This window comes from Temnothorax americanus, unplaced genomic scaffold (genome assembly GCF_048541705.1).
Source record: "Temnothorax americanus isolate GAGA-0224 unplaced genomic scaffold, ASM4854170v1 Scaffold59, whole genome shotgun sequence".
NCBI lineage: Eukaryota > Metazoa > Arthropoda > Insecta > Hymenoptera > Formicidae > Temnothorax > Temnothorax americanus.
The window spans coordinates 808,575-880,663 of record NW_027509741.1 but is presented as its reverse complement, the minus strand read 5'-3'; the positions used below and the strand labels follow the sequence as shown (position 1 = coordinate 880,663).

Sequence of the window (72,089 nt, the reverse complement as noted above, 5' to 3'; positions counted from 1 at the left end):
TAAACTAGATAATTTTGAAAAACAAATTAAAAGAAAAATAAAAGAACATACAGCTAACACAGAAGAAGAAAGAAAACAGAAAGAAATTCAAAGAATTAGGAGAATACGACAAAATTCTACGTACAAAGAAATAGAAAGGGACAAAAATAGGGAAAGAATGAGGCATATACGACAAAATCTGTCATACAAAAAAAATGAAACAGAAAATAATATACAAAGGATGAAGCAAACACGAAAAAATGTGTCATACAAAAAAAATGAAAGAGAAAGCAATATACAAAGGATAAAGCAAATACGAGAAAATCCGTGGTACAAGGAAATTGAAAGAGAAAACAACATACAAAGAATGAAACAAACACGAGAAGATCCGTTGTACAAAGAAATTGAAAGAGAAAGCAACATACAAAGGATAAAACAAACACGAGAAGATCCGTTGTACAAAGAAATTGAAAGAGAAAGCAACATACAAAGGATGAAACAAACACGAGAAGATCCGTTGTACAAAGAAATTGAAAGAGAAAGCAACATACAAAGGATGAAACAAACACGAGAAGATCCGTTGTACAAAGAAATTGAAAGAGAAAGCAACATACAAAGGATGAAACAAACACGAGAAAATTCATCCTACAAAGAAAGTGAAAAAGAAAGGAATATAGAAAGGATGAAGCAAACACGACAAAATCCGTCGTACAAAGAAAGTGAAAAAGAAAGCAATATAGAAAGGATGAAGCAAACACGACAAGATTCGTCGTATAAAGAGAAAGAAAGAGATATAAATATTAAAAGAATAAGATCTGTGAGAGAAGAACAATTATACAGAGAATTAGAGAAGGAAAAAAATATAAAACGAATAAAATTAAAACGAAAAGTTGAAATTTACCGTATGAATGAGCAAATCAAAAACAAAGAAAGAATTAAATTTTTACGTATCGATTCTGAATACAGATTAATTAATAATGAATTAAATAATATTATTAAAAAAAAAAAGTTTTTAGAAGATTCAAAATTCGTACAAAAACAACAAAGACGAGATATTGAACGTAAAAGATTGTTAAGATTAGATGATTTTTTCAAACATAGAGAAAACTACGAAAATTATGTTCAAATGAAGATAAAAAATGAAATTACAAATAATGAATATCATTATTATTCTTTGTTAATAAAGTTTTTTAAAAACAGAAAAATTGGACCTGATGTAGTTTGCGTCTGTTGTGAAAATTTGTTTTTTTTTAAATCTGTAGAGCATTTTAGTATTACCAAAATACGAAACAAATTGATTGGCACAAAGATGGATATTGATAAATTCATTAATAAAATTATCAATAACTCATCGGAATATATGTGTAAGACTTGTAAAAGATATATCATATTAGGACAGCTTCCAAAAACAACAGCAAACGAAGATTTAAGGTTCAGTAATGTACCAAAAGTTGTAACAGATTTGACAGCGGTTGAAGAAAGAATGGTATCACCATAGATACCATTCATGCAAATAAAAGCATTACAACCGTTTGCAATTAATCCATTATCTCAGAGTCATTGACTTTTTTAATTTTTTATTATTTTCTATCGTGAAACTTTGAATTTTATTCTAATTGTATCTTGTTAGCGTTTCAATCTCTCGTTATTGTACATTTTATGTTTCTGCATTCATTCGTATATGCTTTTATAACAAAAATATCTTTTTATATACAAAGATCATCCTTGTCCCAGTTTTGCGTTTCTGCTTGTTGCTAATTCTCGTTAGAAGTTCGTAACCTGAAATTACTTTGTCTGCGCACTTGTCCCTCGTCGATCCTTGCGATTAACTTGCAGCACTTTTGCTCGGCTAAACGAACGATAGGTATCTCGTAACCGAGGTTAAATTGCCATTATTTATACGCGCGGCACGCGTCTCATTGTCTCGTTGCTCACCGGATAGATAGTTTACCATGCGGCAATAAAATAATGAAACGTCCGCGCGCGCTTCCGTAGCACTGCTTCGTGCAAGATAATCGCGATGTCCGACAGCCGGCTACAAATTCGAATGCTGGATTACAACGAGAAGTGTACGTAGAATGATAAAGTCTTTCTACTTGATAGAACGGTAAAAAACACGAGACAGTAAAAGTTACAAGATTTAAAAGAAATTCAAAATAAGAAATGCAAAAGTATCTATGTTAATTATTTATCAAAATTTTTAATAACAAACGTTTTAATAATATTAAAATTTTAATATAAGAAAAAAAGATGTGAAATAGTATCTCAAACGAAAATTTTATAATGAGATTACCATCATTACGATGCTACATCATTCGGACAAAAAAAATATTTCTGAAAAAATATTTTCTCATTTTCTTATTAATGATATTTTTTGCTAAAGATCCGGATTTCTTTAATATTTCATCGGTCTAGTTTTACTTCGCTTGCTTCCGTATTAAACAAGACCAGTGCCGTTTCTAAAGTAGCCTCCTCGCCTCCTCGCGTCGGCGATTTATCGGCAAAGAAGCAGGCCGCAGCGTCACATAAAACGCGCTCAATGAAGAAGTAGATCGGCGAAGGAACGAATGGTGAGTTTCCTAAGAGATCTTTTTAATATCTCAACATTAATTGAACAAATTTACAGATATGGATCAATTGGTCTATGTTTCTGATACTTTGAATCAGTAAACTCACCATACGGTACGGAGAACGTGTAACTTAATTTTTGTAACTACCGTTGAAGATGGCTCAAAACTGAGTCGAAACGTACGGATCGAGGTAATGTATCAAAACGACGAATAAATCACTTATTTCTGATATTACGCACTGTGATCTGCGTCTGACCCTCATAGCCTTCTCCTATTTTAATCTCGAGGGTCCTCATATTATTTTATTTATTATTTTGACTTTTCTTTGATAGAATTTTATTATGTTCTTTGAAGAAGTATAAATTCTTCTTTCGAGTACATAATAAAGACTCTTTCTAAAATTTGTACATTTTAAGACTAATATCAAGAAAATATTCTTGCTTAAAGACAACCGTTACTTACTAAAAAAAAAAGGTAAATTGAGTAATCGCTTTTTTAAGCAGTAGAATTGATATTTTCCTGGTGTATGCATGTGCACACATATGTACATACGTACGCATAAAAAAATTTTCTATGTTGTTAGAAAATTTTATTTCTATTTAAAAAAGGTGAGAAACTATATCATCGCTTAGGACAGGGGCCCGGCGTTACTCGCCGTTCGTGCGTAATCATCGTCGCTTGTAGTAAACAACTGCCCGCGCGACGACCGCGGGGCGGCCGCATCTCGCCGAGTGTATGAAGTTAGCCCCCCTTTTTTCGAAAATCGAAATTTTTTTTATCGCTACAGATTGTTCTAGTTGTTCCAAATATTGTTCCAAAAGGACAGATCCTTAAATCAAACCGAAAATCCAGAAGATAAAAAAAACTATTTTCCGTTGGCCCCCCTTTTTTCAAAAATTGAAAATTTTTTTATCGCTACAGATTGTTCTAGTTGTTCCAAACATTGTTCCAAAGTATTAATTCGATTAGTTAAAAAAACTTTAAGAGATATTGAAAAAAGAAAAAATTTTAAAATAACAGTTTTTAGCCATTTATTCGTAAACAAAATGATTTACAAAACTGTCGATCTAGAATATATTTCAAACCGCTTAGAACAACTCAGAACGAAATTTTTAAGCCCAAAACAAGAACCTAAAGGGTACTTTACTTTTCATCGAAAATATTATTTTTTGATTTTCTTCGTTAAAAATCTTGTTCCAGGCTTCCCGCTTTAAAACTATCGTGTTCTCCACTGGAGCAACTCAGAACAAAATTTTTAAGACCAGAACAAGAGCCTAAAGAGTACTTTACTCTTCATCGGAAATATTATTTTTTAATTTTCTTTGTTAAAAATCTTGTTCCTAGCTTCCCGCTTTAAAACTATCGTGTTCTCCACTCGAAAAACTCAGAACAAAATTTTTGAGACCAGAACAAGAACCTAACGGGTACTTTACTCTTCATCGAAAATATTATTTTTTAATTTTTTTTGTTAAAAATCTTGTTCCAGGCTTCCCGCTTTAAAACTGTCGTGTTCTCCACTGGAAGAACTCAGAACAAAATTTTTGAGACCAGAACAAGAGCCTAAAGGGTACTTTACTCTTCATCGGAAATATTATTTTTTAATTTTCTTCGTTAAAAATCTTGTTCCTAGCTTCCCGTTTTAAAACTATCGTGTTCTCCACTGGAACAACTGAGAACAAAATTTTTAAGACCAAAACAAGAACCTAAAGGGTACTTTACTCTTCATCGGAAATATTATTTTTTTATTTTCTTCGTTAAAAATCTTGTTCCTAGCTTCCCGCTTTAAAACTATCGTGTTCTCTACTGGAGCAACTCAGAACAAAATTTTTAAGACCAAAACAAGAACCTAAAGGGTACTTTACTCTTCATCGGAAATATTATTTTTTTATTTTCTTCGTTAAAAATCTTGTTCCAGGCTTCCCGCTTTAAAACTATCGTGTTCTCCACTGGAGCAACTCAGAACAAAATTTTTAAGACCAGAACAAGAACCTAAAGGGTACTTTACTCTTCATCGAAAATATTATTTTTTAATTTTCTTCGTTAACAATCTTGTTCTTAGCTTCCCGCTTTAAAACTATCGTGTTCTCCACTGGAAGAACTGAGAACAAAATTTTTGAGACCAGAACAAGAACCTAAAGGGTACTTTACTCTTCATCGGAAATATTATTTTTTTATTTTCTTCGTTAAAAATCTTGTTCCAGGCTTCCCGCTTTAAAACTATCGTGTTCTCCACTGGAACAACTCAGAACAAAATTTTTAAGACCAGAACAAGAGCCTAAAGGGTACTTTACTCTTCATTGGAAAAATTATTTTTCGATTTTCCTCGGTAAAAATCTTGTTCCAGGCTTCCCGCTTTAAAACTATCGTGTTCTCCACTGGAAAAACTCAGAACAAAATTTTTGAGACCAGAACAAGAACCTAAAGGGTACTTTACTCTTCATCGAAAATATTATTTTTTAATTTTTTTCGTTAAAAATCGTGTTCCAGGCTTCCCGCTTTAAAACTATCGTGTTCTCCACTGGAACAACTGAGAACAAAATTTTTAAGACCAAAACAAGAACCTAAAGGGTACTTTACTCTTCATCGGAAATATTATTTTTTTATTTTCTTCGTTAAAAATCTTGTTCCAGGCTTCCCGCTTTAAAACTATCGTGTTCTCCACTGGAGCAACTCAGAACAAAATTTTTAAGACCAGAACAAGAGCCTAAAGGGTACTTTACTCTTCATCGGAAATATTATTTTTTAATTTTCTTTGTTAAAAATCTTGTTCCTAGCTTCCCGCTTTAAAACTATCGTGTTTTCCACTCGAAAAACTCAGAACAAAATTTTTGAGACCAGAACAAGAACCTAAAGGGTACTTTACTCTTCATCGAAAATATTATTTTTTAATTTTTTTTGTTAAAAATCTTGTTCCAGGCTTCCCGCTTTAAAACTATCGTGTTCTCCACTGGAAGAACTCAGAACAAAATTTTTGAGACCAGAACAAGAGCCTAAAGGGTACTTTACTCTTCATCGGAAATATTATTTTTTAATTTTCTTCGTTACAAATCTTGTTCCTAGCTTCCCGTTTTAAAACTATCGTGTTCTCCACTGGAACAACTCAGAACGATATTTTTAAGCCCAAAACAAAAACCTAAAAGGTACTTTACTCTTCATCGGAAATATTATTTTTTGATTTTCTTGGTTAAAAATCTTGTTTCAGGCTTCCCGTTTTAAAACTATCGTGTTCTCCACTGGAACAACTCAGAACAAAATTTTTGAGACCAGGACAAGAACCTAAAGGGTACTTTACAAGATTTTTACCGAAGAAAATCGAGAAATAATATTTCCGATGAAGAGTAAAGTACCCTTTAGGCTCTTGTTCTGGTCTCAAAAATTTTGTTCTGAGTTCTTCCAGTGGAGAACACGATAGTTTTAAAGCGGGAAGCTAGGAACAAAATTTTTACCGAAGAAAATCGAAAAATAATATTTTCGATGAAGAGTAAAGTACCCTTTAGGCTCTTGTTCTGGTCTTAAAAATTTTGTCCTGAGTTGTTCCAGTGGAGAACACGATAGTTTTAAAGCGGGAAGCTAAGAACAAGATTGTTAACGAAGAAAATTAAAAAATAATATTTTCGATGAAGAGTAAAGTACCCTTTAGGCTCTTGTTCTGGTCTTAAAAATTTTGTTCTGAGTTGCTCCAGTAGAGAACACGATAGTTTTAAAGCGGGAAGCTAGGAACAAGATTGTTAACGAAGAAAATTAAAAAATAATATTTTTGATGAAGAGTAAAGTACCCTTTAGGCTCTTGTTCTGGTCTCAAAAATTTTGTTCTCAGTTCTTCCAGTGGAGAACACGATAGTTTTAAAGCGGGAAGCTAAGAACAAGATTGTTAACGAAGAAAATTAAAAAATAATATTTTCGATGAAGAGTAAAGTACCCTTTAGGCTCTTGTTCTGGTCTTAAAAATTTTGTTCTGAGTTGTTCCAGTGGAGAACACGATAGTTTTAAAGCGGGAAACCTGGAACAAGATTTTTAACGAAGAAAATAAAAAAATAATATTTCCGATGAAGAGTAAAGTACCCTTTAGGTTCTTGTTTTGGTCTTAAAAATTTTGTTCTCAGTTGTTCCAGTGGAGAACACGATAGTTTTAAAACGGGAAGCTAGGAACAAGATTTTTAACGAAGAAAATTAAAAAATAATATTTCCGATGAAGAGTAAAGTACCCTTTAGGCTCTTGTTCTGGTCTTAAAAATTTTGTTCTGAGTTGCTCCAGTGGAGAACACGTTAGTTTTAAAGCGGGAAGCCTGGAACAAGATTTTTAACGAAGAAAATCAAAAAATAATATTTCCGATGAAGAGTAAAGTACCCTTTAGGTTCTTGTTTTGAGCTTAAAAATTTCGTTCTGAGTTGTTCTAAGCGGTTTGAAATATATTCTAGATCGACAGTTTTGTAAATCATTTTGTTTACGAATAAATGGCTAAAAACTGTTATTTTAAAATTTTTTCTTTTTTCAATATCTCTTAAAGTTTTTTTAACTAATCGAATTAATACTTTGGAACAATGTTTGGAACAACTAGAACAATCTGTAGCGATAAAAAAATTTTCAATTTTTGAAAAAAGGGGGGCCAACGGAAAATAGTTTTTTTTATCTTCTGGATTTTCGGTTTGATTTAAGGATCTGTCCTTTTGGAACAATATTTGGAATAACTAGAACAATCTGTAGCGATAAAAAAAATTTCGATTTTCGAAAAAAGGGGGGCCAGCCAAAAAAATCGTTTTTTTTATTTTATTAAAAAACTGTTTGGAATTAAGGAATATCGTTTTGGAACAATGTAGTACAAAGTCAGAACAACCTGGAACAACTTTCAAAAATATGAATTTCAAAAAAAGGGGGGCTAACTTCATACACTCCATCTCGCCGCGCGCTTGGATTTGGCGGTGGGCGGGCTAATACGTCGATTTTTAATCATTAATAACTCGTCAACTATTGCGAAAATTGTAAAATGGTACATGACTTTTCGACTCAGTTTGGCTCGCTCTATCTAAATATGAAAAAAGTACCAACAATTGTGGGGCACCCTGTATATATATATATATATATATATATTATTCAGTATTATATAATAGTCTAATCCCATTTTCTATCTCATGCAGCAAATTAGAGTAGTCTCGTTTCGGCCATACTTGGCCTTCTTATTCAGAACCGCAATTTCATAAATAACGTCGAATTAATAAATAAAGGACTCGGGTACGATCCGGCGCTACGATTTATTGTCGAATGTTAGTCAAATTTAAAGCTAAATCGGTCGTCCATTACGTTGCAATGCTTATGTGCGTCCATGAGGTTGGTGCGAACGAAAGCCATTGTCGCCAGACTAACATTCGACAATAAATCGTAGCGCCGGATCGTACCCGAGTCCTTTATTTGTTAATTCGACGTTATTTATGAAATTGCGGTTCTGAAGAAGGCCAAGTATGGCCGAAACGTAAACCAATTCGTTTGTATTATATATGTTTGTATTGTAATTTGAATATATAAATTTCAACACCTATTATTGCCTTTTTTAATTGTTTTAACTGTTTTTCTGCAAAGTTTATGTTGTACTGGTTGCACACAATTATAAATGCTTCTAAACGATAAAAAATATGTTTACTATAATGCAATGTTCTAACATATTCCTGACATTATTGATTCTATTTTTAAACAGATATGTGGAGGGGTAAAAATCACAGTGGTGTAAGTCAAATTTTTAAAAATATTTTTTCGTGTGCATAGATACAATTTATATATTGTACAAATTGCATCTATGCATACGAGAAAATATTATAAAAAATTTGACTTACACCACTGTGGTTTTTACCTCATCTCCATATGTATATGTTATGTTCAAAGCCCGAAACGCAACATTCCTAGGATTGACTGGTCATCAATCTTGCGGAAGGTTCAAGCATCTTGGTTAAAGCAGTTTTTAGAAATAGGCTTGGAGTTATATTAGTTTTTTTATGCCTGTGGCGGAGCCCCACCCCCGCCTATTTGTCAATTTGTGTACTGTTTACCGTACAAAATTACCTTTTTCAAAAAAAAGGTAAAAAAATGCGCCAAGTACACGCATAGTAGTACATATGTATTATGTTGTTACCTCGAAAAAAACAAAGTGGTAGTATTATACCTCGAAATAACACCTTGTACATACTGTTTATACAATGCGTAATACTACAAAAAGGCGTGATATCTGTACAAAATTACCTTTTTTAAAAAAAAGGTAAAGAAAGGCGCCAAGTACACGCATAGTAGTGTATATGTTGTTACCTCGAAAAAAAAAAACAGTGGTAGTATTATACCTTAAAAAAATCTAAGTAACAAGTGGTAGACGAAATCTTTGTATCTTGAAAAATCTCGAAAAAACCTAAACAGTGGTATCTTCACCTCAAAAAAAAAAACAAAGTAGTAGTATTATACCTCGAAAAAACCTAAGTAACAAGTGGTGGACGTAAGCTTTGTATCTCCAAAAATCTCATCACAAAATTACGTTACCTTATCAAAAAATGAGTCGCGCTTCAAGTGATCTATTATTACAATTACAAAAAAGAAATGATATCTCTTTTTAAATTACAGCGCCAATTACAGAGAACATACACTGAGAAAAAAAATTTGTCAATCCCAAGAAATATTTAGTCCGATACGTTCAACTAAACATTTTAGTTAGTTAACTAAACATTAGTTGAATTAATTAATTCTTGATTAAAGAAACGAAATAAATTGTTGAAACAACTAATATTTAGTTAACTAACTAAAATGTTTAGTTGAACGTATCGAACTAAATATTTCTTGGGATTAACAATTTTTTTTCTCAGTATATTTTTCGAGATACAAAGATTACGTCTGCCACTTGTTACTTAGGTTTTTTCGAGGTATAATATTACTACTGCTTTTCTTCGATTAGAATAAAAAATTGAATCATGAAGAATTACACAGAGGCAACAGTACAAAATACAAATATTTTATTAAAATATTTAAACCCAACAAGGGAATACAAGGTATTTAAATACAAAGTTTATATATGTATTTTAAAAGATTTAATCGCATCGCAAAGAATTACAGAGGTAACAGTACAAAAAATAAAAATATTTTATTAAAATACATAAATTTTTCTTGTCAAAAAACTTGGCGCTGCTAGACCTTAAAATTAGGTCAGCTTGGTGTGTGTGTGCGAGCGAGTGGGTGTGGGCGATGTGTGTGTGGGCGATGTGTGTGTGTGTGTGTGTGTGTGTGTGTGTGTGTGTGTGTGTGTGTGTGTGTGTGTGTGTGTGTGTGTGTGTGTGTGTGTGTGTGTGTGTGTGTGTGTGTGTGTGTGTGTGTGTGTGTGTGTGTGTGTGTGTGTGTGTGTGTGTGTGTGTGTGTGTGTGTGTGTGTGTGTGTGTGTGTGTGTGTGTGTGTGTGTGTGTGTGTGTGTGTGTGTGTGTGTGTGTGTGTGTGTGTGTGTGTGTGTGTGTGTGTGTGTGTGTGTGTGTGTGTGTGTGTGTGTGTGTGTGTGTGTGTGTGTGTGTGTGTGTGTGTGTGTGTGTGTGTGTGTGTGTGTGTGTGTGTGTGTGTGTGTGTGTGTGTGTGTGTGTGTGTGTGTGTGTGTGTGTGTGTGTGTGTGTGTGTGTGTGTGTGTGTGTGTGTGTGTGTGTGTGTGTGTGTGTGTGTGTGTGTGTGTGTGTGTGTGTGTGTGTGTGTGTGTGTGTGTGTGTGTGTGTGTGTGTGTGTGTGTGTGTGTGTGTGTGTGTGTGTGTGTGTGTGTGTGTGTGTGTGTGTGTGTGTGTGTGTGTGTGTGTGTGTGTGTGTGTGTGTGTGTGTGTGTGTGTGTGTGTGTGTGTGTGTGTGTGTGTGTGTGTGTGTGTGTGTGTGTGTGTGTGTGTGTGTGTGTGTGTGTGTGTGTGTGTGTGTGTGTGTGTGTGTGTGTGTGTGTGTGTGTGTGTGTGTGTGTGTGTGTGTGTGTGTGTGTGTGTGTGTGTGTGTGTGTGTGTGTGTGTGTGTGTGTGTGTGACGGTGAATAATGCGGCTTATTATTAAGTATAGGATAAGTTAGGATAAGTTTAGATTTTTAAAGCGATTAGAATTAAAAGTATAGAATAAGTATAGAATAAGTAATATTTACATTTGTAAAAGGTCTCTCTCTCTCTCTCTCTCTCTCTCTCTCTCTCTCTCTCTCTCTCTCTCTCTCTCTCTCTCTCTCTCTCTCTAGCAGCGCCAAGTTTTTTGACAAGAAAAATTTATGTATTTTAATAAAATATTTTTATTTTTTGTACTGTTACCTCTGTAATTCTTTGCGATGCGATTAAATCTTTTAAATACATATATAAACTTTGTATTTAAATACCTTGTATTCCCTTGTTGGGTTTAAATATTTTAATAAAATATTTGTATTTTGTACTGTTACCTCTGTGTAATTCTTCATGATTCAATTTTTTATTCTAATCGAAGAAAAGCAGTAGTAATATTATACCTCGAAAAAACCTAAGTAACAAGTGGCAGACGTAATCTTTGTATCTCGAAAAATATACTGAGAAAAAAAATTGTTAATCCCAAGAAATATTTAGTTCGATACGTTCAACTAAACATTTTAGTTAGTTAACTAAATATTAGTTGTTTCAACAATTTATTTCGTTTCTTTAATCAAGAATTAATTAATTCAACTAATGTTTAGTTAACTAACTAAAATGTTTAGTTGAACGTATCGGACTAAATATTTCTTGGGATTGACAAATTTTTTTTCTCAGTGTATGTTCTCTGTAATTGGCGCTGTAATTTAAAAAGAGATATCATTTCTTTTTTGTAATTGTAATAATAGATCACTTGAAGCGCGACTCATTTTTTGATAAGGTAACGTAATTTTGTGATGAGATTTTTGGAGATACAAAGCTTACGTCCACCACTTGTTACTTAGGTTTTTTCGAGGTATAATACTACTACTTTGTTTTTTTTTTTAGGTGAAGATACCACTGTTTAGGTTTTTTCGAGATTTTTCAAGATACAAAGATTTCGTCTACCACTTGTTACTTAGATTTTTTTAAGGTATAATACTACCACTGTTTTTTTTTTTTCGAGGTAACAACATATACACTACTATGCGTGTACTTGGCGCCTTTCTTTACCTTTTTTTTAAAAAAGGTAATTTTGTACAGATATCACGCCTTTTTGTAGTATTACGCATTGTATAAACAGTATGTACAAGGTGTTATTTCGAGGTATAATACTACCACTTTGTTTTTTTCGAGGTAACAACATAATACATATGTACTACTATGCGTGTACTTGGCGCATTTTTTTACCTTTTTTTTGAAAAAGGTAATTTTGTACGGATATCACGCCTTTTTGTAGTGTTACGCATCTTAATCTTAACAAAAAAAATTACACCTTATAAAGAAATGTGTCTGAAGTTGTAAATATATATATATACACATTGCCGGACATTGCTTTTATGTATAATATGCATGTATATTACGTTGCTTGTATAAATTATTTCTTACCAACTTTTTCCAAAAATTATTTTTACGTCAGACATAATTTTAATTCATCCAATTTTTATTATGTCTAAACATAATTTTTGTCCAATTTTTATTATGTCTAGACATAATTTTAATTCAGCGATTTTTATTATGTCATGACATAATTTTAATTCTGCCGCTAAGGAAATTTTAAGTCGATTTTTATGAATCAAGCTTGAATTCAATGTTTAGGTGTCCCAGGTTGCCGATGACGAGGTCCACATAGCGCGCTCTATAGTTTTCGGTGTCCAGGTGTATTAATACCTTGAATTTGATGGCCACGTGTTCCAAGTTGCCGATGACGAGGTCCACATAGTGCGTTTCGTAGTTTTCGGTGTCTACATGTATTAATACCTCGAATTCGATATCTACGTGTCCTACATTGGGTGCGTTCAGCCGATACTTTGCTAGCCTAGCAATCGTGAGCAGTCGCTCGTTTTCGCTCGTTTCTTCTTTTTTGACTTACTGGATTACAAAGAGAAGAAACGAGCACAAACGAGCAACTGCTCACGATTGCTAGGCTAGCGGAGTATCGGCTGAACGCACCCATTCAGATTTAAAGTTATTAATACACCTAGACACCAAAAACTATGAAGCGCATTATGTGGACCTCGTCATCAGCAACCTGGGACACCTAGACATCAATTTCAAGGTATTAATACACGTAGACACCAAAAACTACGGAGCGCACTATGTGGACCTCGTCATCGGCAACCTGGGACACCTAGACATCGAATTCAACGTACAATTACACCTGGACACCGAAAACTATGAAGCGCACTATCTGGATCTCGTCATCGGCAACCTGAGACACGTGAACATCAAATTCGAGGTATTATTACACCTAGACACCGAAAAATACGGAGCGCGATATCTGGACCTCGTCATCGGCAACCTGGGACACGTGGACACCGAAAACTACGGAGCGCACTATGTGGACCTTGTCATCGGCAACCTGGGATACCTAGACATCGAATTCAACGTACGATTACACCTGGACACCGAAAACTATGAAGCGCATTATCTGGATCCCGTCATCGGCAACCTGGGACTCGTGGACATCGAATTCAAGATATTAATACACGTAGACACCAAAAACTACGGAGCGCACTATGTGGACCTCGTCATCGGCAACCTGGGACACGTAGACATCGAATTCAACGTATTATTACACCTGGACACCGAAATCTATGAAGCGCATTATCTGGATCCCGTCATCGGCAACCTGAGACACGTGGACATCGAATTCAAGATATTAATACACGTAGACACCAAAAACTATGGAGCGCACTGTGTGGACCTCGTCATCGGCAACCTGGGACACGTAGACATCGCATTCAACGTATTATTACACCTGGACACCGAAAACTACGAAGCGCACTGTGTGGACCTCGTCATCGGCAACCTGGGACACGTGGACATCGAATTCAAGGTATTAATACACGTAGACACCGAAAACTACGGAGCGCACTATGTGGACCTCGTCATCGGCAACCTGGGACACGTAGACATCGCATTCAACATATTATTACACCTGGACACCGAAAACTACGAAGCGCACTGTGTGGACCTCGTCATCGGCAACCTGGGACACGTGGACATCGAATTCAAGGTATTAATACACGTAGACACCGAAAACTACGGAGCGCACTATGTGGACCTCGTCATCGGCAACCTGGGACACGTAGACATCGCATTCAACATATTATTACACCTGGACACCGAAAACTACGAAGCGCACTGTGTGGACCTCGTCATCGGCAACCTGGGACACGTGGACATCGAATTCAACGTATTATTACACCTGGACACCGAAATCTATGAAGCGCATTATCTGGATCCCGTCATCGGCAACCTGGGACACGTGGACATCGAATTCAAGATATTAATACACGTAGACACCAAAAACTACGGAGCGCACTATGTGGACCTCGTCATCGGCAACCTGGGACACGTAGACATCGAATTCAACGTATTATTACACCTGGACACCGAAAACTATAAAGCGCACTATCTGGAGACCTTGTCATCGGCAACCTGGGATACATAGACATCAAATTCAAGCTTGATTCATAAGAATCGACTTAAAAATTCCCTAGCGGCACTTTCTGCCAAGCATAGAGAACCTACTTTTCCGTTGACTCAATATTTATTATATATATACCTAATTTTTACTTAAATAGAAATCTTCCTCCTGACCGATAAGTTTATCGACCTAATTTTGAAATACGCGCGCGATATCGAAACTGGCGATACCTGCGCCGCCAGCGTCGAAAAAGTGAAAGTGACGTTTCTCTGATGACGTCATAATAGATCGCAGCGTTAGGAGGAGACGGAGACGTATCTTAAAAATAAATTTTCACATTTGGACTTTGCGTCGCAATATCTCCGCTCGTAGGGCACGTAGCGGAATATTATGAGAGAAACCCCCCCCTAATTGGACCCCAAGCTATCGATCAAGCCTACTTAGAACTTGATCCGTTCACTCGTTATCGAAATCTCAACATCTCGGGTACTCGCAACTCGTCGCGTCGCGTAAAAGAGTCACGGTCGGTCTCGCTCCGCGTGTACTTGGCGCGAGACACTACCGTGTCTCTTGATACATACGTATTAGAAAATAATTACTACAAAGACTGATCAAGACGCTTGGTCGTTCGGCAGAATTGATTAGTCAATTCTAGGATTGCCCACATTTCGGGCTCTGATCATAACATATATACAGGGTAAAGCAATCACTAGATTTTTTCATAAGAGTTCGTCATTCACATTTTGGCATCTTTCTTAAAGTGATGATGCATAATATATAATTGTTAATAACAATAATTACCTATATTAATTACATTATAGTGTTATGCGTTACGCCCGCGCTGTGTTCGTGCTGAGACGCCCAGTATATTCGGACCGAACATGAAGTTGTGAAGCGTCCCATGACAACGAGAACGAGGCGCTGTTGACAAATAAACGAATCTGGCCATACAGCAGCAACTTTTGATTGATTCACATTTTTTGGCAAAAGCACGAGAAACAGAAAGAGAGAGAGAGATATAATCCATATCGCTTTTTCTTTCTCTCTTATATCCTTCTCTCTCGCAGAATTTTGCCAGAACTGCAAATTGGCCAGACGTACTCTGATTATAGGGACTCTAATAATAAACACCATGGAGATTCGGTTCTCAGCTTTCGTCCAATTTGGATGTATTTATATACCTACGCTGCTGATTCTGTTAATGTACTGTTAATAAACGTATGATTTCTTTGAAAATTTCGAGCTTTTTTTTCTTGCACAAATCCGGCGGGAGATCGTGGTCGTGAGTGCGAACGAGTGATAGTGTGTGCGGGACTGCGGAGCAATGCGGGATTGTCGCAGATGCTGCCCTGCCGCGCGCACAAACGAAACAATATTTATAGTGAAATTATAGAGTATGTAGGCTGCATCGAATCGCCGCGTATAGTCGAGTGTATAATCAACAATATAAATTTCTTAAATTTTATTTAAATAAATAATGGAAAAGTGGTCAAAATGTTCAAATTGTGATATTACTAATTTTATAGCTAATTTATTTATTATTAAATTAAAAGAAAAGTTTACGAAATTTTACTAAATTTATACCAACAGAATTTACTGACTCGATCATAAGTGTCGTTTTAGGGACATAACTTTTACTTATTTTAACGTATTCCGCAAGAATTTTTATGAAATAAAAAAAAATACATTTTTCGCCTTTGATATTATTAAACAGGATTTTTATGGCGAGGGACCAGGAACTTGTTCTCCTGTTTGTTAATAAACAATATTTTACAATATTATTAATAAACAATATTTCATTATTTTGCAGTTAAGCCACCTTAATTATTTCGTTGTCAATGATTTAACATATATATAATAGAGAACCTACTTTTCCGTTGACTCAATATTTATTATATATATACCTAATTTTTACTTAAATAGAAATCTTCCTCCTGACCGATAAGTTTATCGACCTAATTTTGAAATACGCGCGCGATATCGAAACTGGCGATACCTGCGCCGCCAGCGTCGAAAAAGTGAAAAGGACGTTTCTCTGATAATCATAATAATATTGAATGAGAGCGTTAGGAGTATCTTAAAAATAAATTTTCACATTTGGACTTTGCGTCGCAATATCTCCGCTCGTAAGGCACGTAGCGGAATATTATGAGAGAAACCCCCCCCTAATTGGACCCCAAGCTATCGATCAAGCCTACTTAGAACTTGATCCGTTCACTCGTTATCGAGATCTCAACATCTCGGGTACTCGCAACCCGTCGCGTCGCGTAAAAGAGTCACGGTCGGTCTCGCTCCGCGTGTACTTGGCGCGAGACACTACCGTGTCTCTTGATAAAATTGGAAGATAAAATGCCCACTATTAAGGGGGAGAAATGAGAAGAAAGCTTGAAAAAATAAGTTTATAAAAACAAGGAAGTTTATTGCGTGCTTTAAAATAATTTGCAATTTTAAAAATTACTTACCCTAAATTACCTTCTTGTAATAACTTTTACGTCAAATTTCAGGTTCACCAATGTCTTATTGAGAATTTGTATGTAGTAACTGAATAACAATACGCGAGTAAGAGATGAAAGAGAAAAATATTGTTATAAATATTATTATACATCAAAAATTAATGTTCTGCTTTTGGTTTATATGTTCCAGGTTTATATATTATAAATCCTATGTTAAATCTGTTTAAAATATAATTACTATGTAGATTAATTATAATATAGCTACTGCTACTGTGTATTAGAACCTTTTTTAAAAAAAGGTAAAAAAAGGCGCCAAGTACACGTATAATAGTGTATATGTTGTTACCTAAAAAAAAAGAAAGTGGTAGTATTATACCTCGAAAAAACCTAAGTAACAAGTGGTAGATCTTTATATCTCGAAAAATCTCGAAAAAATCTAAGCAGTAGTATCTTTATTTCCGAAAAATTATAACCCAAGTGATACACGTCACAAAATTATGTTACCTTATCAAAAAGAAGAGTCGCGCTTCAAGTGATCTATTACAATTACAAAAAAGAAATGATATCTCTTTAAATTAGAGCGCCAATTACAGAGAGAACATGTATATTGCCTCAAAAAATAATTGTTGCACTACTTTGAAAAATCTTTACATTGTGTCAATTAGAAAAGAATGTATGATAACAATTTTATAAAATTAAAAAATTTTATTTAAATTTAACAAGGGAATACAAGATATTTAAATACAAAGTTTACATGTGTATTTTTTAATGGTCACAAAGAATTACAGAGGTAACAGTACAAAATACAAATATTTTATTAAAATATTTAATTCAACGAGGGAATACAATTTGTATTTAAATATAAAGTTTATATATGTATTTTTCAATAGAATAAAAGATTTAATCACAAAGAATTACAGAGGTAACAGTACAAAATAAAAATATTTTATTAAAATACATAAGTTTTTCTTGTAAAAAAACTTGGCGCTGTTAGACCTCGAAATTTTAAATAAATAAGGACAACAATAAATAAAAATAATTCATAAATAGTGTAAGCATTGATAAACTTTGCATAAACAAATGTAAACACAATCTTTCACTAACAATTTCCAGCGTAGTATCTGTAGAAGTCGTCCTGGATGATGAGTTTCTGCCACTCCGGCCAGAATCCTGGGTCCCTCTGATTGATGAATCGCCGCAGTTTTCGGTGGCGGAGCCAAAATAGGTGCCATAAGCGCCTGGCTTCGTAACTTAGCATTTCCGGTAATATCGTAACTCTTTAGATCGAGAACAGAAGGGTGATAAGGCTTAAGGTTCTGAACACGTACTTTACTAGTGGGCGATCCGTCTGGCTGAGAACTTATTTTACTTGTAGGTTAAATGTTCTATTTCATGAAATAAATTATTTGTTTAAGTTTTGACAAGAATAAAAGGTAATTCTTCAGTTTAGCTACACAGCAATAAAATATTATTAAGTATATAAACACCAGTTTGGAGCTGTTTTTTGTTTTTTGTCATTAAATATTTATTTATAACAATATTTTTCTTCAGCATACTAATTTTCTAATTGGTCGGACACTGAGACAATTGTCCGAATACTAGGCCGTAACCTATGTCAGTTGTCCGACTATTGGTACATTGACACGCTCCATGACTTATGTTTATATATTTAATTAATAATTGATATATGTGAGTTAAAATAATTTTTCCCTGCTTAAGGAAATTTTTAGTTTTCGAATAAATACAAATATTTATATTAAAGATCTTTCTAATATTATATAAATTGTATTATTTGTGACAAATTATGCTTAAACATCCGGCCACTGGGACATTTACCTTAATACGCGAATGATATCTCAACACAATAAGTACATGACGATATCTCAGCACCATACGAATGCCACGAGAATGATCTCGACACACAATAACCCTGACACTGTGAGGGCAACGATCGCATCAATGTCGACACGCTACACGAAACGATAACGATACACAAAACTAAGGACTGTCGGCCCGCGACAGAGTTCCTTATTTTCGTTAAGCTGGGGTATATACTTAGGGTACACAATACAAAGATACAGGCAATAGGAACAGGGAATAGGAACAGAATGCATTGATATATACGGCTTCCGATAGGTTGAAAATCTACATTCTGTTGCTATTCTCTGTTCCTATTAGGCCTGTTTGTTTTAGCTGAACTTCTTGTACAGTTTATCTTTTCTCTTTTTCTTTCCAATGTGTAAAGAACAGGCCTATTGCCTATATACCTTTGTGTTCCGGCCTTTAGGGTGCGTTCCGTTTCACGTATAATGCGCATAACGCAGCACTTATCGTTGTTGTTCACCGAATGTTAAACAAAGATAAGTGATGCATTATGCACACATTATGCGTGAAACGGAACGCACCCTAAAGCGGGGAGCACACACGGTAAATGTCTAGATTAAGGGCGACCTCACCGATTTCAATGACCTTGATATATGTTGTCACCCTCCTGAGTGACCTTCGAAAGGTTTTAGCCGTCGCTCGTTATTCGTTAAAAAGTTATTAACAAAAAAAGTTTCGAAAATATAGCAGTTATTTTGAGTACTAATAGACATAAATAATTGATATTTATGTGGAAATAGTATATGTATAAACAAAAAAAATTATTTAAAGCAGTAAATTGTTGATATATTGAAAGGAAAGTTATTTAAAATAGAGAATAGAGAGTATATGTACTTTGTATGTGCTTTCTAAGTTGAAGCGAGGTTCACACTATACAGGATCAAGGAATTCGTGTTTATATATAAGGTAGTATACTCTATTTATCGTGATAATATTACGGGTATTTCCTACATCGATGTACCATCATCTCTCTCTGTTCTCCGGATGCCCGGATGCATACGTATACAAAAGTACCGGTCACTCTAGTCACCTGACGTGAAGACGATCGTCCTTTTGACCTTCTTCCCTCTACTTTTTCTTATACTACTAGTCTTTCCAGCGAATCCTCATCTTTTCTCATGGTGTGATCGAAATATTTATATCCATATAATGATTCTTTGTACGATAACATTCGGTCTCTTTATGATGTTTAGTTCCTCTAGAATGGAGTCATTCGATCGTCTTGCAGTCTATGGGATTCTCAACATCCATCGCCAAATAAACATTTCAGAGGTCTGAATTTGTCTTCTGTCGGTCATTTTCACTGTCCACGATTATATATATTTCATGCTTCACGATGGGGGAAATATGAGTGCTCTCACTATTTTTATTATCTTTATTGGTGGCTTTTGTTATTCCGCAATTTCTCCATATTTTCATCAGCCTTACAACAGCATCTCGGCTTATTGCCATCCTTCGCTTTGTTTCCCTTTAATAACTACTTGTGCTCGATATTTTGACTGCCAGGTATATGAAATCTTTAACTACTTCGATTCCATTTATGACTTTAGATCCAGGTTCATTTTCTTCAGTGTGATTTTTGATTATTATCTTTATCTTGGAGGGATTGATTTTTAGGCCTACTTTCTGGAGCATTGTGTTTTTGTCCTTTTCTTATAAATTAGTATAAATATACATAGATTTGATAAGCCACTCGTTGAGCCATGTATGATTTCCATATTTTGTTATATAGGAAATATAGGTCTACACTTGTTTTTTATCGGTTCTTTAAACATTTCCGAGACTATTCCGTCAACACTTGCTCCCTTTCATAGTTACAGCTTGAGTGCCAGTTTTACTTCTGATTTGATTATTAGTATAGTTGCCGATCCTCTTCTTTGACATAGTTCTATTCTCTAACATAGTTCTGCTTGACCTTGAATAGGGATTGACAGTCATTTTTCCAGCGTTTAAAAACCTTCGGTTTCTCAGTTATTATGTGTCCTTGTCCATCCTCTATTATTAGCGCGTGTGTCTTGAAGTTTCGTGTTACCTGTTTTATTTTAGCAAGTAGGTCTCTAACTTCTGCCTTATGTTGATGTTCTTCAGTTTTACTACATATTTCCATTGTATAATTATTCTTATCCTCCCTGCACATTCTCCTTATGCGTTTTCCCCTTTGTACATATTTATTTCGTTGTTTTTTAGTAGTCCTTGGTCTTTCTTCGCTTAATTACTTTCCATGTATGTTCGCCTCCAGAGTTTTTCCCTACGGTGAATCTTACTTTGCTCGTACCTTTTGCTGCCTCTTCCATCTCCATAGTATTGTTTATAATTATTTTAATAAATAATGAAGTAATTTATAATCCAGCTATTTTTCTCCATTATTTTTACTTCTATAATTTTTGTTAATTATTTTTCTTTGGATATAAGATAATTATTTTCTATGCAAGCACTCTTTGCACTTTAAAAATGCTTTTTAATTATATTAAGTAAATATGCAAATGCGAAAATAATGTCGCTTATATTCGATTAAAATGCTAACGGCGAAGAATAAAGAAGAATATTTTTCTTAGTATCCTGGTGAAGCACAGAAACGCTTGTAAAGTCAGAGTAAAAAGCCAGTCGAAATCGATACGGCGGTGGTATGAGTGAAGTGGCAATTGTTCACGGGATACAGAAGTACCAAACTTTCCTAGTTGTTAATAATTATTGTAACAAATTTGAAATTATATCTTCTTTATATATATTTATTGATATAGTACAATGATTGTGTTATTCCTTTATATATATGATCTCCAACACTATATATATTCTTTTTGATGTCTTATTATTGATCGATGTATAATTTTTATGCTCTGAGGAAGACTAAATGAGGTTAAAAAACGGTAAGCCTATTAAATAAATTAATAAAGTCATTTGACACTTCTTTTAGAACGCCTAAAATTTGCTCGAAAATACTGGCCGTAATTATATGCTTAGCTGTTGCTTTAGACGAGCATCAATATCTTCTCTTTATTGTTTATATATTTAATTATTCATATAATTAAATCATGTGAATTTCAAAGATATTGGTTTGAAAAAAAGAAATTTTTTATATTGTGTCTAAGAAAAAATTGTCTTCAAATATATCAATCTTTCTCAAATATTAAGCGCGAGGGGGGTGGAGAGAGAGAGAGAAAGAGAGAAGGGGAGGGAGAGAGAGAGAGAGAGAGAGAGAGAGAGAGAGAGAGAGAGAGAGAGAGAGAGAGAGAGAGAAGGGGAGGGGGAGTAGGAAAATTTTATTTAAAGTTTTTCACTAGTTTCTTATGTAGTTAGTACGGCCCTGCGGCCAATAGCGCCGGTTTCAAAGCGACCCGAGTTCCGACGTCGAACGTGTTCCTCAGTTGGCGTCGCGATGCCGCCGTTGAAGGTACGCGGGAGACATTTATAATAGCACCTGGTGGCAGTAATCCAGTAATCTCGCTTTCACTTTGTTCGAAGGAAAGTCAGATAAGGGGGCGTGATAAAACGAATTACCACTTGCGACAATTCTCGATTTAATCGAAGTTTGACGAACTATTAAGGGATTGTGAAAGCGCATTGAATATTATCCTAAACTGTATCCTGATATATTGAAGCCTAATAGGATCATAAAGATTCACGTACAAGAAAGTGTGTTAAAGGAACGGCCTCGAAGGCTTCAGAGTTTTGCACGCCGCCTGCAGTGTCTCGGGTTCGGGATGATAAATCTTTCACGGGTTATTAAATTGCCGTGGTGTCCGTTGATGTCCTTGCGAATCAGAGGATTCGCCGGGATGACAGTGTAAATCGGAGACGACGTTTGACCCGTTTCTCGCGAAGGAGGAGAAAGGGGCTACCCTCTTTCAAATGCTGTGGGAAAGGGTAGCACGGCACACGAGTGATTCTCCCTGCCTCTTTCACTCGATAGGCGTCAAATAACGAATAAAGGCGCGGGGCGCCGGAGAAAATCGAAAAGGACATGTGTTGAGGAAGTGGGAAGGGACGTCTCCCTCGTCGACAGGAAATATGAGCTTTCTTCAGTAATTTTTAACCGTCTCGCGTGAGTGACTCATCAATTACGCGTGGGGGAAGAGTGACGTGATCCTAATCATATTTATAGCGAAATCAATTGTAAGCATAAAAGCGAGAAATAAATATCAGCTAAATAAAAAGTAAAATAAAATAATTTAAAATAGAAGAAACGAAATAAATATAAAATAACTTGCGAAAATGCAATAAAGTTACAGTGCGTGAACATTTCCGAAAATTGTGCAAGGTGTGTTCGAAAAGTTCTCGCGAAGGAAACCCTCATGTTAATCTGTAAAAAAAAAATGGTATGATCGATGTGCAATCTCGCGACTAATGAAATTTTCTGCAGCAGACGGTGACTGGATAGAAAGCACCATAGCAACAAAATCATCAGGCTAAAGTGAAAAGAGAGAAAAAAGGCAGCATCAACTTGCATCGTTAGGGAAAGAGACCGAGTTTATTTGGTCGCCACTGATGACAGATGATGAATCGATGGTAGTATTATAGCTCTCAAAGGGATAAAGGATCGCTTTTGTGGGTGTGCAATACTTCTTATTACCTTTCTATCGATATATGTTGAATCTGTTGTGAGATTTCGTATGTTTGATCCAACACATTACAGCATGATCACATTCTTTTATATCGAATTAAAATCACGAATCGCGGCGACAAATCGGATTATTACGTATGTTCCTTTGCATTGTCACGCACAATTGTCTGCGCACGATTATCTTGCTTATACAGACAGAAACTTTTTATAAAATTTTATTTAACATAAAAAAGTTGTTATACGCAAATTAAAAAATTATACACTTTTTGAAATTAAACAAGTTAAAATTAGAGTCAGAGTTAATTAATATTTGATTTCGATGATATATTTCTTTGAAACTCTCTGAAAATTATTTAAATTTCTGTATGTTGATTTGAATTCTAGTGTTATTTTACGTGAAAATTATATAAACTTTCATATGAATATGTTTGAAATATTTGTGCATATTAATATAAATTAAAAGCAACTGAAGAATGTCAGAGTGTATTTTTTCTATTGAAAATATTGCTCCACATTATATTTCGCCCACGTGATATCGTACGTGGTGGACGGTAGTTAGTTGAAATGTTAGTTAAATGCATTTCGCATACTTTATCATTTATACGTCATGTGTAATGTTTTAAACCTCGATATATTTCATTACGGTTGAACGTTGTTTCAATTATGTTGTTTCATATTCATGTGCGCCATCCTCGCTTTAAGTACTTTCTTTTACATTACATGTTCTACTGTTTCAAATGAAATTGTGCCGTGCTAAACGCGATTGTGCAATTGTGAAATATAATTATCTCCTATCATCCGTTGCGTTAAGTGGTTCGCGCTATATTACGCTCTTGTACTATCTATTGCTAGAATCCATCCGGGGCCGTTGACCTACGTGTCGTCCGCGAATAATTTCAGATAGAAACAGGATTCAGATTACAGGAGCGCAAGTTCACGAGATCACAAAGAACATAGGTAGGTACCTGGCACGGTCAAGATCATTGAGCACGTTTCTTTCTACGATTGATATTAATTATCTTCAAGAATATCGAACTGTTAATATTTTTCAAAGAATGCTCTTGGAAAAACCAACATTTAGATTAATATTTCTTTTTAATATTTGATTTAATGTTATTTAAATTTAAATTGAATTAAGTTAAAATAATATTATTTTGTGACATTTTGTAGACATTGTAACATTAAATTGTATAATATTGAAATGGATAATATTAAATTATTGAAAGTGCTTTATAAAGTAGAATATTCTGTGAGCCTCACTGTTAATATTTCAAATGGGAAATAAAACCTTCTCAAAATAAAAGTTTATTGAAGCGCTCGGTTTATTACTTTCAATTCGCTCTCCATAGTAACTTTTTTTTTTATTACATATCTTAATCAAATTATAATAGTTCTTTACAGCGTGATATATTATGTAGCGATATATTAATGGTTCTTCGTGATCGTTTAGGCCGTTTAAGAAGCCACGAATGACCTCTTTCGTATATTTCGCAAAGAGACACGCGGTTGCTTTTCAAGATAAATCTCTTCCACGGAATCCTGCTCTAGGAGCTTGCCAACATTCTTCCGTCTGTCCGTCTATTTATATCTGCACTCAAATAAAATTCATGGATCTGCGAAAAATAGCGGACGGGACAAAAAGAGGACAAAGTGACACACCATTGCAGACGCCGATACGTTTATGTAGTGCAAATCGTACACATGTGCGTTGCTATGAATGTTGTGTGATCTGTCTCGTGAACACTGGGGATCTCTAATTCCCGTAAATCGCACGCAAATCGCAGAGTCGATTATCGCCGATTATTACGTTGAATTGTTTAACCAGCGCACTGAATCGCAAAGTGCTCCCCAGGGCAATTTAAATGCAGTCGGAACAATGTGTTCCTCGGGTATTTGTTCTACAAGAGTATCGGACGACAATCTCTCCCCGTAACTCCCTGTGGATCCTGGACGAGTAAGAGAGGATCGATCGCGGAAAATCGTATACCCGATAACGCGTAAGGTACCAAAACACACGTGTCTCGCTTAAGTGTTTCGCTTGTACTTTGAGACAGTCGCGTCGAAAAATCGGTCGCAAACATGTCGAACTCACCGCGATTGCAAACGATGCCGCCCAGGCCAAAGATTTTGCTTCCGGTTCCCGGACAGTACTATCCGCAGCCGGCAACCGGTATGGGTTACGTTTCGACGCCGTACGGGCAAACGCCGCTACCGATGACGCCGATTTCCGGCCAGCCGCAGGTGTTCTACTCCAACCGGGCCAGCGAGTTCGTCTTCACGCAATTCAAAGGGATCAAGGATTTTACCAAGTCCGGCCTCAGTGTGGGTGAGAAGAGCGCTTTTTGGCTTTACGAGAAGGTAAGTGAATGCCGGAAGAAAGACACTCTTTCGCTCAACAGGGTAGCAATCGGAATGTTGCTGAAATTACATTATTGTTATTTTGCAATGAATAGACATAATTAAATGAATTAAATACTGTACTATAGAAGAAACTCGTCATTTTTCTTTAGCATATAGTGCATGCAAAAAGTATATGCACATAGGATGGGACTCCTAATTTGTATAATCTTGAATAACTTTTAAATTACGTGTGTTTTTTTTTTTAAATTGTTACGTACAAAAGTTTCAAGAGATACATGATACATTACATAGCGTATATACTTTTTTGAGTATGTTACGATTTACAAAGATCAACTTTGTTTCCTTAAATAGAATATATCATGTATTAAAATTATTGTATTATATGTATTGTATTAAAATTCGAAAGAATATTGAACTTTGAGCAAAAATGTATTAACTTTTATTAGCATGGTGTGCAAGTTAGATGTCCTACCTTGTATATGAATTTATAAAAATAAATATTATGAAAAAAACCAACAATTTTGGTTGGTTGCATGTTTTACATGTCTTCAAAACAATGATTCATCTGGACTTGTACAATCGAGACTCTTCTGAAAATTATTAAATAACCTTTCTAACACATTGATAACTATGCCTTCGAAAAATTCAGATAAATTTATTTTATGGAAATGACTATCTTTGTTGAAATTTTCTAAACATACATCACTGAACCGTGCAACCAGCCGCAACATTTGCTTTTTTAAAACGTTTATTTTTATAAAAATATAAACGTGTATTTTGCACCATGCTGATAAAAGAGTTTAGTCTGCAGAGTTTAATTTATTTCATTTTATTTCATTTTATTGCAAAATCATTTATTGCAAAATAACAGTTATTTAAAACAACAGTCGTTTTTGTTCGACCCAACTGGCCAAATTGATATATTTAATCTCACAACGTTTCGACCGTGATTTCGGTTCTTTTCAAGTGAAAAGAGTATAATTACGCAATCAATCCGCATAATCCGCATACAAAACATCCATTACGTCGCTGACATCGTGCCCTAACTATATCATGGATACGCAAAGATATCTTGTGCGTTGAGACAAAATATAAAAGCATGCGGTGTAGCGTGAAAAGAGAAACGTCGCAAGCCATATCAGAGAACACATCCGGACAGTATAACAGTCAAAGTCACACTGAACAGTTATTTAGTTTCCACAACTTCTCAATTGTCTCTTTGCAAAACTAACGATCAATTTTTATAAATGCAATCCGGATGATTAAAAATTCAAAATCAAGAAGAAAGAGGAATATACTGATAGAGGTAATTATTTACAAAAAAAAACTGCGTTCACAAATACTAACACAGAAAAATACGTATGCACTCGATTGTGACCAAATTTGCACTGATGACTCGTAAGGCTTCCCCTTAGACGCCAAACCACCATAGAAGCCTTACAGTGTTGTCAGAAAAAAATTTTTTTCACGAACTTTTTGATCACACTTCGTATATTGTATTATTAAAGCAAAGAGATTTCAATATATATTTACGATTCACTGCTTTTAATAACTTTTCTTTGCTCATACATGTACTATTTTCATATATATATCAGTCGTTTATACCTTTTAATATACTCAAAATAACTTCTATATTTTTCAAACTTTTTTTGTTAATAACTTTTTAATAAAAAACGACCGCCGGCTAAAACCTTCTGAAGGTCACTCAGGAGGGTGACCTTGACAACATATGTCAAGGTCAAGGTCATTTTGTGAGTAATTACCCTGATAGATATTAATTAATCAGCGTAACGTGGATTTGTTTAAGAATTATATTATTAATATTCATAAAGATGCATATATGGTAGAAAAGATAGCACTGACTTTAATCTTATCACGTGTTCATAATCCGCGTAATACAGTATTATTAATTTTTTAGTTGTTAATTTTTTAAATTGTTAAATTGATAATATAAATGCTGTGTGCAGGTCAGTTCCTGGAGCAAAAGATGGTTCACGCATATTTTTTTATTCGTTGTCATACTTCTGTACAGCATCGCCGGGGCGATGATTTTCATAGCAGTAGAGGGTTCGGCCGAGGAAACTGCTCTCTCGAACATCCGAAAGAAGAGGTATGTTCAGAAACAAAATGTAAATTCAAACTGATTATCCAAAAAGTATAAGTATCAAGAGTCAACACATTTATTCGATGTCATAAAAGTCAGAAATAAAGTACTTGTTAATTACTCCCATCTACTTAGTATGAAATGTTGTCTAACGTATAAGACAACGTCTCGTAAAATGAAGATTTATGTTGACCACGAACTAGCAAAACATTTTCACGGACTTTTATTGGCCATTACAAACAAGATCTATTATTTACTTCTTCATTAAAACGGAGTATTTGTTGAACGCGTACCAAAGGATGCAATGAATATCGCATCGCGAAATATCGTTGATTATTCTAGAAAGATGCAGGAGTGAACTAAGGAATAGAGCGAATCCTTGGCCACGAACAAAAAAAAGAAAATATCACGTATTAACGTCATTTTAACATGTATTAACGATCCGTTATCTATATAGCTTCCGTACATAATCACGTCTTAATATCCGGTAATTAATGTGGAATCTAATCTAATTTTCACCGTTCGTGTGCCATACGAACTCGATGCGATGTTGCGGTTTCAATACTATCTCGTTGTCGATAACGTCAATCCTGGTCCTCGCCTAGTCCTGCCAATGCTGCGCGTCTAGTTCAGTGCAACAATTGTTAATCATGCTAACCAATATTGGATTTCACGGTCGATCGTACAACATTGTTTGCCGAGCTGCTTTAATGCCATTTGCTTTCTACTCCATTGTACAAATTCTATATCTTACAAAGCAATGTCGTTTCTCTAAAGAATGCACTTTACAATCATTTCATATTGGCCATTCGATTTGAATCATGAAATAATATATTAATAATAGTGAGTTTTCTTTTTAAGAACTTAATAGCTCGACAAAAATAATTGTGATAATTGTTTCGTTTTTGCGAAAAACGTGACTAATGTGGCAAAAAATTTTCTCTATATAAACTTAATCTATAAAAGATATTATTAAATAACCTGATAGTAATTATAAAACTGCAGCGAAGTTGTAAAATATTGTTAATAATAGATGACACTTTTCATGTATCGTCATCACAATGGCGAGCACGATCTCGTGCTTTTCTTTGGTTGTGATTTTTCCTGCAATTTTCTAGCTCAATCGATTAGCTTCAGGACGAAGACTAGATTCAATTTCGACGGCCGTTCTTATCTATAAGAAACTGGGTCTCGCGTGACAGCTTTATTGCAATAAAACAAAACTGGTTAAATTCTTATTTATCGTACATTTTACGCACACGGTATTTAGAATAAGAACATTAAAGGTAAGAAGAGCTATTAGGAAGTCGTTTCTTGTTTATGAAGGCCAAGGTTAACGTTTGTCTCGGGTTTTAGTCGGAAGCGATATTACAGTCAGCAGATAAACAGTAAAGACACCTTGTTGTAATCGTGTGCCTGCGAAAAATTGCACCATTAACTGTATTCCCCTTAGTCTAAATTTAATTACAATGTAGCCCAAGGCGTTTGCGCGGCTATTATATTAATTCGGAAATAGTAATCCTTTGATATTAATGATTATAGCGTGCGTATCTTCGCTATCTCCATTTGAGTAGGGGATCGAGTCTAGAAAGTTTCGCCCGACGTTTCGCCTAAAATTAATTCTCGAAATCAAGGAGTGGTTGAGGATTTTGTCTTTCCACGATAATAGAACGTCATTATGTCAGATTGGAGTAGAACTCTCTTTTATTGGGCAGACGCGCCTCATATTTGTGGAATATCAACCTAACTCACTACTCAGTAACGAGAGTGTTTTAATCCTCGCGGCTTTCGATGTCTTTACCTTGCCATCGAAGTTTGTCTTGATTTTAATCGAGAAAGTATACTGAATATTGGCAAAGTTTATATCACGGATATATTTATTGCCTCGGCTTTTATTGAGAATGTCGAGGTGACACGTCTCACGAAGAGGCTCGCCCACGATCTTATGAAGATTCCTGTATTCTGCGAAAGGTCTCAAGTAAATTGGCTCAGCTAGTCACTTATGTATATAAAAAAGAATAACTTGACACTTTTTCATCATTTACTTAAATTGCGTGAGTACAAAAAAATGATAATATATCAATTTCTGTACAATAATTGTTCACATAATATATAATAATAAGTATAGTCAAGGGATAAAGTAGAAAAATAAAATAATGCAAGTATTAAATTGATTCAATATTAAACACAACTTTTTTTACGAAATGCGGAACTTAAGAAAAAAAGAATTTGTACTTATGTTTTCGCAGTTAAACGCTTATAATAATTTCCAATATTTGAGTCAAGCTTTTAGCCCGAGTCATCATAAATGCTTGCTATCAATTGTAGAAATGAGACGCTCAATACAATTCGTGGATTATGCGACGACTCGGTACTGGCGTCAGATATGTCCCGTTGGAGAGGAGCAGCGATGTACGAGCTAACGCAGTACGAGAAAGATCTGTACGAGCATTTCGGCCGAGGATTGATGGACAAAGGCGAGCAAGTATGGACATTTTGGAATGCCGTGTTCTACTGTGGCACCATTTATACGACCATAGGTGAGTACAATATTTCTAGCAGTGTTCGCTAATCGCTCGTTTACCCGCACGGTATACGGGAGGTTCCAGGTTCAAACCCTGGCTGGGGTAATATTTTTTCGCAATAAAAATTTAAAACTATTGAATTTAGAAATTACATCAACTGACTAAAACCTATGGTCAAAGTTAATAATGTCTCGATGATGTTCTGAAAATGTGCTGTGTAAATCCGACAAACCAAGTTGGCTCACGGTTTTTCAATGTTCATATCGGTAAAGACGTTATATATTGCCAGTTACGGTCGATTTAAATTACTTTAATTGTTATTCTATTCACTGGCAAAATAAATTTATTATTCTGTTTGAAATATTCTTTGTTGAAGAAAACTATTACTTAAAACAAATAAAATTAAAAGTAGTTGCTTTCCTTGGCTGTAGAATATTCTTCTGTGTGTGATCCCTTTTAGCATCTCTGATCTTAAGGGGACAATCAATCTTTGATTCCTTGAATTTTACTAAATTTTTAATATGTTACACCGGATTTTATCTAATATAAGGTATAGTAATTCTGTCCAATACGTAATAGTTTATGAAATATTAATGTTTACAACTTTTCGTGTGCGTAATTATTTTAAAATTAACAACAAAGAAAATTCTGCAAAATAAAGTTTATTTATGTATTATAATTATGTATTTTTTAGATATGTATTATAAATAAGAAAAATATAGTTATAACAAAGTTAGTTATACATTACAAAGAAGTAGGGGAGACCGGGGCTGGTTGTCACATTTTTCAAATACTGATTTAAAAAAAAATGTTTGTGATATTTCATAATATCGTATACTACTTTATAATGTAGCTATATACATCCTTTAGGTATAAGAAAAAAAATTAAACTTGTATATATTTATACACAAAAAAGTTATTTAATTTTAAGCAAAATCATGCAAATGTGACAACTTAAACCCCATAACCAGGGTTAGTTGTCACATGACTCTGGATTGATTGTCATGTATTTTTCATGTAGAGAACACATACGACAAACAGTTCCTGTTTTAATATTTTATTAAAGTTAGTGACAGTTTTTGGTAAATTTAACTTAATAATATATTGCAGCATGAATTAAACGAAAAATTAATAATTTTCATAAACTTTGTAATATATGTCTCATAAAAACTTAGAGTAAATAAAAGAATAATAATTCTCATAAACTTTGAAATACTTTCATAAAGCTTTGAGTAAATAAAAAAATTATAACTCTCATGAATCCCATTTCATTTCAAACAACTTACCCTGAACGATAATTTTGTACAAAGAAGATTATATTTATAAACTATGTTGCAATGACGGTTAACTATAAAAATACATGAAAAATTATCTAAAACTATAATATTTCTTATGACTAAAAAGAAATTACGACTAGTAATTCCAAAAACCAACAAAACAATAAAAAGGTAAGAAAAATAGAGGTAAGAAAAATTTACTCACAACCTCCAATTTTTAAAAAGTGCTCGTAAATATCACATGCAATGTTTTTGAAACGAGCTATTTCGTACATCCTAACACGATAGGAGCAACCTATACTGTAGAGAAGAATATTCCACTCAATCTATTAAGTAAGATATAAGCTTTGTGACAGGGTTGGGTACGTCCCTACAAAACGCCCTTTTAGACCCCTTGGGGTAATAAAGTATCTTTTCTATCTATCTATAAGTTTTGTGACAACTTACCCGTGTGATGACTTCTAGTCCCGGTCCTACATCACAATTAACAAAAATACATTATATGACAATAATCTTTGGTGTCGGAACTTTCAATTTGTGCACCATTAATATTATAGTCACTATTATGTGTACACGTTTTTGGATCTATCATAGAAACATTTAAAACATATTACTAATTTACACCAAGCACATTTTATGAATGAAACTTTTTTGCATAAGCTTGGTTTATTTATCAATGATATCGAAAGAAACACATTTTTTAATATTTTATAAACTATTGTACATTGGACAGAGTTACTGTACCTTGGTAATTAGTGAATAAAGTGTACTGTAGTAATAGCATATTAAAATTTTAGTAAGATTCAAGGGGTCAGGGGTAAGTTGTCCCCTTAGCGCAATTAACGTGATATAAAGTCTAATAAAGTTTAAAATTTATAAGCAATTTTTTAATTTTAAATTAATTAATTTGTAAATAAATGTGGTATTGCACGTGTATGCAGTATCGTCAATATTATTTTTCTATCGAGCGGAGAATTCGTTTTCACGCTTTTTTAAAAAATATACTCAACACGTGAGAATGTTTATTTTCTTTGGGAAAAGAGGCAGGCATGAAAATGGAGTGATGCTATTTATATGTATACATATAATGTACGCGTACCTGGAAACAGAGCAATTTTCATGCGGGACATATTCCCGTACACATCAAGAGCAAAAAGTTAAGTGTCTTAAGCGGTTTCATTATTATGATAAAACGCTTTGATTCGATCTGACAAAACATTTTGCGACCGTATCTCAACTCGCGTCGTCCCCGCTTTCGTAAAGCTCGCGCAAGTTATTTTGATTTGTGCTGCTTGATGAGATTCAGTTTATTTGTCTTGAGCAGCTTTCTTCTAGAGTGAAAGACCGAAAGCCCGCAGAAAAATAAACGCAACGGGAGATCGATACATATATATTACGCTATAATGTGTAATATATATGTATATCAATATACTGCGTGTGCGATGCGACTGATTTCAAGCTCAGGTCTTGCATATAGGTTTATATGAATTGTCCAGATTTCTGATATACAGATGCATGCGATCTGAATGCACATCTGTTGGATGCAAATGATGCGGATTTATTCCTTGTATAGGAGAATAATATCTTTATGTTATTTTATAGAAACCGAGATGGAATTATTGCTCTTATTTATGACTCGATCAAAATCCTATTGGGATTTCCATATTGGGAAAATATTGATTTTTTTCGGTCGTTCGATTAACGAGCATATTACGAACTGAGTTATTTCTGAAATATAGTTATATTTAACAGTCGATAAAATATACATACAGTTTGTAAATATTTGCTATGTTACCGATTATTACCTATTGCATATTGAAAGTTCAACATGTCGTTCCGCACAAAATAAAACGTGACAAAATAACATATTCGCGCTGAATTTTGTAGGAAAAATTCGTGCTTTGCTGTGATACATGACGTACATGACCCAGTTTCCCAAGTGCTCCGTGCAATTTCTGCTCTCCTGCGCGAAAATTGATATCTACGCACGGTCAATAACCGATATGGAATTTCGAAGAAATGTTTTATTCGCTGACATATCGCCGTTTTGCGTGTGTCGGTATCTATCAAAGTCTTCGATATATTTCCGTGTAGCGGAATTCTGTCAATATTTCGATTTGCGATCACAAAGAGAGATAGCGAGAGAGGCGTGATTAAAAAATAAATTTAAAATGAAAATTAAAATTAAAATATGGAATAAAAAACAAAGTTTATATGTACACGCGTCGATTACACGCGTGTACCTGCGTAAAAGAATTATTTGGATTGGACACGCTACGTAAATACACGAATGAGATTAAAGTTGAAAATAAAAAATCTAATAAATTCTATCGAGAGATCCGATTCGAAATTCGTTGCGACACTTGCGATTATAAGAAATATTGCGACGTTCGTGGAAACATAATAAAATGCATTCACGGATAAGATACACGTGAAGCGTTTCTCTTATTGTCTCGATTGTTGAAAAAAATTTGGCGATTCGAACACTGCGCACATTCATGTAGGTTTGTGAACAACGACGTTGTGTATGCCCACGCGTACTATTTTGAGTTCTGTCATTATATAATGGAAAAGAACACGGGTAAGATGATCGTGGAAAGACGTAGACGTGTCATCGTGTTTTCGAGTTTTTGACGGACGCGAAGCGCGAGAAATCCTCTCGCGACGTTTTCTCGCCCGACCGAAATAAGCGCGCTTACTTAGCCGTGGCGCATTGTGATGTGGATGGAAATATTGCGCAGAATCACTATCGAGACACAAGCTGATATGGCAATTAAATGTAATTGCGTCCGCAAATGTTTTGTACGTTAATCGTCGTCCTCATATATCCGGCAAATTTTAATTAAATCCGTGCGAGAAAGCGGTGCCAAATATTCGAATTGGCTTTTTTGAACTGCGTTATATATATGCTGATGCATGTATGTACATGGATTTATTTACCATGTTGTTTATGACATTTTTTTTAATAAATAAAAATGACATATTTTCTTCTTTAATAAATATATATATATATATATATATACATATATAAGAAAGAGAAAGAATTTAATTATTATAAATTAATAATATGGAAATTAATGAACGCGAATTAATCTATTAAGTTCTATCTACAAAATAACTTCTTTCTACGAAATAACTTTGTCAATTTCTGTGTGCATGTATTTCAAACTACACACAGACAATGTGAGAATGCGTTTTCATTGAAACAACAAGCTCTTATCTCGTTCCATTTATGGTTTCATCTTGATTATGATGGTAGTTATTAATGGGTGTCGCGCAGCATTACTACAATGCCAAGATGAAGGAATATTGAAAACAATCTTGTTCTGGTGGAACGTAGCAGATGAAAGCACGCTTCTATGAATTGTATTTGTGTGCGGTCCATAAATTACAGTCGATCTCGAAACGCTAACGAGAATCGCGTGAATATCTATCGATATTTAGTCGAAGAAATCTGTTTGAACATAAATTATCCGATTTATTTTTTACGAAAGAGTCTTGCTTGTTACGAGTTCGACATTATTTGAATACACGTCGTCATTTCTATTTAATTTCTACATTTTTTTTCTACGAAGAACATTTGCATAAGAATTGAGTTAGATCAACGATTTTAAGCAAAATAACATTATCTTGACATTTTTTATATACGAATATAAAACTATCTGAAAAATACAGTATTCTTTTTTAGCCTATCGATTTAAGTGTCTGAAAATGACTGTTTTAAAATATTCTTTATGCAATTTTTTATATGATTAGGAGGTTAAAACTAAAATCTACATTGTATGTAATTTTCATTATATTTTCATTATATTACATGTTACATTTTATTATATTGCAACCATGTAACTGTTATACAGGGTGATAAAAAAAACTAAGTACCATAAATTTGTGTGATGAAAGAAGGGACCAATACAAGCATTTTAAGTATAGAAACCATGGGTCGACGACACTTCGTTACGACGCTACACGCGTTTAAAGTTTCACTGCGGTGTGGAAAAACTTTGGTACGTAACTTCAGAGCTCAATAGAAAACACAAATACAAGCATTTTGAACATAAGAACCATGGATCCCCGACCCTTAATTTCGGCGCTATGCAGGTGGAGCCTTTAAACGCGCGTGTAGCGCCAAAACTAAGGACCGGAGACCCATGGTTCCCATGTTCAAAATGCTTGTATTTGTGTCTTCTATTGAGCTCTGAAGTTACGTACCAAAGTTTTTCCACACCGCAGTGAAGCTTTAAACGCGTGTAGCGCCGTAACAAAGCGTCGTCGACCCATGGTTCCTAAACTTAAAATGCTTGTATTGGTTTCTTCTTTCATCACACAAAATGGCACTTAGTTTTTCATCATCCTGTATATCAGTGTTTGCATAATATCAGATATTACGCAGAAATGCACATAGTTGCTTTCAATCACAATTTCCATAATTTATAATCTTTATAAGTTCTTTTGTAAGAGTTTTCCTTGTTTAATTAATATTATTTAAATACGTGTCATGTAATCATCGTTTTTTAAATCTAATGTTAATAATTAACTTCTTAATTTTCTCTTTTAATTTTTATTTATTTTTTTATTTCTATATTTATTTTTTTATTAATTTTTTTAAATCAATTTTTTATTAATTTTTAAATCAATTTTTCATTAATTTTTCAACACAAAATGACATATTTTTGACGTGGGATGATCTGAGTAATCGGTGTATCTTCGAGCGATCCCATTAGAATTTTCAATTCTGACGAAGTCACAGGGTCAAAGGGCCACCCCGGTCTTCCAATTCTGGTGGTGCAGTGTAACCTCCGAGCGGTACCATCGGACGGGTTGCGGTGGTGCAGGCGCGGCGTCGCGACGCCAAAACCGCGGTTTCGATTGCGCGTGGCATTCCCGCTCGATATTCGCTGCAGTAAAGCCGGTCATGCGGTTCCGTCGCCGCGGCGCCGTGGCTCGTAGCGGCAAACGTCGCCCGTGCCGACGGTAGTGGTACTTGGTAGCGGTGGTGGTGGGAGCAGCCTCCGTTTTATTTCTGTCACGGCCTCGTTGGGGCCGGCTTCGCGAGTGCGTTCCTTTCGACGAGTCTCTCTACACGAAGACCGTCAAACGACGACGACAACGACGACAACAACGGTGACGGCAACGAAGAGTCGCACGATGGAAGACAGTTACACGGTTCACCGACGTCGAAAGGCAGCCGCCAGAAAGCGTGAGAAGACGCCTGATCCTTCGTCGAGGGGTGCCGCGTCGCGCATGGACACTTCGGACGATGAGGATGAGGAGAGGCGCGCCAGAATGGAGAGGATGGCTGAGGATGCGGAGAAAATGGAGCAGCAACAGAAAGAAAATAGACTGTCACAGCAGCAGAAGCAGGAGGTACCCTTGAAAGAACTGCAAAACAAGGATAAGAAAGGAGAGCAGCGTCCCACCAGGAGAAAAGACAGGACTGACGCGAGGAATTCCGCGAATGTGGATGACATGATCGCTGTACGCGCCGAGGTTGCCGCCAAGTCGGCGGCTGGAAATAGTTCGAAGACACGTGAGACTGATGCCGCGGTGATTGGCGACAACAGCACGCAACCTACGGAGCAAGTAAAGCAAGTCATCGAAGTAGCGAAAAGAGTTGATGATGGTACCACAAAGAAAGACGTCATCAGACCTGAGATTGTTCAAGGGGTAGTGTTCAAGGCTAGTATTGTTCAAGAGACGTCAGAGACGCCGAAAGAGACGAGCGGCGAGACCGGCAGACCTGTCGAAGCCCGCAAAGTCGAAAGGCGATTTAAAAGGAAATCGAAGGAACGTGTGGAGAGATATAGTCGATCAACGGACTCCAGCGATGTGGATGAAAAGAGCGAGTCGAGTCGAAAGCGGACGAAGTCACCGGAGGCGACCAGGTCTAGGACGAAAAAGACGAGCGGAAGAAGTCAACTCAGTGATCCGGAAGTACAAAAGAAAGACGCCGAGAGATCGAATCGAGAGAAGAGATCGAGTCGACAGAAACTGGAAGACGAGCCTCAGACGAAGGATGACACTGAGAAACCACGCTCGAGATCTTACCGTCAGGTCGAAGACACTGACGAGGTTCTGAAAACGGTAAAGAAAAGCGAAAGTTTCCCGCAGAAATATGTCGAGGAGCGGATGTTGAAGAGGTCCTCGATCGAGAAGAAGAAACAGATAATCCCGCTGAGTAACGAAAGCCTGATCGAGGATTTCGCGAAGGCCCAGAGAGAGTACCTGCTAAGGGAACGTAGCATTCTGGACCCAGAAACCACAGACGTGTTTCAGGACGCGGTTGAAGTTAGTTCCTTGAGAAGACGGAAATTCAGTCTGGTGTACAGCGAAAGTGAGTGCGAGGACATCGTTCAGAATGTAATACAGTCTTCCAATACAACTGATAAGAAGAAATCGTGGTTCTCTTGGTTGTCCTTTTGGCGCACTAAGAAGAAGGATGAAGATACCGTAAAAAAGAAGATTGAAAACGAACCAGATATCGTAGAGAAAAAGATTGAAGACGAACCAGATACCGTAGAGGAGAAAATTGAGGACGAACCAGAGCTCGTTCCGAAAGTCGAGGAGATCATAGTGGAGAAGCTAGAAGCTACGGAGAAGATTACTTTATTGGACTTCTTCAGAGCTCTCAAAGATATTGTCGGCGAGTTTAAAACCTTCGTGGCACAGAATCCACGTGAAACTACGATCATTAGGCGACTGCGTAATCGCTGCATAGCCGGATTGGTGCTCGTAATGATCTACTGCGGCCTCGGCGGCTTCATCTTTCGTTTCGTTGAGGGTGCCTTCGAAACATTCTACAAATGCGGTGTAAAGCGCGTGAAGCGCGACTTCCTAGATACTCTGTGGAATTACAGCCACAATTTGAGGGAGGACGACTGGAAGAGCATGGCGCGCAAAAAACTGATGGAGTTCGAGGAACAGCTTCACACAGCTCACGAAGCCGGCTTACATACGTACAGCGGTCAAAAAAGTTGGAGTTTCCTGAATGCGGTCGTGTACTGTCTCACTGTCATCACCACCATCGGTGAGAATCTGAGAATACGTTAATTGTCTTGGACGAGGCTTAAGGTGGAAACAATTTTCCTGGAGAGATCATCTTCTAGTAGCCTCCTTTTAATTTTTTTTTTTTTTAATGTTGATCTTGAAAATACAAGGGTGAGTCAATAATTCTCGCACTCTATTTCTATAATTTATTAGAATAATAGTAGAGAACGTTCAATTACATCATTTTTCAACATAATCCCTTTCAATGCACTTGTTTCACAAGCTTGCATATACCCTCGAAGAAAAAATGTTTCTAGTTTGTCTTTCAGTCATGTATGCACCGTTTCTTGCACATGTTGGTTGTTGTTGCATGACAATGCATGCCCAAATACTACTGTCCACAGTGTTCAAACGCTACATATAAGATTTGTTTTTTATAGCTGAACTAGTGTACACTCTCTGTACTTCAAGTGAGATAGGTATATGTTTGAAATTTGGCGAAAGCGAAAAGGGAAGTTTTAGTGCAGTCCAGTATCTAGTGTAGAAATAAAAAATAAACCTGTATAGTCCAGATCTCGCATCCTCAGATCACTATTTGTTTGGTTTACTTGAAGATTCCTTAAGAGGTCGTCGATTTTCCATAGACCAAGAAATGGTGCATACATGGCTGAGGGACAAACCAAAACATTTTTTTCGAGGGTATATACAAGCTTGTGGAACGCTGGAACAAGCATTGAAAAGCAAGGAGAATGTTGAAAAATGATGCAATTGTATATTTTCTACTGTTGTTCTAATAAATTATAGAAATAGAGAGCGGATAATTATTAACTCTCACCCTTGTGTATCATGTATAAAACTTCTCAGAAAAACTTCTTCACGAAGAAGTAGCGTCTTTGAACTGAAGCAGTTTTTAGCACTATATGCGTGTATATCTTATACGTCTTTATTTCTCTGATATAATTTACGAAAAAAGAAAAAAAATAGACACATTAAAATTAAAGGATACAGGATACAGGAGAAAAACAATTAAAGTCCACTTTTTATCGAATTTGATCTGATTATACTATCTTATGGCATTTTGAAAAAATTTTCATAATTCTTATCTGTTGTCTTTTTGATCAAGAACAGTTATATAATTCATTAGAAATAAGGTTAAAAGATATACCATGTTGGAGAAAAATGATCATAGTTTATGCGCTTGTGGGGCAGAACCATCAGAGTTCAACATACAATGTAAGCAAACACTATGATGTATTCCAATATTTACTGCTAGTACTTTTTTCAATACTTCCCTAAGATATTGGATGTCTTGAAACTTAAAATTACGTCTTTCTCGAAATTACTCCGAACATTGACACTGATCGTTTTTGCCCTCCCATACAGCACAAGAACCTTTCAGAAATATCTAAGAAATGTTTCATTCGATAGGTTGAAACATCTCATAAATATTTCAAAATGTTTCTGCAACAGCTCTGAGACATCTCTGGAATAGCAAAATGTCCGCGATTCTTGCACTTGAAACCTTTCTGAAACCGTGCTGAAAGGTTACCAAAATATATCTGAAAAACCTTTCAGAGATATTTAAAAAATGTTTTATCTGATGGAGAGTTGAAACATGTCATAAATATTTTAAAATGTTTCTGCAACATCTCTGAGACAGCTTTGGAATAGCAAAATGTCCGCGATTCCCGCACTTGAAACATTTTTGAGAAAGTGTTGAAAGGTTTCCGAAATATATTGCCGTATTTTTTTTATTCGGGCGGTCACCCATCCAAGTAGTAACCGCGCTTAAAGTTGCTTGACTTCCATGATCGAACGGGCTAGTGACGATCCTCTGGTTCTGATGCTTAATTCCTTCTAGTTTATGTTCATATCGTATAATAAGCATCTTTAGTGTTCAAAAATTTGAAATTATTTATTAACTGGCAAATATTAAAAACAACGCAACAACAATTGATATATTATAAATATTAACCTGTTGTGGTCACATGGGGTCCAGTGGACCCCAGGCTTTTTTTTCCCTTAAAAGTATACTATTTTAAGAGTAAAACGCAGGAAGTTTTTTTGCTTTATTTCAAAAAATTTTGATGAATATTTTTGTAAAAAAAGTCAAATTTAAAAAAAAAAAAAAAAAAAATTTTTTACGTTTTTTCAACATAAAAAATTTTTTAAAATTATTATTGGATTATAAAGAGGAAGTCACATAAACTAAATTCCAGTTCAAGGTTTGAGCGGATACATCAAAAAGAACGCAATGTGAAAAGTTGAAATGTTTTTGAAACCTTTCTGGAAGCTTTCTGCAAGAATCTGTGCTGTAATTGATATATTATAAATATTAATTAACCCGTTGTGGTCACATGGGGTCCAGTGGACTCCAGGCTTTTTTTCCCTTAAAAGTATACTATTTTGAGAGTAAAACGCAGGAAGTTTTTTTGCTTTATTTCAACAAATTTTGATAAATATTTTTGTAAAAAAAAGTCAAATTTCTCGAAAAAAAAAATTTTTTATTTATAAACTAAATTCCAGTTCAAGGTTTGAGTGGATACATAAAAAAGAACGCAAATGGCAACTGTTGTGGGGTCCATTGGAACCCGTGTGACCACTACGTTATTTTTAGGTGTGACCACAACGGGTTAATATAAAAGATTTGTATATCATTACATAAAATAATATTAATAATTTATATCTGAGAAAAACAAAAAGCCCTACATATGATGGGTGTGGTTTTTAGGGCTGCAATTAAAAATTTCTAAATTTGTCTATATTTACTTCTCCTAGATGTGTATAAAGTTTCATCGAAAACTCAACTAAAAGGTTTGCAAAATTATATTTTATGAAATGTTTCTAAAATAACTTAATTAAAATTTTTTATTGCGTGAGAAAGTTTTCAGAAACAGTTCAACTGAAAGGTTCACAAAATAATTTCATATGAAACAATTCAGAAATAAATAAACTGAAAGTTTTCAAATTTATTGCGTGAGAAAGGTTTTAAAAACAGCTCAAATGAAAGGTTTACAAAATCATTTCATATAAAACGATTCAGAACTAACTTAATTGAAAGTTTTCAAATTTATTGCGTGAGAAAGGTTTCTGAAACAGCTCAACTAAAAGGTATACAAAATCATTTCATATGAAACAATTCAGAAATAAATCAATTGAATGTTTTCAAATTTATTGCGTGAGAAAGGTTTTAGAAACAGCTCAACTGAAAGATTTATAAAATTATTTCATGTGAAACGATTCAGAGATAACTCAACTAAAAGTTTTGAAACATTATCTTCATGTGAAAGGTTTAAAAAACATTTCTATTGCAACATTTTATATGACATATTGCAGAATTCTTTCAGAGATGTTGCACATAAAATGTGAAAGGTTGAAATGTTTTTGAAACCTTCCTGGAAGCTTTCTGCAAGAATCTGTGCTGTATGGGGCTGTACCCTTCAAATTATTAATATAAATCTGAAAGATTTTTATATTATATATATATATATAAATGAAGAATTATATCAAATAAAGAAGAAAAGAGAAAAAAATTATTAAAACTCTATTTCTAATATACTTCTTACTATTATATTCATCCGAGTTTCTTTTTGTATTTTAAATCAAATGAGCTTAAAACAATTTCTCGTATTTTTTTCTTTTGAATTTAAAATATTTTGAAATATTTTTCTTCAAATAAATATCTATTAAATTACTATCGTTCGTAAAATAGTGTTACAACTGTTCACAGTTTAATGTTCCTCCGAAAAGATGAATTAACGTTATATCGACGACGTACTTTGTTTAGCGTAACAAGAGCACGCAAAATTAAGATAATTACATTTGTTACATGCATATAGTATATATATATATATATATATATATATATATATATATACATATATACTAGCTGGTTACCCGGGCTTCGCCCCGGAGAACATATATAATAAGACACGCAAATAGTCTCTCTCTCTCTCTCTCTCTCTCTCTCTCTCTCTCTCTCTCTCTCTCTCTCTCTCTCTCTCTCTCTCTTTCTCTTTCTCTCTCTTTCTTTTTCTTCTCTCTTTCTCTCCCTCTCTCCCCCTCTCTTTCCTCTCTCCCTTTCCTTCTCTCCCTCTGTCTCTCTTTAAAAAAATTTCTCTCTCCCTCTCACTTTTTCTCTCTCTCTTTCTCTCTCTTTTGTAACCAATTTCCAAAAAGATACCGGTTCCCGAAAAGATCGGTAACAAAAAATTATACACTTCATAGTACTCCTCGGAAAATTCTACCCCTGTTTGATCTATAATTTGTTGAAATTTGATCAATTATTTTTCGAAAAATTAGAAAAATTAGAAAAACCGGTTTCCAGAAAATCGGTAACAAAAAACTATACACATAGTGACACTCCCCGAAAAATTCTACCCCTATTTCATATAATTTTAGTAAAAATTATTTGAAAAAAGGCGAATACCGGTTCCCGAAAAGATCGGTAACGAAAAATTATACACTTCATAGCACTCCCCGGAAAATTCTACCCTTATTTGATCTACAATTCTTTGAAATTCGGTGAATTATTTCTCAAAAAATTAAAAAAATTAGAAAAACCGGTTTCCAGAAAATCGGTAACGAAAAACTATACACATAGTGGCACTCCCCGGAAAATTCTACCCCTATTTCATATACTTTTGGTAAAAATTCGGTTCAGGGGTTTGGGCTGGGCGTTGATGAGTGAGTGAGTGAGTGAGTGAGCCAGTCAGGACATCTTCCTTTATATATATATATATATATATATATATATATATATATATATAACTATATGTATGTAACTATATATATATATATATATATATATATATATATATATATATATATATATATATCAGATATACATATAAAACCATACGCGTTGTGAAAGTTCACGAATAAGTTTCGTTTGCTAGCTGTAGAACGTTTTATGGGTCCCTTATTGATTTTCTGACACATAAATACATTGAAATTCTGATGGTGCCTACACCATCTCTTGATGAAAAAGCGTCAAGAAAAATGCATGTCGGTGACGTATTTTGTTCAGCGCAACAGTAAAACGCAAAATTAAAATAATTATATCCGTTATACATATACATATCAAATAATACGCGTTGTAAAGGAAAGCTCACCAACAAGTTTCGTTTGATGTAAAACGTTTTACGGCGTTGCCGTAATAAATGCATTGAAATTTTGATGGTGTTTACACTCTCTCTAATCAAGAAAAACGCGCACATGTCGACAAGGTAAAAATTAATTTAAAAAACTGAAACATTTGTTTAAAATATATTTATTTAAATTGAATTTGGTTAAAAAACTAATAAAACATTAAGAAATGAAAATCGTTGCAAATTTAATAATAGGAAATAATGAATAAAATAAAATAGAAGATAAATAATTAATTAAGAAATTCACAATTTATTTATTTTTTATATTGTTTTAAATTCTGTTTAAATAGTTAGTACCTATTCTTTATATTATATCGTTTAGAGAGATCGTCAAGACGTGATAAATTTGGATCGTAAACGAGAAAGCTTCGGAAGCTCGATACGTCGTTAACTCACATTATGCAATGATGACAATGAGCACTTTTCCGATCGGACAAATTTGCAGAAAAAATACATTTAAATTTAAATTTATACATATTGATCGTATTCGTTAAGTGGAATCGTTCAATTGCATTCCCTGAATCATACCCAGCCAAGGCGAATGCTACCAGTTTACGAGAAAATAACCGTCTTATATAGCTCCGTTGCATGAATAATCTAAACTTAGACTTTACTCGCGACGTGCGTAAACGCGCCGCTTTTGCAGCGACGATTCAGAGACCGACGCAAACAAAATAAACTATGATCATTACGATTTCGTTCTATGTATGCGTCCTACAATTGAACTTGTACGACGCAATATGACCATTATATTTTTTATAATAAAGTAATATATTTAATAATATTATTATATATATATATAAAATATATGATATTAATTATATATTATATTATATAGGTATATATATATATAATATATATATGCAATAAAATTATATTATTTTATTATATATAATTTATTAGACATTATATACAAAATATATTAAATGTAATATAAATAAAAATATACTATGCTATAAATTTTAATATGGCAACTATGAAGCTAATTTTTTATTTCAAGATAAATATGTCAGAGATAAACCCAGCATTAAACGTTTCAATATACACTTAACTCTCTTTTTACGCGGTTTTTCTAAGTAACGCGGTTTCTGAAAAAATTTTTATCTCTCATTATTTTTATGTTACATAAATTTAGACCCATGGTCTTGGCGATTAATCTGACCGAAACCAATGGCCGTATTGTCATGACGATTATTATAGTAAGTTGGGTCGATTAAAAAGTCTTAACTGTTATGTTAATTAAATTAATTATAATTGCTGGCGAAGTAAATGTTATTACTTGCTCGTTTTATCTCTCATGTACATATACATCAGATCTTAATTTTAATTTCTAATAACAAATTAATTAATGAAACAGATATGTAAAGACTCTGTATATAAAAAATTCAAATTAAATTCTTTCTCTCTCTCTCTCTCTCTCTCTCTCTTCTCTCTCTCTCTGACAATAAAAGCCAAGCGTGGTGTTTTACTGCTCAAATTTATTATGTAGGTGATTCGCAAATACAGTCAAATGTGGTCAAATTACGTACGTTTCGATCCTTTTTGGGGTCATCTTCAGCGCATTATCCTAACATCCTATCTAACTAATTAATGAGACTATCCTAATTAATAAAAAAATTTCAATCGGACACATGTCCTTCCATACTATCATGTTGAAAAAACGAGTAATACCGTAGACAGATTATATAGGCGAATAAGTCATAATGTGATAATAAAATAAAGTTTTGTTTGGTTAATTACATATATGTGTTTTATCTTTTCATTTAAAGTTTCCATATGTTGTCAGCAGACCCTGAAGAAGTAAAACATAACCCATTTTCGCAATACATACTATACGTATGTACAAAAGGTTTTTCGTCACATGGTTGGCCTATAAATACAAGCACTTTTTACATAAGTAGACGCATACCGACCGATACCGAGTGAAAGAACCACGTAAAAAGAAAACTTTTTCAAATAGCACCATTCTTTTATGCAGTTTTTCTCAAATAACACGATTTCTTATTTTACGTGATACATATATGTATATCGCGTAAAAATGAAGTTGGGAGTAATACATGGGTGTAATAACATATTCTAATTAATTAATTGGGTGATTTTTCATTACAGGGTATGGACATATCTCACCAACTACGGACACAGGAAAAGCCATCACGATTGTGTACGCCATTTTCGGCATCCCGATGTTTCTTATAATTTTGGCCGACTTCGGTAAATTATTTACGCGCGGTATAAAGTTCCTGTGGGCATTCGTGAGAAGGTTGTATTACACTGGTAGTTGCCGTAAAGTCCGTCGCACTGCGCCCGTTCAGGTAAGATACATACTCCATGCGCTTTAAAAAAATTATCGCTTAAAGAAAAAATTAGGCCAACTTCCAAATTTCTAGAATCTTTCAAAATATCTTCAATTTACGATATTGCATATTTTCAGTATATTTTTTGCATTCCATTTTTATTGCATTACTTCTTATTTTTGATCGCTCAACCGATCTATCTGGATCCATCCATCCAGTTAATTAATAATTTTATCTCGCCCACTGTGGAAATCGCAGGAAGTTATGAAGGGCATGCAACTCGTATACGATCTCGCGAAGTTTCGGCGGCCCTCGCAGATGAATCCGGAGGAGATCGAGGAGATGCAGAGGCAGCAGACTCAGCAGCCACAGACGGTCCTGAACGTGGACGCCAACGCGCCCGACACGCCGGGTACGCCGGCATTATCGGCCTTTGCCGTCGATGACGAATTCAATCTACCGATTTCGGTGGCGATCGTCATTCTCCTGGCTTATATCTTCATAGGAGCCACCCTATACTCCATGTGGGAAGCTTGGAACTTCTTCGAGAGCTTCTACTTCGTCTTCATCTCTATGAGTACTATCGGCTTCGGCGATTACGTGCCAAAGGTGATTATCCTCAGGTCGAATGTCATTCAGTCGAACCAAATAATTAATAATTAATAATAACATATTCTTCATAAATTTGTAGATAAAAATTTATATTTCGATTATTTCTTCATCGACTTCGATAGACACATGAATAATGGTCGATGTAAGTTGAGAGGTAAATCGTACGACGTTGAGATATTGGTTAATGAGAGTTACTTGAGTGGAATTAGCAGAAGACTAATTAGCGTATTCATCTAAATGGCATTCTTTTAATTATTTATCATTCGCCATGACTGCTATATGTTAGGAATTCGCGAATTCCGTTTGATTTGCCCTTAGCCCCTCTTTGAATTCGCCTCTCGAATTTTATTTGCAATCTCACGACAGTTTGCATCTTTGCAAATGATTAATTTACTCTCGTGTTTCTTTTTTCCACGGTGGCGTTCAGATGGTAAGCCTTTTGACGTGTAAGACCTCTCTCTCAACGAGAAGCTGTATATCACCGTATACATGTATTCATTTCGTTGTTTCGCACAAGCTTATTTTCTTTCGTATCGTTAATTAGTGAAGTAAAGTCTTAGTTAATAAAATTATATAAGGTAAAGGTACCAATACCCGCGCGGACACTTAAGCATAGGAAATGTACCAATACCTGGACACGTATCTGTGTCTGGATACCTTTCAAAAAAATATAAATTTATGAAAATAAACGTTTGGATATTATAATTAAAGTTTCAAACTACAAGAAAAAATACTTTTATCTTTGATTTTAATTCGCGTTATACTTATAAATAATAAAGGTGTCCGGATATAGGTACATGTCCGGGTATTGGTACCTTTACCTTAAATACTGCGAGATCCACGATTCGTAGAACTTAACGGATTCATTGATTGATTGATTTAGCATCCCATATACATGATGTGTTCGATAGTATACCTGGTGTTTGGCCTGGCGCTCACATCCATGTGCATCAATGTCGTGCAGGTGAGCGACAACAATTTTATTTTAATACATTTATTGCCATATTATTCATATTTAAGTAACGCGTAAGTTTCAGCAAGATCTCCGTCATCCATTTGCGGGTGACAGTTGTATTTATTCCATTAAGAATGATTATTAAGTATTTGAGACAGAAAAAGAACAATATAAATTATATAAAAACATTTAAAAAACAATAAAGTATTAAAATAATTTATTAAATTTGTCACATTAAAAAGAGATTTATTCATTCTTTAATTTATCTGTTATTTAAAAAATTTTTTTTTTAATTTTATATATGTCACTACTTTCATGAATTTTATATATGTTTTAATCACAAAAAGATCTATTATTTGTGAATGACAGTTTTACTTATTCTATCTAAAATTTTATTATTAAATATATAATAATATACCTACATATATTTCTTTATTTAATTAATTTTTTTGCATAGCATATATATATATTTTGTGTAATTTGACTTTGTATATATTAAAAACAATCGCACACGTCTCTTTGCGTCTCCCAGAGCTTAATGACGAAATCAGCTTGGCACTCAAAGTGTTAAAGAAATTATAACAAATCAAATCAAGACTAATCAAGACTAATCCTTATATCAAATCAAATTAAGACGAGCTACAGATATCCATGTGATAACATAATTATATTTCTTATAATAGCTTTCAATTGAAACTAGTTTAATCAGATTAGTCCAGTTAGAAACTAATTAATTAGACTAGTTAGACATCTAGCACTTGCAGACTCGTTACACTCGTATCGATCTGATACGATTGATTTCATTTTTTATTTCATTCTTGAGCTTTCTATAAATCTCTAATTATATATTTTATTCATTTTTTCTGTTTTTTTTTTTAATGTTTTTTATTTTAGCTAATTACTTACAGAAAATGTATGGAGTATGGAATGCACTACAATCTTTCTTAAAATATTATTAATTTTATAATTATTGTGGTAGTCACTAAAACAATATAATTATATCTTTCGCATAACTTCATAATTCTTAATTATGATATAGTTATAATTAAAATGCTTATTTACCATTATTCATTAAGATTTCATCATTTTAATATTTCTTCTCATCCTCATTTCTGGAGAATTTTCATGTTAGCACATACATTTCAGTAATAACATCCAATAGATGCCAAACAGAATATTTCTAATTAGCAACAAGAATCTCGACAGAGTACCTTGTATCTAACACAATATTTCTTATACACAGCGTATTTACATATTCGTCTATTTACAAGAAATAATGAATGTACTGATTCAATGGCCGAGAATTAAAGTAGCGATGTGAAAATACGTGAGAGAACAATACTCATTAAATCTGATCGAATTAATCAGCTTAATCGTGTGTCGCCAGGTGATGCTATCGGATTCATTCAAGCAGGCGAGCCAGAAGATCGGAGCCACAATCGGCTTCGAGGTCGCCGACGACGACAACTCGATAAAACCGGCGCCGCCGCCGCCGGTCGAGGTCGCGGACGTCCACGTGAGCGCGAAGGAGTCTGAGAGCGGCGAAAAGATCGCGCCCAGAGCCAAACAAGAAGACGTCAACCTGTAGATGCACTTCTTTCAGGAAAAGTTCCTACACGTCTCGATCGAGCGCTCGTTCGAGTTCGTTTCTTGGAATACGCGAAATGTCTCTCTCTCTCTCTCTCTCACTTTTATTAAGTTAAATTCTGAATATCTAAGTTCCTTCTCTGTCAATGCAAAGACGGTCCTGATTGTCTCGGCGGCGCCAACAATGAAATCTTCAGAGCATTACATACGCTACACGTCCGTCTATCGTTGAAATCGCATCTAATAAACGCGATTCTCTCGAGTGTACATATATTTCTGAGACGCGCGAAGATGCGGATTAGTGAATTTATGGAAACTGGAGATCTAATCGCATCTGCCATCGTGTTTGATGAATGCCCGAAGAGATGGAGTTTTAGATGAGGCGATCGAGTTTTGCGTGTAAAACGATTGGGCATATAATTCAACGAAGAGGTTGAAACGAATTTATGTGAAACAATACGCACAATTATATTCAAATCGCGTCTTGTCAGGTGAGAGTCCCACAGATTGGGTTTGTGAATAATTTTAAGAGGAAGGTTTTGATGAAAAGTCACGCCAATAGTACAGGTGAAATAGTATTGTTTCATAATTTTATTTTGGAATTTTGGGCGTGAATTTAGAATTTGGTGATATATTTATGGAATTTTATGATTACAACATATCGTACAATTGTACGAATATAAAATAAAAGATACATGCCTACAGAAGATATATATTTTCCTATTTTTTATGACTGCACACGTATTCCATGAAGCGAATTAGCGCAATTCTCCCAATCGGCGGTAAATTAAATGCCTGTTACAGTGATATCTCCAGTGATAGTCTGTAATTATATGAATGCGATGGATTTCGAAGACCTATTTTTGTCAAAATACATCGAACCAAAAAAGAAATATTGCTACTCTGCAGCTGCTCTTGCCAAATGTTCGCGGGTAACAATACATCTCACGATTTATTTTTCGTAGTCTAGTGTCTATTGACAAGTATAAGAAGTATATGTATAAAAAGAAATTGGTATTTTGTATATTCTATCATCGCGTGACTTTGTAATTACTCCATCTGAGTTGACTTTTGTCGCGCGATGTGAAGTTGGCAAGAACGATTCACTTCAATGACCTATTCTCGGTCTGCGAGTTTTAATTAATCGTTTATCTGCGATAAATTATTCTATGATTTCGATAATCCTCCTGTTGGGATTATGAGAGGAAGTTACGATAATGTGTCATCATCGTATAAAAAGCATGTTTAATTTATGCAATTTACGTGATAATTACTAATCCCTTCAGTATGACATTTTATCTACGTTTGGAAAAATAAATAAGTGATAAATAAATTTGAAAAACTCATGTTAAAAAAATGGATGAAAAATTGCATGTGCATAAAATCATAATAATTAATATTCACATTAAAATTAATAATAATATATATATATATATATATATATATATATATATTTATGTATTCAAAGAAATTTAAAATTCTTTAAATCCCTTTTGATTCTCATTGTTTCTTTAAATCCCGAATTTCGAAGATTGAAGATTCAAAATTGTCCAGAATGACTAAACATTTTAAAAAATTTCTTTTTCCGTAAATGCGAATGCGTCGTTGTAGAATGTAATTGTAATAGTGAAGGGATTAAGATCTGACGAGAGAATTTCGATTTTCGTGACGGAAACAAAACACTCGTGCCTTTTCAAAGATGAGATTATTTGTTGAATTTTTACAGTAATTATATGGCAAAGATTCCTGTGCGTAATACAGTTTAATCTACAATCAACACACATATATATGCGAATGCCCGCACATATACATACACGCACTCACGCGCCACATACACACATCGCTATTCGGCAGGAATATTATTTTTCTTCTGCATTGGAAAAAAAGCGAACGGTCTGATGAATGTATAGTGTTTTCGTCATTTTATCACTCGTTGAAAATTAAATCCATGTAAATTATGAAATTGTAAATGTATAAATTTAAGTCACTGTAACAAGATATACAATTAATACTATTGTAATTATTAATAAATAAAGTAATCGCTCGTATATGTCAAAATACAATGGGAATAAAGGCCAACAATCGAGCAAAACAAAATGTCAAATCAATAGTTCATTTAATAATATATACAATTTAAATGACGTATTGTAATTATTATTTATCGAATTTATCTACAAATAAACGTAAGACTCGTACACTCAGATTGACATTCGCATTTATTCCTTATTATAAACATCAATATAATTTTAATTTTATGATCTTTTATAATACTTTTTTCTTCTTTTAGTCAAGTTTATTTTTTAATAATAATAATAATAATGATACTTTTCAAAAATCATTTCTCTCTAAATATAATAGTTTTATCACTTTTATATATGTTTCTTTTCTTTTTATTTTTAATCAAATTTTTTTTCTTTTGAAGATGATGCCTTTTTAAAATAGTTAATTTCTTTAATAAACTAAATATAATAGATTTACAATGTTTATGCAGTTTTTTATTCTTATTTTTAATCAATTTCTTCCTCTAAAAATAATGCTTCATATTTAGTTTTAAATAAATAATATAATTTTAAATATAATAATTTTATAATCTTTTGTGATATTTCTTTCTTCTCATTTTTTAATCAAGCTTTCTTTTCCAATAGTAATGTTTCGTGTTTTTATAAAATAATTCTTTTTTTTCTAAATATAATAATTTTATAATCTACTATAGAACTATAAACATCACAGACGCGCGCTTCGCACGCGCTATTTAGCTTTAACATTATACTATTACTATTACATTATTAACTCCTTGATACATAAAACTGTCAAAATATGCGATAACAAATGCTCACGAAATAAGCGCAATGAGAGAATCAATCAGCATCGCGGAAAAGCGGCAACAATTCAATATCTTACATGCCTTCTTTAAAAGCAGATATAATAGTATTTTTTTATTTTTAAATCACAAACTATTTTCTCTATTGATTTTTGTGTTTCTTTTCTTCTTGGTTTTATAATCAAACATTTTTTCCTAACATATTTTGTATCTTTTTACAATAATTCTCTAAACATAATAATTTCTCTTTAAACAAATGATTCTTTCGATTGTTCAACGACTCGAGAAATTGGTCGATATAAACTCTCAGTATTCTCACATACCTTTCTATTGTAAGGCTTTCTGTTGGCAATCCTACATCCAGGCGAAGTGTTGCTAGGTTTCTCTCTGCCACTATCCACTTCCAGTGGGGAACCAAGATGGCCGAAGGATGACAATATGCAGCTGTCAACTGGTGCAAACGAGTAACATTTCAAAGAAATTGGAGGGAAAATGTCTCACGTACAGTATGTAGACGAGTTGGTAAAGGAGTACTTGCTCTTCAGAGGTTTTAGTCAGACCCTGAAGGCTTTCGATAATGATCTGAAAGCGGAAAAGGAAAAAGGATTTAGGGTAAGCATGATTATGGCAAAATAACAACAAAATATACAACCAAATAAGAGTACGGCCTTATCAAAAAGTCAAGATTCAGGATAATCGCGCGATAAATGCTTTATTCTGCTGTTATATGTATATTTACTTACGTTCATTATATATGTAAAGTGTTACATGTCAACAAAAATATTTATACATGAGCTATAGATATTATTGGTAAAAAATTGTATATTGCTTGCTTAACAGTACTTGACTATGTTTGATTGAACAGGTAGATAAAATAATTGATCAATTAATGCAATATATATATAATTATGATTTGACGTCGTTGAGAGAATTATGGGGACACTTGGATACTAGAATGTTTTGCCGACTGGAAAGCCATTTTACGCCCGCGATCAGAAAGTTGGAGAACGCTGTGCTAAAAATGTACTTGGTGAACGCAGCCGTAAACGGCAAGCAAGATAAGATACAAGAATTTTTCACAAAAATGGCACCAGAGCTACAGGGTCACTCGGAATGGAAGGAATGGTTCGGTATGTCCTTTGTTCATTATGAATTTATAATTTATTTACACTGCAGATTTAGGAGATTATAATTTATACGCTTTCTGACATTGCAGCTCTTGCCTTTATCAAAAATCCCGAAGACAATCCGGCTTACTCGGTCCATTTTAGCAGGCAATGGTACGACACCATGTTGGTATCTTTACATAATTTCCTAGCAACCATCTTTCAAGTAAGTAAAAAAGCATTTTCATCGAATTGCAAAGCTCAAATTAATTTTTCCAGATAAATCATAAGGTTAAATAATAGAGCTGTAAGATAAGAGAAGAGCATTATCTCACAATCAGTTAAATATCCCTATAAAAAATTAGTATTTTTCAACGCACTACTTTCTAACGCACCATTTTGTAACAAAATAAGATAAAAGACATGCGATTATATGGTACGAAATGTGATATTGAGTGATGAGAAATTTAATATGTCGTTATCTTAGTGTATGCCACAGCCGACGTTACTCACAATTGACGAAGACACGAACAAATTAAAACGATTGCAAGAGGAAAATGAAACGTTGAGGCAACGGTTGAGTGAGTCTGTTAAAATAGAAAGCATATCGGATGTTAATCCGGGCCCGGCACCCCAACATCCCCCCATCATGGATGATTTTTACATTATTGCTCAGTAAGAGTTCACGTCCGCTATATTTCATAAAAGAAGGTTCTATAATAATTATAATTAATATAATTATTTATACTTATAAATAATAGAGAGTCGCCGTTACTGGAAAATCCAAAGACACTGAGGAATCTCATAAGAAATATTGGCGGTGGGTCCAGTCCAATCCTAAGCAGGAAGTCTGCAACAAATATAAAAAAAAATGCGGAATCTGAAATGGTTTCGACTAAACGGACAAACACGAAAGGACGGGTGAATTCGATCAGTAAGTCCGAGGCAGTCGCCAAGAGGAGCATCAGCTGTGATTCAAGATTAAATAGTTCTAGGAAAAGAGACTCTTCTATGGACACTGCTATCGAGAGAAAAACTAAGGAAAAAATAGATTCCAGTTATATTCTTTTAAGTCAGGTTAAAGAACCTTACTAATCTCAGAAAACTTCTATTATTAATTACATCAATCGCTTTTGTACAATACGTAACGTTTACAGGAGGAGTATACAGAGCACAAAACCTCCATAATTCAATGCAAAAGTAACGCGAGCGGATCGTACGTCGCGACGGGCGACGCCGATGGTGTCATCAAAGTATGGACGCCGATTCCTTCACCAAAGTAAGAACAGTGCATAACTTTCCCTATCAATGTAGCATCGATAATATGTAATTCTCATTATCTGTATTTGTTTCAGGACTGTTACTACGTTCACTTCCGTCACAGCAAATTCAAACAAAGCTATCACCTCGTTGGACTGGATATCAAAAAACGAACGTTATTTCCTACACGGTGACAACAATGGTTTAATTCAATTGCACGATACGCGAGATTTCAAAACGCTCTGGGATATCCAGCATGAAAATTCGCGAATCGTCACTTTGATCTGCAATCCGACGGAATCGACATTCGTCTGTTCTGTATCGGATGGCAACGAGGGTAAATTGTTGCTGTACGATATAAAAACGAGAAAGCTTGAGAGAACGTTGCCGCTGGAGCAGAACGTCACTGCTTTATGTTCCACTTTCAATCATAATGGCCAATTACTTATCACGGGATTGTCTAATGGCAATATACTGATACATGATCTGAGGCGAAACGAGATAATAGACAATCTCAACTGCCACTCTAGCCCAATAATCGACATAGAATTAATTAACGATTATACGAACATATGCGCGCAAAGCGAGGACGGTAAGCTATGCCAAAGGAGCTTGAATCATTTTGGAAAGATCTTGTGGGAGACTAAAATTAAGATCGAGAAGAACCCCGTTCATGGGAAATTATTTACTTTCGATCAGAGCGGCAATTATATGTTACTCTGCACACAAACTGGAGGAAATATATACAAGGTACTTATGTACAAGATATTTTATACAAATATATACTCAATATCGATTGGGTACATGCATAATGACATAATGTTTAAAAACTTATTCTGACACACGCGAGACTTTTCTGTTTCAGATGCCACCAGGTGCACAAGGAAAGATTTTAGAGCTAGGCGGACACAAAGGTACTCTATGTTGCGACTGGTCGACTGCCAATCAATCCGGAACTTGTATAACCGGGGGTGCAGAAGGAAAAGCACGAGTATCAACACTACTCTCACCATGATATAGAAACAAAATTAGCATCTGTATAAATTCATAAGACAAATAGACAGTTACTAATGTTATTAGTTAAAGATCTTGTAGATATTATTTTATTCACTGTACTAAATTCTGTAAGTGATTGTAGAATAAGTACATCATGTTAGGTTTTAAGACACTACACTGTATCGCCAAAGCGTTGATAATTCGTGTAAAAGAAAACATATTCAAATATTTTATGAAAAGTATAATGTATCACTGTAGCAGTAATTACAAGCAGTAATATAACTGTATTTTATCTTTTGGAAAACAATCAGGGACTACCAAATGTAAAATATACAGAGAATATTGTAATTATTTTAAGGAGGATCATAAATATCTCTACAATTATTATTACATGGTAATTTTACTCGGTTTTATAATAAAAAAAATCGAAAAAAAAATGAACGTGGTTTCGTGTGTAAAGTTATGATTTAGGAAAATGAAACACATGTACAAGAAATCAAGAAAATGTCAATAAATACGAGTCAATTTTAGTGTTGCACATGTTTTATGTATCACTTCCTGGCAAATTAATTTCTCTTTGCAAATAAATTCCGATTAATAAATCATAGGGTGAATTTACTCTATTTTGCTTTTTTCTTTTAAAGTGATTTATGTTACATTAAGCTTCTTACCTTCTTCAGATCTTTACATCTAACATGAAAGAAGTTTCAAATGCGGTCTTCTCATGGACCACCTATTAAATGGACCTGTCATATCTAGCTGTGGAGACCAGTACCGCCTAAGGGCTTCAGTTATCTCCGAAGGAGTTAATGGTTTCATTACGAAATTCTATAAAAAGAACAAACAATATATATGTTGCTTCGTGTTATGTTGCTTTGTTATTTTGATGTTTTAACAACTATATGTACCTTACTATGATAGCGTGGTTTAAATGTAAATGGATTAACATAATTGAGTCGTTGCCGATCTATAGCATCACCATGCATTATTTTACCTTGATCTTGCCGTACTAAAAAGGCGAGATCAACAATTTGAGCAACCGTTTCATATGCAAGGTAAGATAAGATTGTTTGTGCTTGTTTTGACAAGGTAACATCACCTATAATTAAATATGATAATTAAAATGTAGGCTACGCATATAATTTTAATACTAATTGAGATAGTACCATCCAAGCAAATCCAGTCACAGAATTTATTGCGACTTTTGTTCGCAAAGGAGACACGACGTGCCTTGCTGAATTTTATGTAATGCATTTCATCCATGGACCTCGACGCGATGTCCGCACGAATGCATCTACGTCGTTTAATATCGTCCACGAAGGATGAATTTTCTAGAAGTTCACCCGTGTTGTCAATCTGTTCTAGAAAACTCTGAAATGGCACTTTTTTCTTGGTACCATCCATTTGTTCAGAATCCACGGTAGTTTGTGGGTTGTCATTCGCCATAAGTTTTTGAACCGAGCATCCCAATTCTCTGATTTCTGAAAGAAAAAGTCATAGCCTGTAAAAAACAACAACACGACATAATTAAAAAATTTTGCTGCATATTTACCAAGATATTTCACGATGCGCTGAAGCTTGACTTTGTCTTTACGTAAAAGAAAAAGAAGATCCTCTCCATTGATGACATTGCTCTTCTTCGAATTGGCTCGTCTATCCGCAATTTCACAGGCTCTTCTGACAATTGCTTTCATTTGTTGCAGCACGACATCCTCTATGATCTTTACAGATTCCAACAATGGTTCGCTACTGTCACCAAATCCATGCATCATCTGCCGAATTTCTGCACAAACCATTCAAACTCTGTTTATCATTTATTTTGTATGAAACATGATTAATTTTGCTTAATAGCTGTATTCAATACGCAATTATTGTGTTAATATTAATGCAATTTGCAATTATGTCAATAATAACGTAATAATTAGGTAAAATCAATCAACAAATATGTCGCTTATTGAAAATTATTTCACTATTGTTTATCGTAATTGAATTTTAGGATTAATAATTATGGGATACCGAAAATGCGCTTTTTTATCTATATATTTCTATTTTCTATTGTGTGTGCACACATAGATCGAATATCTAACCTCGTAAATTATAACGAGCGCTTACCCTGAGTGTAATTCAGTGATTCAGTGTCCGATGGCTTAAAAAATGTCGCTTCGGCCATTTTTGCTTATTTGTGTCACTATTTTATCAAATGACAACAGATTCTTTGTAAATTGTAAAATATTTGAACGGGAATATACATCTATGGGCACGATAGTTCCGATATTCACTGTCATTACTGAAAATCTATAGTGTACGTTACGTAAACTATAGATTTTCAGTACTCGCAGTGAATATCGGAACGCAGCCATAATATTTACGTCAAAACGCTGACAGTGCTGCCACTCAGAGCTGCGTTCGAAAACTTTATTTGGGTGCACATCGCGTCGTTCTATCTTTGTTACTTACTAAAAATTGAACAAGGACAAAACGACGCTGGTATGCTGGTGTGCACCCGAGGGAAGTTTTCGAAAGCAATCCAGGCATTCATTGCCTTGAGCCGCTTGAGCGCAATGGTTTCTTTCTAGCGATAGAAATAGGAAACGGAAAGAGGATGTGTATTAAAAAATGTGTATGTGAATCAAATATTAGATAAAAAATATAAAAAGAATTTAATTAAAATAGAAATGTTTGGGAACTTCTTTACTTGCTGTTCCAAATTGTTTAATCTTTATCTTTAATGTCAATATACGAGAATTATGTTCACTTATATAAACTTTTTACACACAAATCGTATTACGATCTAAAATATACTATGCAGTTGAAAGACTGATTACTTGTAGGCTTATTACTCAGTCTGTTCCGCTACGATATGTTCTGGCACAACTTTAGCAACTTTACGGAATTCCTTGCTCAAAGATTTCGGGCATTGTATCTGTGTCCAGCTGATCGGCACCATGGCAACACCTGTAAGATAAGCCATTAACCCTCAGTTACCTCACCTGGGTCTGAGACCCTGCACATTGTTAAAATGTGCAGGATTTTTAAAACATTCATAAAACTCTTGTATCTTTTTTTAGTCAGTACTACATCAATTTGAAAAAAGGCAAATTATTTCGCTTTTTCAGAAAAACACGTCTTCCTTTTTTTTTAAATAACATTTACATTTTTTAACTTGGAATAATCTAACTTGCACAGTCTTATAGATCTTTAAAAGACGCATTGATTAAAAAAAAAAGACTTCAAATTGATGCATTTGTCTTGAAGATACAAGCTGGAAAAAACGGCAGGGGTCTTTCAGACCCTGGTGAGGTAATATCGGGGTGTAAAAACGTAAGGTAACTGAGGGTTAAAATTAAATAGCAAAGAGGATAGAATACACAGAGCCATTACCTTCATCGCTGTGAGCTATAACTACTCCTAGTTCATTTTCCGCGGTGCTCAATTGATAAGTGTGTATTTCTGTCATTGGCATCTATCGAAACGTATAAGAAAGATTACAGGCATAATAGTCGATGTTTAGATATATCGTTTCGCAGAATGAGGCTAAAAGGATACAACTCTTGCGAGAATGATGTCTCCAGGTCGATAGCACTTGTACATCTCTATTTTGTCTTTGTCAATTGCTCGAACATCCTCCTTCCTCAGTATTCCTCTGTAAGGTCTCGTCAGTACTATGTCACCCACGCACTTGATGCTACATTTACAAAATCTTTGATTAACTACAGTGACCATGGCCGTCACGATGTCTCCTGGCGCAGGAACGATGCTTTGCTCCGTTATACCACGTACCTCAATCGTACGAGTCTGTAACGATGTATGTTTAGAGATATTTGTTCCAGTACGTTAAATACAGAAACGTAAGACTCAGAGCCACCGCACAAGACTCTCGTATGATCACGTAGCGTAACGTAACGTGAGCCAACGCACAAGAAACGTATTGGTTACGGCCGTTACGGCGTTATACGTTTCGTTTCTTGTGCGTTGATCTACGTTACGTTACCATGCGAGAGCTTATGCGGAGGCTCTAATCGATACGTTTCTTGTGCGTTGGCTCACGTTACGTTACGCTACAAGATCATACAAGAGTCTTGTGCGGTGGCTCTTACTTTGTCGTTTGTTACTAATTTTACAATGCCAGCGAGCTTCGAATAGATGTAACCCTGCTGCTCGTATGTCCCAGGTCCGGCTACGTTGCTTTTATCAGCTACACATAACCTTTGGCCTTGAAGAAATATTGAGAAATTAGTCTAATACTTGCAAAGTTATTGAATTGACGTCGCTAATAACAAATAAATAATTACCGGGCACACAGACGATAAGTTCCTCCTGTTCGGTCATTATTTTTATGTTACGTGATATATGCCGCGATTATATATTTATATTTATCTATGAAAAACATCAATCTATTGTAGACAATTGCCGTATCAGTAACGTGGAAAAATCTAGAAATCCGAGAGACATAGATACGAATAGGAATCTGGTATTCGTTTACGTAATACTGAATTTATTTTGGATAAGAAGGCTCCGTTTGATAATTTACATGAGGTTATGTTAATCCCACGTTCGTTGTTCGTTCTGGACGTTCAGTGTTCAGTCAGATCACTTCAGGTCCAGGTGGCATTACTGCTGTGAATGAAGATAGGTGCAGAGAGAATCACAATGAAGTTAGCCGGACAACTTTGACTTAAAAAATTTTTTTTTTTACAAATCGTTTGTTAGTCGCTTATATGTATAATAGGTGATTGTCAGACTAATTTAAACATTTGTTAGTTAATAGGTTTTATGTAAATACAAAAATAATTTGGTATATATAGCCGATAAAATATTATAGAATTTTTTACAGTTTTTTGTTTCAAAACGGCCATCGATGCGGAATCGTTTGTTGGTCCCGAATAAATTAATTAAAACGTTTGTTGGATCACGGTTTCGTTTAAAAAAGCGAAAAACTTTATATCGTTCAGCTGCGAAAGTGTAATATATTTGATATATATATATATATATATAATATATGCCATATGGCAAGTTGGATATATAAATTATTCCATATATTTCTTTCGCAATTGTTATTTTCTAAAAGTGATTCTCACACACGCGAATTGGAGATTCATTTTAACGTAAATATCAACGCACAATATACGCGATTATACGCTGATATCACGTGACTTTATTGGTAACCGGCGATTTATCTTTTGTGCGTGCGAATCAGAATTTATCGAGCGATCGTCTCCACGCCACGTACTTATACTTTCTCGGCGAAGCGCATCTGAGCAGATGGAGATGCAAAGGACAGAGTGGACGCACTGGACGCAGACAACGGGCGGTATATATGTATATCTTGTTTTTTAACACTAATACTATCGAAAATTAGTTTATACCCATTTCCACCAAAGTAAAAAAGGGTCAAAATGAAAAAAAAAGAGAGAAAACAAATTGATAAAATTATATATATTTCAATAAAAGTTGGAGAAAATTTCAAAAATTGTGATGTTTTAAAAATGAATATTAATTATTTTAAAAAATGTCAAATAAGTCGAATTATTTTGACTCTTTTGTTCTATTATAGTGTTAATTATATAGCTATAGTAGTTGTATTGTATTAAGGGCGACTTCGATGAAATCCAAATTATTTTAATCGTTGATTAATTCAATCGGTATAATTATAACGAATTTTTAATTATTTAATTTGGTTTTTTTAACTAGTTTTCCTTCCCATTTGTCGAGCAACAACAAATTAGTAATCCTATTTTTGTTAACAAAATACTAAAAGTTTCTCAATTGACAAGTTAATTACTTATTAAGTTAATCAGAGAATTTGGTCGAAGTCATGCTATAATAACAAAGAAAGAGAAAAAGTAAGAAAAAGAAAAAGAGATAAGCGAATAGATAAGCGGAAGTGGCTATTTTCTGATTTTGCAGCTTCTAATACATCAATAAGGTGTCGTTACAAAAAGGCTGTACCTAATTATATAATATTTTAATCGAGTCATGAGCAATTGCTATTACTTGATAAAACTCTTCACTTCAAAGTTCATCAGATTAATATGGGGATTGCTCAGATTAAAAACAAAAAAGATATTTATAAATATGTTACTTTGGCTTGAGAAAAAAATTCTCCGTGTGCTAACGCCATCTCGATAAGTGTTGTTGCCATCGATGAAATTGTAGTGTATCGGGATATTTGTAAATCGTGGAATCAATAGCGAATCATAATTTTAAAGAGAATTGTGTCATGCTATTACATATTTTATATTTATTCCGTTAACTTTTATTTATAATTTTATAATTTTATATGCTGTATGATAGATATTTTAATGTTTATTTTTAATGTAATTTTTATATAGGTATGTAAAAATGTATATGTATATATTCGGCTACTTCCAATATTTTTTGTGTGTATTAATATAGGCACATAAAATCCTAAATAGATAATGTAGAATTTTATCGTGAAATTTGACACGAATTGTAGATCGTTTAAAACGAGCTTAAACGAATACTTTAAACTCGGTTCTGGTAACGAGAAACATTCAGAGATTTCCGTATCGACTTTTCGCCATTGCGTACAATATCGGGAACCGTTCTCAGTTTTATCGACGGCTCTACGAGTTAATCACCGATAAATGATTAATGTGCGTTCCTCAGGAAATTAAAGCCCCTCGTCGTAAAATTATGCGCGGGAACATATATCGGTATGGTTTAATAATAAATTTCAACTTAATCAACACGCGAGAAGAGAGAGAGAGAGAGAGAGAGAGAGAGAGAGAGAGAGAGAGAGAGAGAGAGAGAGAGAGAGAGAGGGAGAGAGAGAGAGTGAGAGAGAGAGAAGGGGGAGAGAGAGAACTGAAAGTTGATGCATCTTGCGAGCCTCGGTTTCGTTACGTTGCGAAAGAGACGAGCCGTTAATATCTGAGAAATCCGGTCTTTAGGCGAACGAGTTACATACCGAGTGTCCGGATGTTCTTTTCGTCGCATATTATTCTTATGTAATTTGAGACAAATATTTTTTAAATAAAAAATATCAAAACACAGCTTTTAAATAATTAGCAATAAAAAATAAAATGCTTCTTACAGATTAAGTTTTGAAACGCCAGATATATAAGAGATTAATATTTGCTAATTAATTTCTAGTTTTAGTCTTTGTGTAAGAAAAATTTCTATTTCACGCTTCGTTACAAAAATACCTAAAATTGAAAAAAAAAAAACGTCCTCGATCTTTTATTAAAGAAAAATCAATTATAAATTGATAACCTGCCGTTTAAAGAACATTCGATGGTTTGGAACACTTTGTATGCACGATGACCGTTTGGCAATAACGTTATCGGTATTATTAATCGAAAGAGAGCGGTTGGCGGTTAACAGATTATTTTCGGACATAAATTAATGCCGCTCGGCCGCTACGTCCCGCTGAAATTACCCGCGATGATTAATATATACAGTAATTTTGTTTGTGATATTTATCAAGTTAGCGCGACAAATCGTTCAAAACGTGTCGTTTATATCGATAACTCGCTGCTGTCTAGGTCAAATCTTGGCGCCGCGCCATTAAAATTTATAATAAATATCAAGATAACTTCTTTTTGCGTCAAAAAACGAAAGGTTGATTCTCTACATCGCAAAAATTTATGAAGATTCTCCATAATTCCCTTCCTCCCACTCTCTCTCTCTCTCTCTCTCTCTCTCTCTCTCTCTTTCTCTTTCTGCCTTTCGACGTTCAACAACGAAGCGATGGTCTTGTCGTGATGTTTTGCTTTATGAAATTGTCGTAAATATTGAACGCCCGGATTTCTCATAACGAATTCGGCGGCGATTTTGATGATTGATGAAGTATCGCCGAAGAATGCCCTAATCGGCGATCGGCTTCTACTAGGCCTCATTATGAGCGGCCCCGGAGTCAGCTGGACCGCTGAACCTTATCTCGGATCTAGGGGAGGCTAGCCTTGTTAGCAAGCTGAACTATGGACTATTACATTTATCTAACCTGATCCACCGAAGTCGGAACACCGTCGTGTCGTGGGTTTCTCGGTAAGGCAGCGTAGTGATGGATACTTCACGGTTAACGTCCTGACACCGTCGCACGGTGAACCAAAAGTCGCGTTCTCTTCGCGCCACGCCGCACGAGAGGAGAAACGTGCCTCGCAAACTAATTTCGGCCGTGGCCCTTCCTTCACGATCGTCAGGACACGATCCCTGGGCCCCGAATTTTTCAGGCCGGCGCGGCCCGCGGCCCTTCGTATCTTATCAAGGTATCGTGTTCTACCGCGCTTGGACCTTCTAAAATACAGCCAAAACAAAGTTTCTTCATATTAAAGAATGTCCAAATAGAAACAGTTTGCAAAAATGACAAACTATAACGGCGTAGAAGTTAAGATCAAATAGATGGAGGAGATATGCAGAATTATAATAACGAAAGAGAAATAAAGATCATTGCGTAATTTATGAGGCGAAGGTTTCGAGAAAGTGGCTGGCCCACACAAAAGTCGACACTTCGTATTATAAATCACAGACGAACACATTTCATTTCGCGTGGAAGTTTGTGTTGCTTTTGGCAAGATGATAATAAGGACGTCGCGAGTTCGTTCCGCTTTCGCGATTATTATACTGCCAGTGAACAGCGATCTCCATTATCATTCTTCGTAATATTATTTCTTCGGGTGCGCGGTCGCTTCATCAATTTCGAAATCGCCATTAGATCACGATGAGGAGTCGCCGGGCGAGCGGACGTCACGACATCACAGGCCAGAACGGCGCGCTGCCGCCCCGAGAGATAAACTCAGAATTATGATGGTGCCCGTTTAAGACAATTAAGGTGGAACCGGTTAGCAACACGTGTTACAATGAAAGTCCTCCCCGTGAGGCTCCGGCATCGGGCTCATAACCCGGTGTCATGTCTTCTAACTAGGGGCCGCTTAAGCCACCCTTAAACCGCGGCGAAACTGCTGACCGGTCGGACCGTTCGTCGACGTCAACGATCGTGTGACAATTTTTACGCCGACCGGCCGATAGTCGACCGGCCAAGCGTTGTCCCGGGCCCAACGAGGCCAGCGGCGGCGTCGGGCCGGACAATACTTGTCCGGTCGCCGTCGGCCGCGAGATGAAGAGATAGCCAGCCGGCGACTATACGCCGGTTCGACGATGTCATTTGTTACGGCTGTATCAGATGCGCGACACGTACGCTCGCGCGCGGGCCCGGGGACGGCGGGGTCCGAAATCGCGGTCGCCATGACGCGGTGACATGTGCCGAAGAAGACACTGCGGTCCCTACGGGACCCTTTTGAGGTCTTTCGAGTTAAGCTCGCCGGGACCGTCGCAGGGCCCAGCCGGGGAAGCAAGTTCGTGGGCCGTGGCGACTGGTCAGGCCCGTTTTCCCGCGGACGAATACGTGAAGGAGCAGGAAGAACCGCGGGGAGATGGAATTTAGATTATGAGAGCTCGCTCTGCGATGTTGATCACGTTTCCGACGAATTTGGGAGGACAAAAGGGATCGTAGGAACAGGAATTGGGTTGTTTGTGATTTTTGTAGAATAAACGCTACGAGAATGGACTGCTTAAGACCAGTTGTGACATAGGATTCTCGAGAAAATCTGACATCTATCTGACAGCTCCCTCCTTCTTTCCACATATTTGCTTTATAAATATTAATAAGTATCAAGTGCAACGCATTAACTTTATTAATGTACAAATAACAGAGTGTAGTAAATTTAAAAAATCACGAATACATAGCGATTAAGTTTGACGTTTAAATTTGTTAATCTCGAGATATATATATTGCGAAATTATGAAATATAGTGACGAGTTTATAAAAAAGTCATTTCATAAGTAGAAACAAATGAATTGATCAGACCCAGCTGTAATTGCCTTACAACTATGAATGTCAATTGCTATATCAATTGAATCGAATCGTAAGGCGTATCGAAACGTACGGGAGCGAAGCGCCGATATTAGTGAAAGTCAAAACAGTGCTACTATAGTAGCAAGGGGCAGGATGATCAGGATGATTCGGAGGATTTTGGTGTGGCGCTGCGGAATTTGTCGCGTCACAGAATGACAATCGCAGATACCGCGGAAAGTTTTATTCGTCTGACGTTATTAATAGGCGGCACGTGATGCGCTTATTCTTCTCGAACCGGCAGATGTAAAAGCCGGATAAAAGGAACGACCGGGGAATACGATTTTAACTTGAGTTACAAACGTTTCACGATATATTACGAATACATGGTAATATACGAAGCTCACTTTGAAAAGAAACATGTCCGTGAAGAGACGAGTTAAAAAATGATGCCTTTCTACTTGTACTTTCTAATCTTTTCGTAAAAACGATTTGCGTAAACAAAATAAAATATTAATATATGAATAAAATTTTTAGAAAATAATATTTTAAATAATCCTAATATATTAAAAATAGTATCCCCAAATCTCTCTCCATTATATCTATATCATTTATAAAGTCATATATATGTATGATTGTATGTACAATATAATAATCATAATTTTATCATGATTATTACTGCACATTTACATTGTGCAATATTAGAGAACTGTATTAATTCGATTTCCGAGAGTATTGGAAAAATATGTGAAAAAATATTTCAGAATTTTACAATAAGATCTGTAATAGGTTGTGTCAGACTCCACTGATCCTGTTGCTTCTTCTTTGATTTTTAGAATGAGTGATTTCTCGAATAAATTAATATGCTTCTTTCTGGCGAATTGCTGTATCCGACCAGCAAATGTCTTAATTCGCAAATACATTTTATTGCCCATGGCAACGGAATGAGCAAGACGAATTGCTGCCGATTTGCATTTAAGCGGCAGATAAAACATACCCGAGAGCAAATTAATTTGCCATTTTATTCTTTTTGCGGGCGCGATCGTATCGAGGAGGTGGCTAAGCTTTTGAGAAATATGACGTATGCGTATCCACATGCCTGGCTTAATCCATGCTCTCTTTTGCAACCGATATCGAGTTGTCTAACTAATAATTATACTTGAGTTTAGTTTACTAAAATGCCTTTATTGCTTTTGTTATCTTTTATTAATGTGATGTATTTTTTTAAAATGAGAAAGTTTAACACTAGAACTACCGGAGATTAATCTATATTTATTTCTACCAAAGAAATCTTAAAAAAGAAAAGAGAAAAAGAAAATAAATTAATAAAATTAATTAATATAATTTTAATAAAAATCAGGAAAAATTTCAGAAATTAAGATGTTTAAAAATGAGTAATAAATTTAAGTATTTAAAAATATCAAACGGGTCAAAACGACTCCAAATTTCATATACTTTTGGTAAAAATTCGGTCGAATAGTTCAAGAATATAAAGGATATACATACATACATCTCTCTTCTCTTCTTAGTCGTACACTCTTGACAGAGTGGTCGTGGTTATGAAATTTTTACATCATTCATAACTCTCGTGGGAATATAAATAGTGTGGTGGTTTTCCGTTGCCTTCCACACCGCTGTACAGAAGCCGTCCTATTGGATAGCGCCTTCTGCTTTTTCCTGAGGTACTTCATGGCGGTCGACGGCTATGAGTGGACCAACTGCTTAACGTCTCTTTCCGAAAGACGGAACCCAGTTTTCCCATTTAGAGGTTACCTCTATCCGATGGGGGTGCGGTATTTTTACTGAGAAATTCTCAGTGGCCCAGTGGGATTCGAACCCGGTTCTCCGGATTACGAATCTGGCGCTCTACCCACTAGACCAGCCGCACCTATATACATACGCACATACATACATACATTCATTTATATATATATAGATTTAAAAAAAAATTGGTATCTTGAATTTAGCGATAATCGGTAAAAGAGTTCTATCTTTATAAAATTTTGAATTTTTTGAAGATTGGTGAAGGAGTTACCGATTTTTTTGCCTAAAAAGTAGACAAGTTATACATGTAATCTCTATATATAAAATATCATTAAAAAAAGGTTGTTCTGAGTTTGGCGAGGATCGGTAAAAGGATTACCGATTTTTGTTTAAAAAGTGTATAAGATGTACATGTAATTTTATATTGTGTATCCTTAAAATAAAGTTGTTTTGAATTTTGCGAGGATCGGTAAAAGGGTTACCGATTTTGCTTAAAAAATGTGTGTTATTTGATGAATAAAATATCATTTAAGGAAGGTATTGAATTTGGCGAGGATCGGTGAAGGAATTACCGATTTCTGCTTAAAAAGTTATATGTATAAGGCCCGGTTTCACCAACGTAATTTAATCTAATCGGTCGATTAAACTCACTCTTCGTCTCTTTCTAGGGGAACAGTTGGAAAGAGATGAAGAGTGAGTTTAATCAACCGATTAGATTAAATCACGTTGGTGAAACCGGGCCTAAGTTATACATGTAGTTTTATATAGAGTGTCATTAAAAGAAGGTTGATATTAAACAAAATGAAAATAAGATATATCTGCAATTAGCAAGGATTATTTTAGTAAAAACATTAATTATTTAATTGATTTTTGTAAGAGTATGAAATTGAAATGTTTCCGAAATAACTTAATTAAAAGTTTTCAAATTTATTGCGTGATGAAGGTTTCAGAAACAGCTCAACTGAAAGGTTTACAAAATCATTTCATATAAAACGATTCAGAAATAAATCAACTGAGTGTTTAAATTTATTGCGTGAGAAAACTTTTTAGAAACAGCTCAACTGAAAGATTTATAAAATTATTTCATGTTAAACGATTCAGAGATAACTCAACTAAAAGTTTTGAAACTTTATCTTCATGTGAAAGGTTTCAAAAACATTTTTATTGCAACATTTTATATGACATGTTGCGGAATTCTTTCAGAGATGTTGCACATAAAATGTGAAAGGTTGAAATATTTTTGAAACCTTCCTGGAAGCTTTCTGCAACAATCTGTGCTGTGTGGGTAGTGTGTCAAGAAAAATAGGTAAACCGACGATTTCTTTGAAGATTAATTGTTTTAAGAAAACGATTTATAGTTTCTGGTCTATTTATTGTTTTGCATCATTGATAAGTCGCAAGACTGTATTGTGCACTTGATGATATACGCATGAGAATGAAAAGGCGACGTAAATTTAACGTTTCTTTCTGTTGTTCGAATTTGCTTTGGGTGCTTCATAGAGTGGTCGTGCATTTGCGATAACTATAAATACATGTGAATTGATATTAGTGCCAATTAAGTACCGTTTGTGAAGACGCTTGTGAAAACAGCGATAGGAATCGGACGTGCTGTTCTTATCGTTGCAAGCCGGATATGAGCAATCTCCAACTTTGTGATGATGATGTGGATATACACATATGTAAGGACTCGCATCAGGCTCGGATTTTTTTCTTGTAACATCCGGCAGATCATCACAAATATCTCAGGATGATGTTTAATCAAAGCTGGCGCGGCTACTTGCGTTCATCCGAGAAGACTCGTATGATTCCGCGCAAAACTATATATAATGCTCTGAAACGATGCGTAGTTACGTAATGATGTGGAACGAGTAGTTGTGAATTAATTTCAAGAGTGATTTTTTGTGAATGATAACGGTAATGAGCAGTTGCGAAAAATTCTATTATAATAAAGTGATGTGAAGACGATGCGACGTTAGGAATTTGACATTTTCTGATTCAGCTGTTAATTATAAAATAATGTTATAAAATAATGATATAAATAAATATCTTTTTTTAGTACATTTAAAATAAAGCTTGAGCAGCGTCCGCAAATATTTACTGTTAAATATTTAATAATTTTTAATCAATAGTAATATTTTATTACTTCTTAATTTTTTATTATTTAATAATAATTAATTAATAATATTTATTTAGATAATAATAATTGTTTTATAATTATGATTAAAGTGTATCTAACTAACAATATGTTTTATTCAAATTAATTCTTAGTTAAAAAGAACAGATAACGCGTGATATAAAACTTTATTTATCCGCGGACTGATTTTCATTATAAGGATTTATAGTATGTTTTCACCGAAAAATCTCTCTCTGTGCTTTTCTGATCCATCATTGGCGGGACAGTAACGCTAATAATTGAGATGCATTATTCATCGGTTGGGACACCGAAAAAAAGATGAAATCAGATAGGCGTAGTCGAAAACACGCCGTTGTTATGGAGTCAATTCGAGAATCAATTCGACGACGTCCATACGAGAGATGACTGCTTGTTCGGACGGCCATTCGAACGATCTGGATAGATTCACACCTGTGAGGCTGTGAGCGTGGGCGGTGGGTGTCCTCTCTATCTCTAGGGGGGATTGCTACACTTATTGTAACATTAAGTCCGATCCTTTCACCGATTACAAGAATTTTTATAACGACAAGGAAAGGGAAAGAGCAAGAGTCTCGTCGCGATGCACGCAATTATTTCGTAGACATTTTTATGGACTCGGTTCTTACCGGTTTATCTCTCCAGATTTTCAATTGAGGGCGCAAGTGCAAAAGAGTAACGTGAAAATATATCGCTTGAGAACTTCACCTGTTTCAACGACAGAAAAGATATGATATAACCGTAGCAGCAGTTGTAATTTGGTAGAATGTAATCGTCGCAAGTTATGTTGTCCCTAACGAAGCGACCCCTCCGACACGTTGATATTTAACTGCTCGCGACCCACCCCCGTCAACCCCCTCCGCTCTCGTCCTGCTTCGGTGTAATTATATTTGACTTGTATGATTATAGCACGTGCACACATTATTATTTTGGCCTGAATTATTCATGCCGCCCGGTTATGCGAGAGGAGAGTTCGCGCATCGTGGCCGAAATTGAAGTTAGGATCGTATATCGCGCGATCTATCAAGATGAGCATTAATCCCCGTCGATATTGTTGTTTATTATTATTATTAGCGCTCTCCCTCCAACTTCTCCCTCGCTCCCACCCCCCTTATCCGTCGTCCGATTTATTTTTTCTTCTGTTCTTTTTCTTTTGGCGCGTCGTTCGCGGGAGACCCGATGCGAAGCGTCCCGTTCCAGGTAAGAGGCTCGTCGATCTCGATCTCGTTGAGGACACGCCTCGATCCACCACCCTCGTTGTCTCGCATCGCAATACCTCGCTTTTCGACGATTCGACATTTTTCGCTGTCTCTATTCGAGCGTTATTTGGGCCTCAATATGAGCATGAGATAAAGATTACTAAAAATTGATAAAAACTAAAATAATGTTATGTTATGCAATTATAAATATTATGTTATGTTATGTTATAAATATTATAAAGGGTCTGGCCGGTTTTCCTATGGCGTGATGCCCCCAGCGATATCGGGCTGATTTTCACACATAAAAGTACTTCATGACCCAACATTAAATTATCGTTTATACTAGCTTCTAGAACAACGTGGTTCCGGAGTTATGACGTCAAATTAAAAAATCAAAAAGTTTTTTTTCTCCGGAACGGGAAAAGGTAAGACCTTGAAAAAAAAATATGGGTAGTAGGATACTTTAGAAGGGTTCAAACAAGTATGGTTTAATTTAATTCCGACATCTATAGGGTGTCAAAATAGTTATTTGTGCAACAAGTGCGTAAAGATGAAAATTCAAGGGTGCGGAGTTGACGCACGAGCCTTCGGCCGGGAATTTTCATCTTTACGCACGACTTGCACACCCTATTTTATGTTGCAAGTGCGTGGAAAGTGGTCTATCACGCACGCGTAGCGTGCGCAATTGGGCACTTTCCATGCACGTGTTACATAATAGTTATTTGTGTAACAATAAGTGCGGGAAGTTGAGAATTGGACATGAGTGCGGAGTAGACGCACGAGCCGAAGGCGAGCACGCAGTGTGGGAATATCTCATTTTTGCACGGGTTCGAGTGGGGAATTTCTTGCGTGGGAAATTGGCTATTTGTTGCACAGATGGCGCGCGCGGAATAGGCCACTGGCCACTTTTCACGCACGTGTGATATAAAATTATACACTTTATGGCATTCTCCGGGAATTTACAAAAAAATTCGAAAAACTTCTGATACCGGTTTCCAGAAAATTGGTAACAAAAGACTATACACTTTATAACACTCTCCGGGAAATTTTACCCTTATTTCATATAATTTTAATAAAAATTTGGTCCATTAGTTTTCGAGATCATAGCGAACAAAAAAAACTCTATTGCTTTATAATAATATATAGTATAGATTTATTTAGTTGGTTTTTGCATGTTTGGTTTGCTTGCTTTGGAAACCTAATGCATTTCCAGCATGAACCCTTTCCCTTTCTCGACTCCCTTTCTTTTCCCTTTGATTTGACAAGCAGACAGAAGGAAAGAAGGAGAGACGAGCTCGAACAAGGCATGTTGTACATGTTCGAGTCGAGAGATCAATCACGTGACCATTTTGCCCTGTAATCATACGGCTCTGTAACGCCGAGAGACGAGTTAGCGACGTTTAGGGTAGCGAACGGCGATTTTGACGGTAATTAACTTTAATTAAAGACGCTGCGGTTAAAGAATCCTTTAAAATTCATAATCAACGCCCTCTCATTTAACCCCGGGAGGCCGCCTGACCCGTACATCTCTTAGGATTCCCCCTTCTCAGTTCCCTTCCTTTCACAACAGTGACGTAATTATCGCTCGACTATTTTGTACATTTATTTTGTATTTTTTTTTGGCTGTGGTATAAAATAAGTTTTAGCCATGTCGAAGTTGTAATAATTTGTAATTGCGCTAAACAGTCAGCGAAGTATCTTAGTAACTATCTTATCGCTAAAGGACGATGTAATTGTAAAAGAACGTAAAATTATATGAACAACAAGGGCAAGAACCACACAATTTATAACGGAAATGTATACACTTTTACACTTATTTTTCATACAATTTAAAATGCCTTTTTTAAATAGTGCAATAACTTTATGATCTGTAATAAATACATAAATTTTCTTCTGCTTCTTCACATTTATATTACACGAAATTTTTCTATAATAATACATTATTACGGGAGTGGAAAAGCGAGCTCTCGCAAAGATTAATTTTCGAAATGACGTGTCGAGGGCCCGCGGCACAGTTTTACATTCCTGGTGTTCGTTTGCCTCATTCGAACGATATATTAGGACCGGCTCTACTCGAGAAACTATTTTGACATGTTGATTATACACACCCTCTTTCCCCAGAAGGCAGCAGAAAAACAGAATTCT

The 72,089-nt window shown here is 35.0% G+C and overlaps 4 protein-coding genes across 5 annotated transcripts; 3 read left to right on the top strand and 1 right to left on the bottom strand.

Annotated features, from left to right (window-relative positions):
• Positions 1-21,759: 21,759 nt before the first annotated feature.
• LOC143904886 (uncharacterized) lies at positions 21,760-29,918 on the top strand. Of its 2 annotated transcripts, XM_077419865.1 has the most exons (5): positions 21,770-22,974; positions 23,839-23,943; positions 24,437-25,344; positions 27,380-27,457; positions 29,780-29,918. In XM_077419865.1, exons 3-5 carry the CDS (start codon positions 25,066-25,068, stop codon positions 29,783-29,785), a joined length of 363 nt encoding a protein of 120 aa, XP_077275991.1. In that variant the 5' UTR covers positions 21,770-22,974; positions 23,839-23,943; positions 24,437-25,065; the 3' UTR covers positions 29,786-29,918. The 2 variants fall into 2 exon arrangements, with proteins under 2 accessions (XP_077275990.1, XP_077275991.1); XM_077419864.1 differs by lacking the exons at positions 27,380-27,457; positions 29,780-29,918 and adding an exon at positions 26,629-27,274 and having other exon boundaries at positions 21,760-22,974.
• Positions 29,919-36,151: 6,233 nt separating this feature from the next.
• Positions 36,152-51,038, top strand: LOC143904884 (uncharacterized). Its single transcript, XM_077419862.1, has 5 exons — positions 36,152-38,277; positions 45,497-45,699; positions 45,940-46,290; positions 47,177-47,257; positions 48,636-51,038. The coding sequence occupies exons 1-5, from the start codon at positions 36,399-36,401 to the stop codon at positions 48,834-48,836; spliced, it is 2,715 nt and encodes a 904-aa protein (XP_077275988.1). The 5' UTR covers positions 36,152-36,398; the 3' UTR covers positions 48,837-51,038.
• Positions 51,039-51,882: 844 nt separating this feature from the next.
• LOC143904885 (WD repeat-containing protein 91) lies at positions 51,883-55,548 on the top strand. The gene is made up of 8 exons (XM_077419863.1): positions 51,883-52,268; positions 52,522-52,786; positions 52,873-52,988; positions 53,250-53,437; positions 53,524-53,839; positions 53,920-54,041; positions 54,118-54,772; positions 54,888-55,548. The coding sequence occupies exons 1-8, from the start codon at positions 52,149-52,151 to the stop codon at positions 55,035-55,037; spliced, it is 1,932 nt and encodes a 643-aa protein (XP_077275989.1). The 5' UTR covers positions 51,883-52,148; the 3' UTR covers positions 55,038-55,548.
• LOC143904887 (transcription initiation protein SPT3 homolog) lies at positions 53,439-59,612 on the bottom strand. The gene is made up of 9 exons (XM_077419866.1): positions 59,311-59,612; positions 59,116-59,231; positions 58,565-58,813; positions 58,400-58,481; positions 56,571-56,801; positions 56,185-56,499; positions 55,927-56,117; positions 55,690-55,846; positions 53,439-53,612 (listed from the first exon to the last, which is right to left on the bottom strand). Exons 1-8 carry the CDS (start codon positions 59,345-59,347, stop codon positions 55,709-55,711), a joined length of 1,359 nt encoding a protein of 452 aa, XP_077275992.1. The 5' UTR covers positions 59,348-59,612; the 3' UTR covers positions 53,439-53,612; positions 55,690-55,708.
• Between the last annotated feature and the right edge of the window lie 12,477 nt (positions 59,613-72,089).

Coding starts and splice junctions, on each gene's coding strand:
- LOC143904886 (XM_077419864.1), top strand. CDS start 25,066: ATGTCGAACTCACCGCGATTGCAAACGATGCCGCCCAGGCCAAAGATT. Junction 25,345..26,628: donor CTTTTTGGCTTTACGAGAAG/GTAAGTGAATGC, acceptor TTCAAAATCAAG/AAGAAAGAGGAATATACTGA.
- LOC143904884 (XM_077419862.1), top strand. CDS start 36,399: ATGGAAGACAGTTACACGGTTCACCGACGTCGAAAGGCAGCCGCCAGA. Junction 38,278..45,496: donor CACTGTCATCACCACCATCG/GTGAGAATCTGA, acceptor TTTTCATTACAG/GGTATGGACATATCTCACCA. Junction 45,700..45,939: donor GTCGCACTGCGCCCGTTCAG/GTAAGATACATA, acceptor TGGAAATCGCAG/GAAGTTATGAAGGGCATGCA.
- LOC143904885 (XM_077419863.1), top strand. CDS start 52,149: ATGTCTCACGTACAGTATGTAGACGAGTTGGTAAAGGAGTACTTGCTC. Junction 52,989..53,249: donor TCCTAGCAACCATCTTTCAA/GTAAGTAAAAAA, acceptor TCGTTATCTTAG/TGTATGCCACAGCCGACGTT. Junction 53,840..53,919: donor GTTATATTCTTTTAAGTCAG/GTTAAAGAACCT, acceptor TAACGTTTACAG/GAGGAGTATACAGAGCACAA.
- LOC143904887 (XM_077419866.1), bottom strand. CDS start 59,347: ATGACCGAACAGGAGGAACTTATCGTCTGTGTGCCCG. Junction 56,500..56,570: donor GCGCATCGTGAAATATCTTG/GTAAATATGCAG, acceptor TTTTTCTTTCAG/AAATCAGAGAATTGGGATGC. Junction 56,118..56,184: donor TGACTGGATTTGCTTGGATG/GTACTATCTCAA, acceptor ATTTAATTATAG/GTGATGTTACCTTGTCAAAA.